Source organism: Arvicola amphibius, chromosome 5 (assembly GCF_903992535.2).
Source record: "Arvicola amphibius chromosome 5, mArvAmp1.2, whole genome shotgun sequence".
Lineage (NCBI taxonomy): Eukaryota > Metazoa > Chordata > Mammalia > Rodentia > Cricetidae > Arvicola > Arvicola amphibius.
In genome coordinates this window covers 65,200,371-65,272,459 of record NC_052051.1, presented here as the reverse complement: position 1 = coordinate 65,272,459, position 72,089 = coordinate 65,200,371, and the positions used below count along the sequence as shown (strand labels likewise).

General features: G+C 38.5%; 1 protein-coding gene and 1 pseudogene across 1 annotated transcript; one reads left to right on the top strand and one right to left on the bottom strand.

The window, feature by feature from the left end:
- Positions 1 to 2,700: 2,700 nt before the first annotated feature.
- LOC119814953 lies at positions 2,701 to 4,850 on the top strand (annotated as a pseudogene).
- Positions 4,851 to 12,327: 7,477 nt separating this feature from the next.
- Bbox1 (gamma-butyrobetaine hydroxylase 1) lies at positions 12,328 to 52,273 on the bottom strand. The gene is made up of 7 exons (XM_038330486.2): positions 51,927 to 52,273; positions 50,673 to 50,787; positions 38,966 to 39,164; positions 26,521 to 26,626; positions 20,808 to 21,004; positions 18,454 to 18,620; positions 12,328 to 13,023 (listed from the first exon to the last, which is right to left on the bottom strand). Exons 1-7 carry the CDS (start codon positions 52,143 to 52,145, stop codon positions 12,863 to 12,865), a joined length of 1,164 nt encoding a protein of 387 aa, XP_038186414.1. The 5' UTR covers positions 52,146 to 52,273; the 3' UTR covers positions 12,328 to 12,862.
- Between the last annotated feature and the right edge of the window lie 19,816 nt (positions 52,274 to 72,089).

The following is a 72,089-nucleotide window of genomic DNA, read 5'->3' as shown; positions in this document are numbered from 1 at the left end:
AAGAATTGACTTCCCTCCAAACTCTTAATAGACTTGATATAACTTGGATTATACTTCACCTCAATTGGCAATAAAAATGCTCACTGTATTCCATTTCTCTGCTTTGACTTTGAGAATGTTAACCGCTTGGCTAGTTAACTGGAATGAATCCAAGGGTCACCAGGGTGACATATCACATGGTCTTCTCATCCATCTCTGTTTCTTCTTCCAGCCAAGTACTAAAAGATGAATAAATGAATAGTGGTAGGAGAAGTTTAAGAGAAAGAAATTATATACAAAGCTAATCATCATTGACAGGAGTTTTTCTTCAAGAGACTATAAAACAGAAGATATTTTATATTTATAAACTCCATGTGTTAAACATCATTTGGGAGATAGGTCTGAACAAAATGTTCTTACAATTACAATATTATGTGGTTGGACTTTCCAGCTTAGTACATATTTCTGAGTCTCTGCACATTTTTCCAGCTATCTGAAATACCCTTTTCTATTAATTTTTATGTCTAGAAATTCCATTATTCCTTCAAAATTCAGTTCAAGATTGGCCAACAAGATTTAAAATAAGGTCTTCCATTCTTTTCCATCAAAGCACAACATTTTTATGTCATCATAGACCAAAGTGCTTTGTAAGAAGTTTAGAAACCATGTAGAAGAAAGCAAAGTCCCAGAAGAGTGTGAAAGAAAATGGAGCTATTTAGAAGGCAGATTTATAGCAGATAACACAATTAGCAACTATTATTCTAGCAACAAACCCAGAAATAAACCCATCACCTTGTTGACTCAAGTATGAACCTGTATGACCTTGTTCCTGCCATGAGTATCATTTGCAACTGGACTCAAGAGTGTTTCATTCTCCTCTTTACCATGCATTAAATAATAGACCTGTCAAAACTGATCCCACACAAGGATTCTGAAATGGCATCAGATGCAGTTTCAGCTACTCTCAGCCTTAGTCCAAAGACTTTGCCTATCCCTGCAGTGACCCAACAGGAGACACATTTACCCTGATTCTGGGTACAGACTTGCTCATCTCAGAGTTCCATAGTCAGCCTTGAAATGGTTTTCTTACTTAGCTTCCCAATGAAGAAATGATCATCAACTTTTAGTAAAGAGGCAGAATAGAAAATCAACGAAAATTCAGTGGTCTTTGTATACACCAGCAACAAACACATGGAGGGAGAGATTGTGGACACACTCCCATCTACAATAGCCTCAAAGATAATAAAATATCTTGGAATAAACGTACTCAATGAGATAAAAGGTTTCTATAATGAAAACTTCAAATCTATAAAGAAAGAGGTAGAGGAAGACATTAGAAAATAGAAGGAAACCACTAAATTAATGGATAAGTAGAATTACTATTATGAAAATCCTACCAGAATAAACTTACATATTCAAAGCAATCCCAATACCCCAATAAAAATACAACAAAATTCTTCACATAAATAGAAAAAAGGTCCTAAAATTCATATAGAACCAGAGAAGACCTTGCATAGCCAAAACAATTAGTAAAATGGATAACCGTGAAGGGATGATCACTCCAGATTTTAAAATATATTATAGAATTCTAGTAATAAAACCAGTATGGTACTGCCACAAAATCAGAAATGTAGATGAATGGAACAAAATAGAAAACACAAACTGAATTTTACTCTAGCAAAAGATTTAAATGTTACAAACATTGAATGTAATAGAAATAGCCATCTGGCCTTTAATTCCAGCACTCGGGAGGCAGAGGCAGACGGATCTCTGTGAGTTCGAGGCCAGCCTGGTCTACAAGAGCTAGTTCCAGGACAGGCTCTAAAAAAGCTGCAGAGAAACCCCGTCTCGAAAAACCAAAAAAAAAAAAAAAAAAAAAAAGAAATAGCCATCTGACACTCTACAAATTGCCAAGAGCATACATGGGAGAAAAGAAAATATAGGTACTACCCTACAAGATAGAGGTGTAGCAACAGATTTTCAAAATAGAACTTCATTACCCAGGAATTCAGGCTAACAATTGACAAGTGAGACCAAAAGCTTCTGTATAATTCAGGAAACGTCAGTTAAGTAAAGAAGAAATTTTGGAAAAATTAAAGCAGAAAATCATTGAGTCTATGATCACTATATGGAAGAACAAACATATCATGCAAGACCAAATGGATGATGTGCTGGCTGGTTTTATGTTAACCTGACACAAGCTAGAATCATTTTGAAGAGGGAACCTAAATTGAGAAAATTTACACCAAAAATATACCTGTGAACAACCTATGATTCATTTTTAAAATTAGTGTTTGATGTCGGAGAGCCTAGCCCATTGTGGGTGGTACCATCCTATGGGAGGTTGATGGAGGACTCTCATTGGTTAATAAAGAAACTGCCTTGGCTTTTTGATAGGGCAGGATTTAGATAGGTGGAGTAGACAGAACAGAATGCTGGGAAGAAGGGAAGTTAGTAAAATGCCATGCTTCTCCTCTCTGAGACAGATGCCATGGAGCCAGCCACCAGGTCAGATATGCTGAATCTTTCCCAGTAAGATACCACCTCGTAGTGCTACACACATTACTAAATATGGGTTAATGCAAGATGTGAGAATTAGCTAATAAGAAGCTGAAACTAATGGGCCAGGCAGTGTTTAAATGAATACAGTTTGGCTTCCGAGTTCTAACTGCGCACGTGCAGCCACTGCTAAGTGCAGCTTGCTAGCGCGGGCCGGCAAACATGTCGCACTTACAGATGAAACTCCTGCGCAAGAAGATTGAGAAGCGGAACATCAAGCTGCGGCAGCGAAACCTGAAGCTACAAGAAGCATCAAACACGAGCCTATCACAACCTTCCAATGAAGATGTGCCCAAAGAAGAGGTAAAGGTCAGAAAAGTTAAGAAAGCCTTAAAGCACACTGCGATGGTGGGCTCAGCAGAAGCACAAAGTGGAAGCGTGCCTGAAGAGACAACGGAAAACTCGACGAAAGTTGAAAAGTTACCCCAGAAACCTACCGCTTTAACCAATGGAGAAACAGCAGCAGTGCCATCTCCTGATTCAAAATCAAAAAAAGAAAAAGAAGAAGAAAAAGAGGAAAATGGCAAATGACGCAGAGCCTGACACCAAAAAAGCAAAAACTGAAGAAAGCAATGTGGCTCTTGAGGAAGCAGAAGATGCTGCCGTGGAGAAACCAGATGACAAGGAAGTGCCCAGCCTGCCCCTAGGGCTGACAGGGGCCTTTGAGGACACTTCGTTTGCTTCCTTGTCTAACCTCGTCAATGAAAACACTCTGAAGGCTATAGAAGAAATGGGCTTCAAGCGCATGACTGAGATCCAACATAAAAGTATCAGGCCACTTCTGGAAGGCAGGGATCTTCTAGCAGCTGCTAAAACCGGCAGTGGCAAAACTCTGGCTTTCCTCATCCCTGTGATCGAGCTCATTGTGAAGTTAAAGTTTATGCCCAGGAATGGAACAGGAGTCCTGATTCTCTCTCCTACCAGAGAACTGGCCATGCAGACCTTTGGTGTTCTTAAGGAACTGATGACGCACCACGTTCACACGTACGGGCTGATCATGGGTGGCAGTAACAGGTCTGCCGAAGCGCAGAAGCTCACCAATGGCATCAACATTGTCGTGGCCACCCCTGGCCGGCTTCTAGACCACATGCAGAATACTCCAGGGTTCATGTACAAGAACCTCCAGTGTCTTGTTATTGATGAGGCTGATCGTATCTTGGATGTTGGATTTGAAGAAGAATTAAAGCAAATTATTAAACTTTTGCCAGTACGCAGGCAAACTATGCTTTTTTTCTGCCACACAAACTCGAAAAGTTGAAGACTTGGCAAGAATTTCTCTGAAAAAGAGCCATTGTATGTGGGTGTTGATGACGATAATGAGGTTGCCACAGTGGACAGACTTGAGCAGGGATATGTTGTGTGTCCCTCTGAGAAGAGGTTCCTTCTGCTCTTCACATTCCTTAAGAAGAACCGGAAGAAGAAAGTAATGGTCTTCTTTTCATCGTGTATGTCTGTGAAGTACCACTACGAGCTACTGAACTACATCGACCTGCCTGTCTTGGCCATCCATGGAAGGCAAAAGCAAAATAAGCGAACAACCACATTCTTCCAATTCTGCAATGCAGATTCAGGGATACTGCTGTGCACAGATGTGGCAGCCAGAGGGCTGGACATCCCTGAAGTCGACTGGATTGTTCAGTATGACCCTCCCGATGACCCCAAGGAATACATTCATCGTGTGGGTAGAATGGCTCGGGGCCTGAATGGAAGAGGGCATGCCCTGCTCATCCTGCGCCCTGAAGAGTTGGGTTTCCTTCGTTACTTGAAGCAATCCAAGGTTCCACTGAATCAGTTCGACTTTTCCTGGTCTAAAGTTTCTGATATTCAGTCTCAGCTGGAAAAGCTGATCGAAAAGAACTATTTTCTCCATAAGTCCGCGCAGGAAGCATACAAGTCCTACATACGAGCCTACGACTCCCACTCCTCAAGCAGATTTTCGATGTGAACAACTTAAACTTGCCTCAGGTGGCTCTGTCCTTTGGCTTTAAGGTTCCTCCCTTCGTTGATCTGAACGTGAGCAGCCATGATGGCAAGCTTAAAAAGAGAGGAGGTCGCGGTGGATTTGGCTACCAGAAAACAAAGAAAGTGGAGAAGTCCAAGATCTTTAAACACATCAGCAAGAAGACAGCGGACCGCAGGCAGTTTTCTCACTGACGGGAATGACTTTCCACCTGGACTTTGCCCTAATCTCCCCTTTCTCTTTAAGAAGGAACTTTTAAAAATCACCTTTAGGATCTTTTTGTCTTTACTATGAATGATAATTTTTATTTTTAAATACTCCCATAAAAAATCATGTCATTGTTTTAATGTCATTTATACTTTTCCGTTTTGGTATAAGGAGGGACGCAGTGATGGACAAAATAGGCTGGATTTTTATTTTTTGAACGTTAGCAATAACCTGGAGCCCCTGAAAATGCCACACGTATGTAAGGGTAAAGACTGTTGGGAGTAATTAGTGCACATCTTCAGTGGTGCCATTGCAGCTGAGATGACTCGGTGGGTAATCAAGTGCTGCTGCACAGATCCTGAGTTCAGCATCCACGAAAAATGCTGAGTGTGGCAGCGCATGTAACTCGAATGCTTTGGAGCCAGAGACAGGCAGGTCCTGGAGCTTCCTGGCCAGCTGGTCTAGCCAAATACCATTCCATGTTCAAAGAGAGACCCTGTTTCAGCAGTGAAGGTGGAACGCAACTGAGGAAGCTATAGGTAACTTCTGGTCTCTACATGTGCACATAGAACGTGGACATAAAAGTAGTACCACTTCTGTTGTATGTTCCTGACTTTTTGTTTTTCAAGACAGGGCTTCTCTAACTATGGAGCCTGTCTTGGAACTCATTCTGTAGGCCAGCCTGGCCTTAAACTCTCAAAAATCTGCCTATTTCTGCCTCCCTGGAGTACTAGAATTAAAGGCATGTGCTTTAATAAAAAAAAAAAAAAGAATACAGTTTGTGTATTGTTATTTCTGGTTTTAAGCTAGCCATGCGGAAGCCAGGCAGGACAAAAAGCAGGCCTGCCCACAGCTCCTACTACAGGAGGTGGTCCTGGGGTGTATAGGAAAACAGGCTGAGCTAGCTATGGGGAGCAAGCCAGTAAGCAGCACTCCTCCAAAGCCTCTTCATCAGTTCCTGCTTCCAGGTTCTGGCCCTGACTTCCTTTGGTGATGGAATGTGACCTAAGAATTATAAAATGAAATAAACCCCTTTCTCCTTCTATGTTTCTTTTGTCCATGGTGCTTTATTATAGCAAGAAAAACCCTAATTATGACAGATGACAATGAGAAAGATGGAAGCTCACAGAAGGGGGTCAAAGAAATGCTGGAGAGAAAAATTACTACAGAACAGAAAACAAAAAACTAATGGGCAACAGCAGCCATGTCCGGAGAAAGAATCTCTGATGTATAACTATGACAACAGAAATTCCCCAGATGAAAAATAAAACAGAGGAAAAAAATGAAAAGAGCACACAGGAACTGTGGAACAACCAAAGCAATGCTTGAAGGATCAATGACCAATAACTCTATAATGATTATCAGACATTAGGCCATAGATGCAAGTTGCTCAGAGAACACAAAGTAGGGTAGATATCAAAACCAGAACCAAATGAAAATTTAGACATAGCGTATCTAAGCTTCAGAAAAATCAAGACATCAAAATCATAGTGAGTGTACCCTCAGTGCAGAGAACTAATCATACGATTCCCATCAGATTTAAGAAGCCATACAAGCAAATACAGAGAGTAAAATATCCAAAACATTAAAACAAAATTCTACCAATCCAGCATTCCACATTCTAAAAAATAATTTATCAAATGTGAGAGAGAGCGCTAGACTTTTTTTTCAGACAAATGGACACTGGAGGAATGGTATGTAGAAATATGTGCCATTGCATCTGTGTGCTGTGCAGTCTTCTTAGTTGACGATGATACACCGGATTCTCAGGTAAGAGATGATCTATTAAAAGGTTGATATCTCTATTTTGGTGACTAATAGGATAGCTATACCAGCTTGCTTCTAGGTTGAGCTTGGGGAATCCAGCTGAAGAGAGAAAGGAAGGATTGCAGGAGCCAGAGGGGTCAGGATATCACGAGAAAACGCAAAGAAACAACTACCCTGGTTCATAGAACTCACAGAATCTGAACCAACAACAGGGCGCCTGGATGGGAATGACCCAGGTCCTCTACATATATGACAATTGTGTAGCTTGATTTGTTTGTGGGACTCCTAACAATGGGAGCAAGAACTTTCTTAATGCTTTGGCTGCCTCTTGGGAACCTATTCCTTATACTGGATTGCCTTACGCAGACTAAATACAAGTGGAGGTGTTTAACATTACCACAATTTGATATGCCATATGTTATTGATATCCATTGGAGGTCTGCCCCTTTCTAAACAGAAGCAGAGGAGGAATGGCTTAAGGGAGAGATGGTGAGGAGGTGAGGAAAGGAATGGGAGAAGAGGAGGGAGGGAAAACTGACATCAGGATTAAAATTAAAAAAACAAAACCCCAAAAGCTACCACCTTTTATGTTTTCTCCTTTTTACAGTTTTTCAAAAACAACAACAACAACAAAATCTAATCCACTTGGTGTTTTGGCCTGCGCCTGTAACTGACTCAACACTTGGGAGGTGGAGTCAGGGTGGATTTCTGTGAGTTCAAGGTCAGCCTGGTTTATACAGCAAATGCAGGAGCAGCCAGGGCTATGCAGTGAAATGCCTGTTTCAAAACCCCCCAAACTAACATGTAGTGGCATTTCATTTGTATTTTAATAAATAAAGCTTGCTGGAAGATCAGAAAAGTAAAACAGCCACACTGGCCAGCCTTATGGACCAGGCAGCAATGACACACACCTTTAATCCCAGTGGCCATACTAGTTACCATAGAAACCAGGTGTTAGTGGTGCATGCCCTTAGTTCCAGAACTAGAGAGGTTTATAAAATGGGAGGAGACAGTTCTCAGAAACAGTCTCATTCTGAGTTTGTGGAGGCAGGATCGCCATTTTGGACTGAGGTAGAGGTAAGAGCCAGTGACTGACTGTTTTGCTTTTCTGACCTTCAGGTTAAACCCAAGTTCCTGTCTCTGAGTTTTTATTACATGTGTTTCACTAAAAATTCTAAAACCCATTACTAGGATCTTGCTTATTTTTACAATGGGTGTCTGATAGAAGCAAGGTTTGCTCAACCAACCATGTTCCCTGTGGAAGAGCTAGTATTTTCATCCTGGTTGCTGAGCACTGTATCTCAATGAAAGAAGACTTTTATGCATTTGCAATATTTCTGGTAGACAAGAAAATAGGTCTTTTACACAGCAGGAGTTATTCCTTATGGTAGCCAGTTTTTACACTCTCACCATGAATGAACCAATTATTTTCTTTTTCTATACCCAGAACCACCACTTGATTCCATGGTTGATAATCACTGTGGTTAGTCTTGGTGGGAACAGTTCTCATTTTTCTTCAAAGGTAAGTGGTGCGCCTAGAACAGCCTGAGACTCAGGCAGTGGCCCCAAATTAGAAAGCCCTTCTAGAAGGTTCGGCTGTGAAATCACTCACCGCCAACACCCACTTCCCCACCTTTTTCCAACACTGACAGCCAGTAGCCAACGCACAATGTGGGTAATGTGAGCTGACAAGGAATTGCACTTGTGCTAAAATTATAATTTTTGCCTAATTCCAATTTAGTTTTAAAGGTTTGAAAAAGGAACAGATGGGGCTGGCAGTTGTAATTAAGGGGGAAAGATATCTATTGCTTTAGACTGTGTACATAATAGAAGCATTTAGCTAAACTGTCGAGTACCACTAAAGACTGATTTTTGGGAGAAAGCACTGTTATTATTATTTTTTATAACTGTTATGCTGGGAGTCTTGCCTGATAATTACCAAAGGCAGAGTTTTCAGAAACTGCTTCAAAGTCTGGACTCCGTTTGCTCCTTCCAAAAACAACTAAACGGCACTGCGAGAAACACTCCAGTTTAGTTTTACAAATTTGTCTTAAACAGCGTTCACTTCACCGTTTCCTAAAGTACAAATAACAGTGTAACCAACAGTAGATGAGATTATTTCAGAGCTTCTGAGATAGCCTTTAAGAATGTTATAATATTTGGAACTTATGGTTTGTGGTGTTGATTTTCCACTTATGGAAATCTAGAGTTTGCTTATAGGTAGTCCATGGACCACACTGTGCTCTGATCTCCTGACCCAAAGGAAGCATTCCTTCCTACCTGAAGCACCTCAGAGATGGTCCACACACATGCAGTATCCACTCTTGCTTCATTCAACAATGGTTTCCCTTATTTCCATGTGTTCTTTCAGTAGTGAAGCGAAGACCCAGAAAGGGATCTTTGCCTTCTTCTGTCTAATCAGGGCTTGGCAAACAGAGCCTTCTGTCAGCCCCAGCAAAACATTTTTTTTTCTCGGTGCCTTGCCTTTCTTATGTTTTCCTTACAAACCAAGTCTTTCCTGGAAGCACTGGGCACAGCTGTGTTCAACATTTTCTGCATTATTAATCCCCTGTCTTTTCATCTGCATGGGTAAATTTGGATATTTGCAGTGCTATAGTTACAGCATCGTGTACATGGTGCCCAGCTGACATTCATGGAGGAGTTGCTAAATAAACAAGCAAAGCACCATTTGGGGGCCCAGGTCTTTTTTTTTTCTTAATTTGGAGATTATCCAAATATTGTAATCGCTAAATAGAAGAGAATGAATTTTCCCTTCTTTTTTATTCTTGGAGAAAGTGATGTTTCCAGTGTTTATCCTGTTATGAGTCCAGATATATACTGCTTATAGATGTTTTCAAATAACTGAAATCAGTATAATGAGAAGATATTAGCAGTGAGTAAAAAATGTACTTAGGGCTTATTTTATTCTGTTCTTCTCTCATACATTACATCCTGACCACAGTTTATCCTCCCTTCACTTCTCCCAGCCCATCCCCCCCCAGTCCAGATAAACTCCTTCCTAAATTTCTTTAAAAAAAAGAGCATGTCTCCCAGTGATATTTACTGAACAATGCCATAACAAGTTACAATAAGACTAGGCACAAACTCTCATATCAAGGCTGGATGAGGCAACTTAGTAGGAGGAAAAGGATCTCAAGAGCAGACAAAAGAGTCAGAGACACCTCCTGACTCCTGCTGTTGGGAGTCCCAAAAGAACACCCAATTGTACAATCATAGCATATATGAAGAGGACCTATCTTAGGCCTATACAGGGTCTGTGATGGTTGATTCAGCCTCAGTGATCTCCTCTTATGAGACCTGCTTAGCTGATTCTGTGGTCCATGTTTTTGAGGTGTCTCCATTCCTCTGGCTTCTACAACCCTTCCACCCCATCAGGGTTTGTTTATATAAATAGGGTAAGTGAAAGTGTGAGTTAAAGTTTGCATTCTCAAAAAGCCACACTGAAAATAATCAATGTTACTGATGCTTTGTGAACCAAGGTATCACTGTGGTTTCCCCAAGAAATGTCAGTGTGCTGACCCAGCTGCAGAAGATTTGTATGTATCTACAGATGTAAATCACAAGGTTTCTCTATCAATAAGTTGATGTAGATTAACTGGTTTTACTTCAAGGGTTGCTCTTGGTTAGTCATACAGAGATATACATCTGTTTGACTGATGGTGGGGCCACAGGTAGAGGAGATTCAAAAAATAAGCACATGTCATTTTATTTTAGAACACATAAGTCTTATTTCTTATTTAATACACCTGTCAGAAACTGCCATTGTTACCACCAAAGTTGATTTGATACACTGTACATGGAAAGATCTCATACTCAGTCCACTGGTGTTGCAAAGGTAGCTAGGGAAAAGAATGTAATGAGTCTAAATATGCATGTGAAGAAAGAACACATTTCCCTATTTCTATTCCACCCTCTGTACAAAACTGCTTTCAGATTTCAGGCTGTGTATTTGAAATGTTGAATGCACTAGAATGACATTGAAATGTTTGTGACAGCTATCAGTGAATGATGTCTGGAATGTCTTGACTTTATTCCTGGCCACAACTGGAATTATTGATGGTGGAAAGTAATGTTCTGTTTTTCCAAGAGTCAAAGCAAGACCGGATAGCCATCTTGAAGAAGACAAAACCAGAGTGATAGGAATTCCTGTAGGAGTTATCTACTGAAGAAACAGATTCATTACCTGTGGGCCCATATTTCATACAAAGTATTTACAGGCAGGCTCACTGGCCGTGCTTAATTTCCAATGCAGCTGCAATCCTGCCAAACAAGGTAGCCACCTGACAAAGGCCAGGATGTATGGTTCCTTCTCCTTTGTTAAAAATGTAGATCGCCTGGGGAGAGGTGTTGTTTCCAAACCTGGTGACTTAAATTGTAGGTGTTTTCGCTAGCCCAGAGTCGCTGGGAAGAGAATACTAATTGTAGTGTGGAGCTACGGGCTGCATTCCCACCCAGCTCCCGGCCGCCTGGCTAGCTTATGCCCCAAAATAACAACACACAAATTGTATTCTTTTAAACACTGCCTGGCCCATTAGTTTCAGCCTCTTACTGGCTAACTCTCTCTTGTTTTAACCCATATTTAGTAATCTGTGTGGCACCACAAAGTGGTGTCTTACCGGGAAAGATTCAGCACGTCTGACCTGGTGGCTGGTTTCATGGCATCTGTCCCAGAGAGCAGAGGCATGGCGGTCTGACTAACTTCCCAGCATTCTGTTCTGTCTACTCCACCCACCTAAAGGCGGGCCTATCAAATAGGCCAAGGCAGTTTCTTTATTAACCAATGAAATCAACAGATAGAAGACACACCTACATCAACTAATGAGTATCCACCTTGGTTTACCTGGGGGGATAAAAGGTGTTTTGTATAATAAACGCAGGTAGATCTTCAGGAATGGGGAAGCCTGAGATGCCTTTTACGTATATGTGACAATTGTGTAGTTGCATCTATTTATGGGATTTCTGACAATGGGAGCAGGGTTGTCCCTTGTACTTTGGCTCTCAGGAACCTGTTCCTTATGCTGGATAACCTTGCCCAGGCTGAATATAGGGGGAGGTGCTTGTCATACTTTGTTGATGCCCATGGGAGGCCTGACCTTTTCTGAGTGACTATGGAGGGAGGGGTGGCTGCATGGTGGGGAACTCAGTGGGGAGAGGGAGTGGGAAGAGGGCAGGGAGGGAAGCTGCAGTCGGGATGTGAAATAAATAGGTAAGTTTAAAAAAGATGTCTAGAAACAAGAAGTTCACACAGATTCAAATGCATGCAAAATAAAATATGTAGGTAGGTGATAACAGAATTTCAGCAAACTGGAATTTCAAAGCTTCTTATCCATCCCATTGGAACGGGAGGCTCAACAGACTACAACTTCATGCTACACTATGCCATTTGTGTTCCATCCCCACGGCCGTGGTTGTGCAGGATGCTGAGACCAGCTGGTGAGGCTGTCCAGAGGTGGGTGAGTAAATATCTTATCCACTTAAGTAGGTTGCCTGCATCTCTCAAGAATTCATGAGTTGAAGAAAAGGAATGAGGAGGAATGCTCCATCCTTAGGTGACAGTGATGTTGAAAGTTTATGGGACCATTTCTGTAGCAAGACAAATTTAGGGAGACTATATTTTTCTTTTAATTTGAGACTTGGATTTATTTTCATAACTTAAGTATTACAAACCCTGTTAGGACTATCAAGTGAGTGAGATCTCTGTAAGCATGGACAACAAAATCCCGCAAAATGAGTGAATTAAATAGATCTTTGAAAATCTGAAGACTTTTCAAGCATGCTGGAGATCATGATATGCAGTCATAAAAAATGAGACCATGCAGGTAACTCAGCAGGAACCTGTTTTAAGACCTTTTATTTCAAACACAAGCTTTGTTTATATATATATATATTTATTTGTCAGAAAGACTTGCTTGATACAAAACTATCTGCAGATGTTCTGCTGACACTTGTGAAAGCAAAGGAAATTAGAACACACAGGCCACAGAAGTAATGCCTTAAGAAAGCTCCCTATCATGACATCTAACAAGTTGACAATTGAATAGGATTACAAGGAAGAATACTATGAAGAGAGAAGCTACAGGCTCAGATTTAAAGAAATTAATATGTAAAATGGCTGGTCATGATATGAGAATAACCAGGCTATAGCAAGTAACATTCAGTTATTGAACTTGCACTAAAATTTAAGGGCAGGAAATTCATTTCCCATATTTTTTTGTTTTGTTGTTTTCGAGACGGGGTTTCTATATAGCTTTGGAGCCTGTCCTGGGAACTAGCTCCTGTAGATCAGGCTGGCCTCAAACTCACAGAGATTTGCTTCTGCCTCTGCCTCCCAAGTGTTGGGATTAAAGGTGGGTGCCACCACCGCCTAGCTCATTTCCCATTCTTGACCTTCTGTCTTAGAATACGAAGCCTTGACATCACTACATCCCAGTCAGCATAAGCTCCTTCCAGATGACGGGATATCTCAGTTCCTGCCTCATAGCTATGACGTCCATGGAGCAAGCGCCAGTTGTCAAAGATAATCACATCACCTAATTAGGAGAAAATTTCAACATGAATAACTTGTTTTTCAATGAGTTACAAACATAGGAATTATTACTTACAAGATAGAAATTATGACTTTTGTTGCAAATTTCAAAATCTCCATGTTCAGATCCATTGCTTATCATAGTGACTATAATTAATAAGAATGTATTGTACTCATTAAGGAAGCAAATAGGAAACAGTATATGAGATGCCACCATTACTCAGCTCATACCAAGAAAGAGAATGTTTCTTTGGTAAATAAAACTTATATTCTTATTCTAATTAAACTTTGTTACTGGGCAGATTATGTACATGTAGATAATTAATCTCCCTCCACTTTCTCATATCTCCTTCAGATTACCACTGCTGACCCCCATCCATCCAGTTCCTTTCCTAGATTCTTGTCTTTTGATTTTTTTGTGACCCCTCTAGTTTTTCCAAGGCCATCTGATTGATTATTATCTTAAAGCTATCCATTGGAGCTTGCTAGGATCAACTGTGGTTACACAATCATAGGCAGTGATTCCCCATATACACTATTACATTTAAACTTCATAGCTTGACAGACTATCATGGATATGGTTACGTAAAAGATTTTTCTCTGTGTAAAGCTTTTGCATTGTTTTACTTTTGAAAACATCAATAACAGGCATTTTCCCCAGTTTAAGAGCTCCAAGTAACCATAAGGACAGTGCTGTAGGATGGTCATTCTGTATGGTGTGAATATGAGCCCCCATCATTGGTTGATAAATAAAATTGTTTTGGCCTATGGTAAGGCAAGATAGAGTCAAGTAGGAAATCCAAGAAGAGATACAGGAGAAGGGCAAAGTCTGGGAGACATCAGCTACTGAGGAAGCAAGACATGTAGAAAATAAGGTAACAAGCCACAAACTATTTGGCAAAGCATATATAAGAAATGTAGGTTAATTTAAATATAGGAGCTAGCTAATAATAAGCCTGAGTCATTGGCCAAGCATTTATAAGAGATATTAAATCTCTTAGTGGCCATTTGGGAACTGGCTGGCAGGAGTGAAACCTCCAATTATAAATGATAACCAGTGTAGGGGTTGAACCCACAATCCTGACATTAAGAGTCTCATGTTCTACCAACTGGGCTAACCAGTAGAGCTACCCATCTACAAAGGGCATCTCAATGTGATGCTTTCAAATTTCCATAGGATCCGAGAAAGCTTTAAAAAAATAAGAAGAGCAGCTAGTATGTTAAACTAAGTAAAAAATGTCTGCCACAGTGCAGTATCAACATTCTAGAGCTCTGGGAAAAGTTTAACACAGTTCTTGGTCATGAACCTCTGACTGGGTTGTCAGCTTTAGGTTAGACTTTTATGACTCGAGAAGTGGGCCGAGCTCCCCACCAAAGCTGTGGGCAGAGGTACATGCAGCTTAGCAGTTTAAAGGTTTGCTCATGTGGTCAAAAAATGTATCAAAGTTACACAGTAAAGAGGGTCCAGACAAAAAAAACCCTCTGAATAGGTTCCAATGTGTTTTATAAGGTGTGTAGGCTTAAGAAAGAATAAAAGGATATCAACAGTTATAGAATAAATAAATAGTTAAAAATAATAGAAAAAAGTCTTTAAAGAGATAGATAAAAAGAAAAAAGCCACATAGAGATGGAAAGTACACAGGGACTCTGGATTCCTATATATTATTGTGTTGAATTTGCTTTTTTTTTATGGCGATGTGGCAAGAAACAGCTGCTGGGAGACATGGGATTGAAAGAGAGACTGATAAAATACACCAACCTTAATATTTTAAAAATGCCTTAACTTTAGAAGAGAAGTCAGAAAATATATTTGTGAAATTGAACTTAAAAGATGTGTTGCTTAGGAGAAGTGGTTTTGTTTTTGTTTCCACAGGAAACAAGAGGCTATGAATTTGTTCCAGGTTAAGATGGGCCAGATTTAACTCAACAGCAACTCCTGAATATTGACAGGTGATATCTATCAACAAAGGTTATAATTGGTATTCTCAGGACTTGGCCATTATCTCAAATTTTCTCAGGCTCTATATAAGATTACCAGTGTCCCCAGTTGGCAGGAAGTAGTATAGAGAACTATGTCCAAATTTCCCAAATATTGTTTATAAATGTTTGTTTTCATTTAAGGGGGTTTAGCTATAAAGATTAATGATCATGGCCAATCTCTTTCTAAAGAAAAAAAAGGGATATGATATAGAAATGATGGGGAAAAGGGTAGATTATTAAGATAAAAGGGGATAGTTTATTGAGTTTACTTTAATCCAAAAAACAACAGCTAATGTCAAAATAGTTTACATTGGTATGGATTTTGGCTTATTGATACAAATTTAAGGTCAATTTTGTTATACTATATGTATATTTTTATTTTTGTTTAAGGCATTATGTTTATATAGTTCATTTTAAATGTAATACCTAACTAAAAATACATATCAATGGTCATCTATAATAGTCAAACTTATAGCCATATTAGTTAGGTTTTTTTAGGTATAAATGATCTATTTCAATTAGGTAAGTAATCTTCAAACACTTCAAAGACCTACAAAAATGACATTTAAAATGTTTTAAGAACTTAGACTTTTCTCAACAGTGTGACACGTCCACTCCTGGTAATACCAAATACCTCAAAAAGGATGATGGGCATCAAAGAAACTTGTTATGGAATTTGCTAGTCATTTGGACAAGAAACTGCTTTTGTCTGGACTACTTGACAGAATGTTGTACAAACTGGATATACAGGACCCAAAGGAAAATGACCACTAAACTTTATTCAAACAAGGCAGGATAGTCTTTCAGCTTCCTACTTACAGAAGAAACTGCCAGACATTCTGCAGGACACAGAGGAAAGCAACTGACAAACTTTGCCAATATAGGTGGGACGGTTTTACAAATTTCCTGCTTCATTGAAAAGTCTGCTGGATGCTCTAGGCTTTTAGGTTAAGAAGGATGCCCCAGTATTAGAGAAGAACTTTGATTTACTGTTCAAGCATCCAGATATCTCTGTCATTTTTAGAGGTTTGGAAGTCACTTGCAATGCACTGTTTACTCAGGTAATACTCTATCCTTCTGGGGTTTTTGATGGAGTTGAAGACTAGATAGTTATAATTGTAGGTTTTTTATTTATGATAAAAGATAGATGTAAAAGTTTAGATTCACAAAGATGGGATAGATGATAGAGTATTTTCTTTAATTCTGCCAAAGACAAATAGACTGGATAGTGTAACTGATTCTTGCTTGATAACTCTTTTGTTATATATAATTTACCTTGCTATAATGAGAATCTTTTTGATTAGACAGAAAGGGGGAAATTCTGTGGGATGGTCTTTTTGTATGCTGTGAATATGTGCTGTTTTCATTGGTTGATAAATAAAGATACTTTGGTCTATGGCAAGGCAGGATAGAGTTAGGCAGAAAATCTGAACAGAGATACAAGAAAAGGATAGATGCCATCTGGAGATGCCAGTTAGCTGCTAAAGAAGCAAGACATGTGGAAAATGAGGTAACAAATCACGAGCCATGTGACAAGGCATAGATAAAAAATATGGGTTAATTTAAATGTAAGAGATAGCTAGTAATAAACCTGAGCCATTGGCTAAAGATTTATAAGTAAAATTATGCCTTCGAGTGGTTATTCAGGAACTGGTAGGTGGGAGAAAACCTCCGATTATAGGGTAGCGAGGTTTTTGGATGATACCCTAAATTCTTTATATGTTGTGTACATTTTTTAAAAAGGAAATATCAAAAAGAAAGCAATATTTTATCTATTTATATATGAGAAAACTCAAATTGAGGAATTTACCTAAAGCTACTCTGCTACTAAGTGGTGAAGCTTAGATTCCAATTCCTATTATTATTTTTTCCTTTATTTTTCCCATGGTATTTCTGTTTTATATGGTGTCACTCCTAAATCAATCTGCTTTGACTGCATGCCAAAGGCTTTATTGAGTAATCTAGTTCTATTTATTTGCTTTATTATGTCAAAGAATGTTTCTAAGAACAACTCAAGTAGGTATGGTGTGTGTGAATGCCTGTAGTCCCATCTACTTAGAAGAAAGAGGTAGGAGTATTGCTAAAGTCTAGCTCAGGAACTAAAGATGAGGTTATATGATACAGCAAGAAGGGTGTGGTAGGGAGTTTGTATATGCATGTGTGGGGCGGTTTAGGGGCTGAAGAGATGACTCATTGTGAAGAGTATTGTTCTTCCAAAGTATGCTTCCAGCGCCCACATCTTTCCTCACAACTGTCTGTAACTCTATTCCCAGAAGATTCTATGTCCTTTTCTGGACTCTCTGCGCATTGTATGTGTACAGTGCACAGAAATTCATTCAGGCAAAAACTCATACACATAAAAAAAAGAGAAGTAAATAAAATCTCAAAAAATTAAAGCAACAAAAAGAATGTTCAAATTGGCGAAACTAACAACTAAGAGAAATTATGCCTTATATTGCAAATAGCATGTAGATGTTCATGTTCAGAAATGTTGTTCAACATGGTAACTATAATCAATAGAATATACTGCAATCACTGCAAAGGCAGATCTTACTTGCTCCCTTCATGAAATTGATAGATATATGAAGTAATGTATGTTACTAATTAACTCAATTTAGCCACTCCATAATATATACATATCTCAAAACATATACATGATAAACATTTGCAATTTTATTGTCAATTGAAAAAAATAATAACGAGAAAAAATGGCTCAAGTTTTGTGACATTCTCATCAGTAGAGATTGTCTAGAAAGAGTTCCCATGTTTCCTTATTTGTTTCAAGTCACTGGAACAGGCTGAGTCCTTGTTGATTTTAGTATTACTATCTTTGCAAGTAAGTTTCCATCAGTAAACATTACTCATGAATTTTGGAGTGGGAATTACAAAGATAATTTTGTTTAGCAAGGCAGAGGAATTTAAAATAAACTTCATTTGTACTCTATATTTTTCATTGTCTTGAGAGGAAGTGATGCCTTTTCAAGACTGTGTGAGATCTTTATGTTGCAACTTCTATACCATTTCTAGAATCTAACTTGTGTTCATGATCCTTTTATATATATATAAAAGGTGTTAGGGAAGAAAGCCTCTTTTCTTGGATTTGAATCATGGTGGCTTTAATAAAATATGGAAAATTACACAGATGGCAAGAGTTTTCAAAAAGCTTATTTGGAAGGTGACTATCAGGACAGCAAATGCAAAACAGTCTTAATATTAGACATAGGTTTCATTTGGCTTCTCTTTGAAGTGTCTTTAGTTTGGATGCTTTTAAATTTCATGTGCTAGGGTTTCCATGAGAGCTTGCAAAAAGGACTCTTTTTAAGCCTGGGGAGAGGGGGGAGGCACAGTCAACAGCCTAGAAATGGAAATGGCAAGATTCTTCTATTTAGGCAAGTTAGTTTCTCATTAATAGTCTGCTGTAATACCAGTCTGGATGCCACTTTCCTCTACTCACCTGGATTCATCTTGAAGGTGTACTTATATTCCTTGCTGTTCATGAGGTCGACAAACTCTTTCAGAGCAGAGTAGAAAGGCTGAACTCTTTCGATGGGGACATCAAAGACTGTATCTCTGACTGCATTGTTGAAGTTGATGCGAATCACTTGGCCTTTATCATCCAACCTGTTTTGTTTATTAGGCAAAATGAACATTTAATAAGGGTCAGTTTTTCTTAGGAGATATATCTAAAATACAGTACACATAAAAATACACAAATTAAACATAATGGGGTGATGAGATGTTTACATAAATGTATATTATATGTTTAGCTATGTGTATAATAATTTAGACATAATTTAGATATATGTACAATGTTTAGATCATTGTACCGGTTTTTATCATGTTAAAATCCCAAGTAATATTTTTTAAAGTAGTGTTTGAATTTAATAGTTACATTATAATTAGGATTCTTGAGTTGCTGGGGGCAGCAGCACGTGCTTGTCCGAAGTCTGAGGCTGGGTATCTCAGAATGAACACAACATAAGCTGTATAGAGACACCGTATCTTCATAAGCTGTATAGAGACACCGTATCTTCAAAGGTGAAACTTTCTCATCTCACTGTCACCAAAGAACACCTTAGATTAATTTTTATCTAATTTTTTTCCTGAAACTTATCTATTCTCCATATTTTCCATCCAACATCTCCAGAAAATCATCTATTTCTACCCATAAAATGTATGTTCAGCAGTTTGCAGAAATTGTAAAGAAAGTTTGACAATGTAAGTTTCATCCCTAGAAAGTCTGTAGAGATACAGACATCTTTATCATGAACTCGGCTTTCCTTTGCTATTGGAGCATTCTGCTTTGTTTTTAAACTTTGCTTAAATTTTGGCTGAAAAAATTCACCCCACTCCTTAATCTAAGTTTTAGTGTCAGGGATCTTTGTTTTTTTTTTCCCCCATTGGTGCATTCCAAATACTAAGTAGTTCCTTGGCTCCAGTAAACTCTTTATTAATAAATGATTGAATCTTGTGTATGTGTGTGTGTGTTTGTGTGTGTGTGTGTGCGTTGAGAAAGAGAGAGAGAGAGAGAGAGAGAGAGAGAGAGAGAGAGAGAACTGAGGAATTTGATATCTACTAGATGACTTTATTTCTATACTCTTTTTGTTATTTCTTCTGAAATAATACAGGTCAATTCTAGAGTGTTCCCCTTCCCAGTTTTGACTGAGATATAATTAAATACATGACATCCTAAAAACACAACACACAATGCAATTCTCAAATGAACAGTTAAAACAGTGTCCTATTTATGTTAGAGAAAAATCATGATTAAATCACGTTAAAAGAAAAAAAATAGGGTGGGGGAAATAGCTCAAACGGTAAAGTGCTTTCTGCATAAGTGTGAAGCTCCGAGAGACCCGGTCTCAAAATATAAGGTGAAGAACTATTAAGAGAGATCCTCTAGCCTTCACATGAACATTCACATATATGTATCTATACACACAGGTACATTCATACATACATACATATATATATATACATACATATATAGAGAGAAATTATTGAGTATATAAAAAAGGAAAAATCAAATGGAAATAAAAGTATCATAATTAAAAATGAAAGCCCAACACTGTTGAGGAAAATAAGATGTTTCTCAGCATGTATTCACACCGAAGTTAAAAAAGAATAGCATAAAATCATCTATGTAGGACATTACTATCATCTCTGATGACTTAGCGCTCTCTGAGGGATTTTTCACTCTTCGTCCATGTGCCTAAAATGAGAGAGATTATTCTCCAGAGATGCACATGGGATCCAAGGCCAAGCAGCACTTGCAAGCCCTGGTAGGTCATCCTGGTGATTGTCTGATGGACAGACTTAGACAAGCCTGGGCAGGGAATCATCCAGATGTGCCACAGTTTTTGAAAAACAAATGCTACCCTTGTGCTGTGGTTGCTAGCATGAAGGATGATGAAAATCTTGGAGCTTGTGAAGATTATCTTTGAAAACGAAGCCAAAACAAGATGACAAAGCTAAGAAGAAAAAAAAATGACAGTTTCTGGTCGACAGGGCTTAACTCCTGGATCTATGTATTCTCTGTTATATTCTTTCACTTCCAGCTGTAAGCTTTCCAACAGCTATAATCACATGGACAAGGCAAAACTTATACTTAAAAATGAAGTATGTATGAATTATGAGTTATCAAAAAATGTAATATTGATTGAGAACAAATTTCATGCCATTTGGTAACTTTTTTTAATGGCATGTTTTTTGGTCTTTTTTCTTCTAGCAGCATATTAAACCAAAGCTGTGGAGTCAATCAAAGCTTTCTGGGGTTCAAAGCTACAGGGGATTTCTAAGACTACTCACTCTATAATCTTGTGCTTAGATTGCACAGAGAAGTCACAGTAATCCACTCCAATGTCTGTAAAATCCACAAAGGTGGAGGACAGAATGTGGAACGCCTGAGGATTCTTCTCCTTGAGCTTTTGGCACACATTAAATCCATCTACAACTTCAGAATCGCCGCCCGTGACTGTTTGCTTTATACAGTGCAGAAGCTGAACCTGTAAGGAGAAATGGGGATAGAGTTAAAAACAATGGCATCCACTCTTAAAAACTACTGTGCTAAATATTCAAAAAGATACAAATAGAAAAAACCAACAAGCTTAAAAACGTCGATTCTCTGATGTATTGAGGGGAAGAAGTAGGGATGAAAAAGTTGATTGTAGTATAAGTCAAACCTGTTGCAATTGAAGACACAGGCATAGAAATAAAGTACCCAGATCACATATATACCAGTTGCAGGCAGGGAGCACAGCATGCTGCTGCAGGCAGGGAAGGCAACAGCAGAGGCAGATTTAAGTTGGGCAGAGGACTATGGGTAAGGCTTGAGTTATATAAAAGAATGAGAATGGAAATAGGTGAGTGTGCTGGTCGAGCTGAAAAAATACAGTGTACTGAACAACGAAAAGACTGGCTGCAGCAGAGCGTTGTAATGGGTGGAGTAGGCCAGACTGGAAAGATATCTGAGGTTTCGTCACTCACAGTCTTAAATGCGAGATGAAGGATTCCTGTACTTTCTGCTGTGCGTAAGGGACATTGACTCTGGAGGTAACGTGGACCGAACTGAAAAATAATACAACAATCTGCTGGTGTCACATGGACATACTGATTTTAAGATGGGAATGGGCTAGGCCATAGCTACTTGTGAGTCTAATTAGAGACAGGTCAGATTTGAAGATATAATGGCCATAAAGCAGGCTGTGACTTTGGAAGGGAGGATAAACACAAGAAACACTGGAAGTAGTAACCCAAATGGAGAGAAGTTTTAATTTGACTTTGTTTTAATAGAACTGGGTGAACATATTACAATTTCAAAATCAAATCAGAAAAGCTAAAAGGATTGTTTTGTGAGCAGAGGTTTCATGGATTTTGTGACTCCTTTTGGTAGGTGGTTAGATTGGTGGTTCTGAGTACCTAAATTTAGAGCCTGCTTTTCTGCTTGAAGGAAATGCCGGCATTCTGTTGGGCGAACTTCACTTTTACTAATTTTAATCATTTTAAATTATTGTCTCACTGATTTCTTAGAGAATGAGAGAATAAAACATGACCAGATATCCATACATGGGTGGATATCAGTGTTAGTGAGAAAAATATTCATTTCGCTTGGTTTTCTCCACAGATAGTTGAGAACAGTGGTCATCAAGGCTTTCTGCAGTGACGGACATGTTCTTCTTTGTTGTGTAATAGAATCAGCACCAGTTCCGCATGGCCATATAAACTCTAAATATAATTATTATGGCTAAAGGTTTTAATTTAAAATTGTATTTGATATTTATTTCTTGCACATGTCTGTATGTAGTATGTGTATGTGTGTATGCATGTTTGCATGCATGTGGGTACATATGTGTGTGATATATGTGAACATGTATGTGTGCAGAGGCCTGAACTAGCATTAGGGGTTTCCACATTGTTCTCCACTTTATTCACCAGGGCAACGTTTTTCAGTTGAACGAAGGGCTTGCCAATAAGGCGAACTAGCAGAGTAGGTTAAGCAGGGGTCCCTTGTGTATGTTTTATAAGTGCTGAAATTCCAGGAAGGCTGCAATGTGGGGATCCAAACTCCGGTCCTCACACATGCCTGGCAGGTGTTTTATCCACTGAGTCACTGGGGTCCTTGCAGTTTTATGATTTGTAGACAAATTGCTTTCAAAAGGTAATTGTGGCATGTACATTACTTTTATAATAGTACATAGAATTTCATAAATTTTTCTTAATTTTGCAGATGGAGTGATTGAAATATAGATGTCAAAGTTCTAAATTAAAAATTCAGTTAATATTTGATACAGATGGTATTCAAATTTTGGCCATTTGCCACAAATTCAAAACACAGAAAGTCCCTCTCCTTTCAGGGATCCATTTATAGAGCTCTCAGAAATCCAGTCTTGCTGGGTGGCGGCGGCACATGCCTTTAATCCCAGCACTTGGAGGCAGAGGCAGGAGGATCTTGTGTGTCTTAGGCCAGCCTGGTTACACAGAGAATCCCTGTCTCAAAAAAAAAAAATCAATAAAAAATCCAATCTTACATGCAAAAAAGTCAATAATCCCAATGTTGGAAGATTACTTAAACAATTTAATAGCTATTCAATCTTTAAATGGAGGCAAATTTTAACCTTGAAAAATATGTGCATTAACTAATCAAACCATTTTAGAAAAGTCACCTAAGAAGGCCAAGGAGAGATCAGGCAACACGTTGAAATAAAGGAGAAAGAGCCATGTCAGCTGCAAGTCTACAGAGTTCCAAAAGACACAACAAGAACACAGCTTTGTCCTCAGGAGAATCACAGCAGTTAAACTTTTTTGAATTTTGCAATAATGAGCCCACTGATTCAAATGTTAGCTTAAAAAAGATCAATTGATATCTTTTACATATGGCTAGGCCAAGTAATATCTCCTTTTGTGTATTATATTTTAATACAATCTTATAAAAGAAAATAGATTATGAAGCCTGACAACATTTTAACCACTAATCCACAAACTAAATATACTCCTGTCATGTATAAAACCTAATTTAATATCACATAAATCATTCAGAATAAAAAAATTCCTTTCTAAATATTTCCTTATGGAAGCATGTGACTTTTGGCCCAAAGAAAAAAGTGAGCAAAGCCACATCTGTGTATCATTTAAGATATGTTTCCTCATCCTGATCAAGCCGAACCCTTGCTAGGAAACTCATTTTCCAGATCATTTAAGACACACTGTAAAGGACATTTACCTTTTCTATTTGTTAAAGAAAAGATCAAGCTTTGCTATTAAGATTTCTGCATAATTCAAAGTGGAAGTTGCACAATAAGATAGACAGCCCATGTGTACTTATCTGTTAGAATAAAAACATGTCAGGGTTCATTATTTAAAAACCATGGGAAGTCATTGGTTTTAGATGCCTCCTTTGCCTAGTCACACTTGGTGGCTTCTCTAGACATCTCTCATGCCTCTACTGTGCACAAGTTGCTTTAAGTTTTGAGATACAAAGAAGTTCAAGGTCCAGTTACTGTCCTTGCAGAGTTTTGTAAAATATGACAGTGTGTACAAATAACCTATGGACATCACATCCTATGGAAATCAGTAACTCCAGTTTGGCACATACTGGTGTGTTAAAAACCTAGACAGAGATGTATGTTCACTCCAGGTTCCTTATTCATTAGTGGGTCATTCTAGAAAAAGCCTTCTGCTTTATATCCTCATCCAACACTACAGGGCTTGAGCAAGCTTGTCCTATCCTAAAGGACTTCTAAAAGAGATCATGTAGAGAACTGAAACACTGAGAAAGCTTTAAAATACTGTATTATGCTTCAGGTATATTTAGGAAGCCATTTAATCATTTAGCCAGGATTTCAGTTTTAACTTAGATTCAGACTTAAATTCAGAAAGAGCAAAAAACAATTTAGAAGTTCAAGTAGAACTTTTAGCTATTAAGCTCCATTTTTTTTAAAAGTCATTCTACAATTGATGTCTCCAAGCAATCTTTAGCAGGCATAATGTGTTGAGTGGTTTGGTGTCGCTAGGCCACGTTCAGTATAAGCCTCACTGTTTCCTTCTCCAACTCCAATCCATAAAGGTGACCAGAGGAGTCATCTCTCTGTCATTATTTGGTTCACAGAAACCATGTGGTGTTTTACCATCAATAGAATAATTTGAAACATATGAAGCCAAGTACGAGACTAGCTTAGCTAACTAAATCTGGCAAGAACAATGTGTAAGAAGCGGGGCACAGAGAAAACACGTTCAGTTAAGATGATGACCAAAAGAAATTCATTTTGACTTTTTTTCTGCCCATTTGTTCTTAATTGACTTGAGAGTTGCCCAACTTCTTATCTACCTCCGGAGATATAGATTTATAGGCAGTTTGTTTCAAGTTCAAATCAATTTAGCTAAAAACTGAGTGCAACACTCTCTTTAGTCTCCCGACCATCTGCTTTTTGGTTTGAGAAAATAATGATTTTGTAAAAATGCATTTGGTTTGAAGGATGATGGTTTGTAAAGATAAAGAGAGAAAGTGTGCAATCAGGAGTCTCCTGGGAAAACTGCTTTGCACAATGCATCTTCTTTGGCAGGGAAACTTGGGGTGGGATAGGAGAGGGATTCCAATACTAGCATGGTAATTCTGCTCCTTATGCTGATACTCCTTTACAATTAATTTTTGCAGCTTTTCATGTGAGCATCCCACTTTCTTATCCCCTCAGGCTGGGCTAGCCTCATTAATTGCTTAGAACAACAGAACATCACCGAAGAGACCTTATGCTGATTCCTGGCCAAGGTCCCAAGAACTCACACACACTTTGGCTTCCCCACAGAAAATGTTGCCAGCTGCCATGAGAGACAGCCTAGGTAGCCTGTTGGAAGATGCTAGACTAGGGGGAACAGAGACAAACCATCTCAGCATCATCTGAAGTGAGCTATTTCCTAGCCAACGTAGCAGCTGACAAGAGCCAGATGACTGAAAACAATAACCTTTTAGCTGTGCACAGCCCAAATAGTAAAAATGTATATGCTTAGTATCTAGCTGTTTATTTTAATAATAACATGCATTAATTATTATTCTTTGTCACTATCAGGGATTGAATACAGAGCCTCACGGATGCTGGTCCAGCACGTTTACCTCTGAGCTACATCCTCCCTTCCCCAGCAGTGGTTTGTTAAGTTTCTCATTTCACAATATTGTCCATCAGTTCAACCTTGTGTTTGTATGATGTATGCATGTGATGTAAAGGTGTACACATGCCCATGTGTGTCCAAGATGCCAAGAGGTCTTCCTCTATTGGCCGTTCTTTTAAGCTGATGAATTGGATAGTCTCTCTCTTTCTCTCTCTCTCTCTGTCTCTGTCTCTGTCTCTCTCTCTCTCTCTCTCTGTCTCTCTCTCTCTCTGTAACAAAGGTCAACATTGGTATCTTCCTCAATTACTCTCCACCTTATTTCAGGGATAGGGTCTCTCACTGAATCTGGAGCTCACCAATCAGTTACACTACCTGTCCAACATATCTGAGAGCTGGGATTACAGACACATATACATAATGACACCTTTTTACCTGGGTGAAAGGCATCTGAATGCAGATCCTTATGTTTGTGCAGCAATAACTTTTATCAATTGAGCCAGCTCACAAAACCCTAAGTTGGAAAGTGTTTAATTCATTTGCTGATATAAATGACAGGCATGTGACTTCACACTATGTTTCCACATTTCATTCTCGTTTAACTCTCATGGGAGTGATATATGTGCAGACACATCTCGAGATAGAGTGCTGTCTTCAAATCTGTCTTGGCAAAGCAAAATGCTCCAATAATTATTTCCAAGTAGAAATAAAGAACTGATTTTTAAAGAAGATGCGTGAAAATGTTCCTTTCCCTTTACATAGTGAGGCTGTTCAGGACTTAGGCATCTGTTTGTGACTTCAGACTGGGTTTCAGAAAAGGCGATGCACATAGACAAATGCAGTGGTGAGGTATATAATCTCGACAGTGCAGAAGGACCGTTCTCCTTGGCCTGGCTAGTGGAAAATATGTTGAAGTTCACCTTACCCCAGGTGGATGGTGGAGGGCTGGGTAGTCAGTGTGGAAGCTGAGCTTCCCAGTCGTATAAGCCACATTGTTGGCATCAATCTTGTCCTGCACTTGCCAAGTGTGTCTGCAAAATACAAGAAACATGTGTTTTAAACGTTTGACACAAAGCCAGAGGAAATGTGTTACAGTGCATTTGCTCTGTGAGGGGAAATGGAAACTTTCCATTTTATGAAATAATTAACATAATGAGCAAGAGCCAGAAAAAGGAGTTTAACTTTCCTTTTTTTGTAAGTGGCCCTTTCAGAACCACCATTTCTGTATTCCTTTTGCCAAGACACAAAAGAACAATGCACACACTCGTCTCTCCTATAGGATTGGTAGAGAGGTGTATATGGGACTAAGAGTCATTTTCAAAAAGCTTAACCCATGTGATTTGCTGCAGAAAGTTCATACAATATAAAGTGAACAATTTTAAACTGGACAAATTCATTTTTAAAATGGTAGCAACATTACTGATCATAGCTAGTCCATGAACATTTGGTCATTCATAGCTAAAACAGTGTAGTGGTTTGAATGAGAATGTCCCCCATAGGCACAGATATCAGAATACCTGGTCCCCTGTTGGTGGTGCTCTCTTGGAGATTCATGAGGTGTGAGCTCATGGAAGGAATTATGTTACTGGGGTAGACTCTGAGAGCTTAAGACCTCACTCTATACTTGCAGTTTTCTCTAAACTCTCAGCTTTCTGTTCCTGCCACCAGGCCTTTTGGTGCTGCGCCAATTGATTATTACCCTTCTAGAACTGTAAGTCCAAATAAACCCTTCCTTCTACAAGTCGCTTTAGTTGTGGTGTTTTAACACAGCAACAGGAAAGTAACAATTTAAAGCTCTTATCTAGTATACAGTTTCTTCTTATTCTGCTCTCCTCTGTATCCTGGAGAAGTACCGATCTTCTCTCTGTCTTCACGTGTTACCTAATTTTGAAAATTTAATACATGTGAGATTGTGCAGAGATTGTCCTTTTGTGCCTGACTCTTTTCACTCTGTACAATGTTATCAAGATTCCTTTGTGAGACCCTCACCCCTTATTCTCAAAGGGACGAGAATTTCCTAGCAGAATGTTTTAAAAGTTGAAACACAGACTAGCTTCAAGTTCCTGGAAAGATAGTGCTTTCCTTCCTGGCTCCCACCCAGGAAATTCCAAAGCACAAGGACACTCAGCCACCTGGTGTTAAAGATGTCAGAGTAACCTTGCTCTGAAAACAAAGAACAAGCTGACATAGCAGGATGAGAAAGGGCAAAAGATCTTGCACCCATGACAAAGTGGCCCCGAAAGGCTTGCTTGTAGTTTTACCTTTAAAAATAACCCCGCAAAGGAACTTTTAAACTACTCTCTCTACCTTGCTGTTACGGGGTATTGGGGATGGAAGTTCCTGGCTAGCCTGTACTTGAGATAAAAAAGAAACCTTGCTTTTTTGCAGTCTGGTCTTCTCTGGTCTGATGGCTTCTCTGAGGGTTGTTATCTGGGCACAACACATTCAATGTGTTAAAGCACATCTTTTCACATCACTTCCATTTATAGCTGATAACATTATACTGTGTTCTGCAGGTGGTTGAATCATCTACTGCTTGTATGGAGAGAACACAATGTGCTTATCTGTTTTTCACTGGTGTGTCCATTTGGGCTGCTTCTGATTTTGCTTCTTTGAATTGTTAGTTGTAGAAGCAGTTTTTGTAGATTTTATTCTCTTTCTCTTTTTAACAATCTATTTATCATTATCTCTCTCTCTTCTACTTATCACCATCTATTTATATTCTACCTACCTATCTTCTATCATGTATTTATCACAATGTATGTATGTATATGTATGTATCATCTATCTGTATTAATCAATATCTAATTTATCTGAAACTACCAGAACTATATTTAATAGTGGTAGCAAGAGCTAGCTTCCTCGATCTATTATTTTTCAAATAGAAAGTGATCAACTTTTATTACACTATTGGAATTATTACTTAAGTAATGAAATAAAAATTGAAACTACTGCAAATACCCTGTTCCAGTCATAATCATTTTTATTCTTTCCAGAATAACTATAACCATAACTTCAATAGTTACCACTTTTTGCCTTTCATTATGGTCTTATAATCCAAAAAACACACCCTTCAACACTGTGCTTAACCTTGCTTAGGAAAATACTTACTATATTTATTATATCTTTTAAGATCTTTTATTTCTGCACATGTGTCATTTGTGTATACATGTTCATGTATGTGGGTACATATACTGTACAAGTGCATGTACATATTTGTAGAAGCAAGAGGTTGACACCAGGAATTTCCCTCAATCTCTTTCTTCCTTATTCACTGTTGAAGGATATCTTAGCTGAACCCTTATGTTTGGCTCATCTGGTTGCCATCTTGCTCCTGTCTCCATGTTCTGAGCACTAGGATTTCTGACAAGCCACTATGCCCACCCAGCATTCATGTAGATGTTGGCATCTGAGCTCTGGTTTTCATGTTGACACAGCAAGTGCCTTAGCTACTGAATCATCAGCCTTGCCCCTCTTTAAAGCCTCTTGATCTACAGGTTTTCTCTTCAAACTGTTCTCTCAATTTAGTGTTAGAAGAACTGTGAAATTTTCACTTATAGTGCATCCCAATTTGGAGTTTTAGAGCATACTCGAGGTGAATTTATTATGCCACTCAACACATTCCCCTGTTTTCTGTACCACTAAAAAATTAATGGATGAAGGTAGAGGTTTGGGATTTAAGACAAAAGCATAGGCTGACTCAGGAAATACATGGCAAGAAACAGAGTTTCTGGCTTTCTTTTGGGGTAGTCTTTTCTGCATAGATTAAGGACAGATATTCACTCTCAACATAGTAAGTCAGTGGACGATGCCAGTGAAATGGGGGTTCTTCATTCCAGAATACTTGGGTTTAAAAGATCTGCAGTATTGTATGGGATCAAATAATTATGAATTTTAGACATTAACTCAACAAGTCTCTATTACATGACGTAGCTTCTTTCTGAACAACAGTCTCCACACTGAGAAATACATCGCTCACAAGAAAAACACAAAGACAGTTGTACAGGTAATATTTCAGAAGAACAGGTAACTTTAGAAAGCATTGAATTATATTGTTAAAATTGAGCTTTAAAATTATACGTTCAGGTTTCTAGAGCATCTGTTCCTTCTCATAGGTTTTTTAAAAAAAATGTTTAATTACATATGAAACCAGCAACAGAACATTGTGAGATTTTTAAGGAAGAAAACAGTACAAGCGGTAAGGTTACAGAGTACTGGACAATTCCAGACATGTGGATGTGGCCTCCCAAAGGTGGAAATTAGCATATTTTCCTACTTAAAAAAAGCTTTATTTTAGCTGGGCATGGTGACACACATCTTTAATCACTGGACTTTAAAACCAGAATCTCTGAGTTCAAGGCCAGCTTGGTCTACATAGAGAGGTCATTTCTGAAAAATAAAAATGATTTATTTTTATCATCTCTGTGCATGTGTACGTGGGTGCTTGTGTATGCAAGGGCATGCAGAGGCCAGAAGAGGACGTCAGATCCTCTGGAGCTGGAGTTACGTGAACTTGAGTACCATGTGAAGTAGATGCTGGCAACTGAACACTGGTCCTATGCACGAGGAGGAGGAGCTCTTAATCACTGCACTGCAGATCCACATTTATCTATTTTGCATTTTCCCCAATTAAAGTCACTTCGAATGAACCTAGTTGCCTTTAATGAAATGGTTCAATACATGAAGAACAATTCCATCAGAAATAGAAATTCAAACACAAGGGAGGCCTGAATGCACGCAGGATGGGAGTCCTATAAGGAATACTTAAGACAAAGGAACAGAACAAGTAAAAAAAAAAAAAAAAAAAAAAAAAAAAAAAAAAAAAAAAAAAGAAACTTCAAGGAAAAAGAAAGAAACTCAAGAGTTTAAAAGGAAAACTTGTAACTGCTTACTGAAGAACTGACCCCAGAAAAACTCACAGCAAAATGCGGCATGTGAAATGCGCAAGACTTCAAAAAAACAAAACAACAACAACAATAACAACAAAAACTCTCCCACATCCAGGTAGAGATATTACATTACTCACAAGGAAACAAAATTACGATTACGAACAAAACCCTCCCGATTTGTTAAATATAAGTGAACCAAGGATTCTTCATTTAGCCAGGCCAATTTTCAAGTAGAAGGAAAAGCCTTAAGCTGCTGTCAGCATTCAAGAATTCAGAGAATATTGCTCCCTTGGGTCCTTCCTGAGAAATTTACAAGAGGCTGGGGTTCAGACAAGCAAAAATAAAAACAGGTCCGATGACACAGGAATTGTACTAAGCAGCAAATTTATATTCACTCAAACTAATGACGTCAGATAAAAAGGGTAAAAACAAACAAACAAACTCAGGAAATTGAGAATGTGACCAGCAGTGCCAGGGAATGCACACATGGGCTGACAACCCTAAATCAGGTCATCAGGGAAGCAAACACTGTGGTCCCAGAAGTTTGGTTGGGGTTTGAGGTTACTTCAGTGTTCTAGTTTTTCACTTGGATTGTGTTTAAGAACAATTGTATGATAATAATTCATTCAGCTGTGCATTTATTTTTTTTTGTGACTTCTCTATGGCTATGTTATACCAACCCAGTAATGGGGAATAGATGATGGTTATTATGAACTAGAGATAGAAGGAACGGGAAGACATTGATTAAAAGCACAAAATGGATGAGAGATGACCCAGCAGTGAGGAGCACTGACTGCTCTTGCAGAGGACCCAGATTTGATTTCTAGTACCCACATGGTGTCTAATAACTGTAACTACACTTCTAGGGGATCTGATGCCTTCTGCTGCCTTCTAGGCATGGATATGGTGTAATATATACATGCAGGCAAAACCTTGTACACATAAAAGTAAGCAAAGAAATCTAATAGATCTACAGTATTTTCACTAAGGTTGTTTATGTATCACAATATATGCAGTTTGCCGAGGCATAGATTATCGTGTATATCCAGTTTGCATGTACACACAGATACCTCCCACCATCTGTAAGGTGGTGAATATGCAAGTTAGTTTCTTGTATTAACCATTTCATATTGTATACATTTAACACAGCATTACATATGCTAAATTTGTACAATTTAAAAATCGTACTACAATAAAGTTGGAAAAATAAAATTTCATGGATTTTTCTTTTGTTTGTCTATTTTGAGACAAGATTTCTCTGTGTAGTCTTGGCTTTCCTGAAACTTGCTCTGTAGCCAGGCTGGCCTTTAACTCACAGAGATCAGTCAGCTTCTGCTTTCCAATTGCTGTCTTAAAGGCATGCACCACCATCGCCTGGCAGAAGATATTTTTTAAAAAATTGTTTAATGAAGATAAGCAGGAATAGAAAGCGTCTTACCACCTGAAAAATTTTGTAATTCTGAAAACAAGAACTGCAAAAATTTATTCCAAAGGATTTCCCAAAAGCTTCTTTATCAAAGACTAAGAATTCAATATATCTCAAAACAAAGTAACTTGCAATAACTCCACTGCAAATCGGTATGTGTGAGTGCGTGTGCAAGAGTGTATGAGTATGTGTGAGTGTGTCAAAATGTGTGAGTGTGTGTAAATTATGTGAGTGTGAGTATGTGTGTGTATGTGTGTGAGAGTATGTGTGAGAAAGTGTGTGTGTGTTTATGTGTGAGTGTGTGTACAGGCAAGTGTGGAGGCCAGACCACTTGTTTTGCTGGGACAGGGTCTTCCATTAAACCTCGAGCTCAAAGTTTCAACTGTACTACTAGCAAGCAAGCCTCAGGACATCCTTGTGTCCCTGCCTTCCCAATCCTAACATTACAGGTGTGCGTTTTCATACGTGTGTGTGTGTGTGTGTGTGTGTGTGTGTGTGTGTGCGTGTGTTTTAATATGGGATCTGGGGATCTGAACTCAGGTCCTCATGAGCAACTTTACCATCTCCTCAGCCCCAGAAACCAGATTTGAGAGCTAAAAATTTCAGCAGTGCCAACCATAAAGGAAAACAAACTGCCATGGTAGAATGTTGCAAAGGAAAAAGGGTGGGCTGCTGAGGCAAGTAACCCAAGTTGTTTGCCTCAGATTCTTACCCGAAAAATGGGAATAACAATTTTTATTCTATTGTGAGGACTCAAAATACTGACCACAGAGAAATGAGTTTAATACTTAAATGATAAAAAAATGCTTAAAATAATCATTTTTCTTGCATTAGTGACAACAGCTTGCCCTGGCTGCATAGAAAGTAACTGAGGAGGCCCTGGGCACCAGAGGACTCGTGGAGAAGCGACTGTCTGAATAGACGATCTCACACATTTCCTCAAATGATTTCTAAGGCCCATGAGGCACAGAAATTACTTTTCCTTCCATTCATGAGATGACCTCATCGTCAAGTGGTTTTGCTGGCAGCAGCATTAATTACTGTGAAACTTAATACTCCCAAGGGAACCCCAGGGACTGGTTCTTGGCAAACAACATGAACTGGGGGTTCACAATGGCTATAGGAACAGAACCCAATGTCATCCTGTAAGAAATTCTACTACTCACTAGGACACTGGTTTTCCTCTGTCACCAGTGCTATAGTCAGTGCTACATTTAAAACAACTCATTATGAAGTTCCAGTTTTTCAAAGGAGGAGAGGCTTATTGACTAAATTCAGAACTCAGATGAGATTTCTTTGTTTTCATCTCAAGTTTGAATCACTTCTAAGTTGGTTTCCATGCCCTACAAACCATTTTTACTCAAGACAGGTTATGTAACTCCCCGCCCGCCCCCCCACTTCAAGTTGTTTCTTGGCGAGACATTTCAATGAAATGGGCTAGCTTGTTTTTTCTTTCGCCAGTTCATCCCCACACTTCAGAAATATTTTCTGGTAACATGCATGTCAAACAAGTAGCTGCTTCAAAGTTGGATTTTGGAGGTAGTGATAACGGTGGGGATGACTTAGAAAGGAATGGGTGCCAGGGCCTATGATTATTATTTCACTCCTACATCCCCAGTCTCTAACACAATCCAATGCGTGAAACATTGCTGGGCTCATTTTCAGATGCCTTCTGAAACACCAGCACAAGTCCAGTGGATGCTGGGAAGGCTCGTCAGTTGGAATCCCCAGATGTCATTTCAATCTTCTTGTTCGTAGCTGCTCTGGCTGGTGTACTTGACAGATAGCCCACTAGGAACATTTATTTTTGGTTTGATTCGGTTCATCTCATGAGGCCTGCACTAAGGTGCTCGTGCAGATGTGAGACTGGACATCACAAGCAATGTTTTATTCTCTCTCCAGCAAACTTTCATCCTAGGATCTCAGAAGTCATGGTGGGGATTAATACCCTCAGCAGAAGAGAAGCAGAGATATCAGAAATTATACGACAGGCTTAGCTGGGCTTCTCACTTGCAAGTCGCAAAGAGCATATTTGTGACTGAATTCTCTGTTTGTTCTGAGGACAGCTCTTTGGAAACTAATTTAATCTGGGTCCCTAGAGTCTTCAGGCCTTAGTTTGTTTCTAAAGTCTTTGAAGAAAGTATCGCAAAGTATTTATTTATAATTTTTGGCTCTGACGGGTCCTTGTAAGTGTTATTTGGCAATAGGATAACATTTGACAAACATCAAGATCCTGTTTATTTTACTACTTTTCTTTCCGTGCCTCAATCATCTTAATCTTATTCCTGAAGTTAATTTTACATTGTTTTCATTTTCAGTTCCTCGTCCACACAGTCTAGCCCCTGCTATGTGAGCTATACACTCACTTGAGCAAATAAAATAATTGTAGAAAAACAAAACCCTAAAACTATAAATCTGCAATTCTGGCCTCACTCTGGAAAGCAGTTTAGCTCGCTGTGCTTGCAAGTCTTTGCCTCTTATACTTGACTTTCTGATGAAGAGCTACTCTGAGTTTCTCATAAGGTTAACTTTTGAGACAAAGATAGACAATTGTCAATAATGCTAAGAAAGAAACCTTAAAGTCTCAACTTGATGAAAGTATTTAGGCTCAAAAATTCATTTAGCAGTAACTTGTGCAGACGTTGAACTGTTACTGACGATATGATCCTGAGAGGGCCACCATTTTGACTGGCAAGGTGTTCAATGTGAACAGGGCAGTGGTAGCTGCATCTTTATTTTAGAGGTGACCCTGACTAGTACATTTACGGCAGGTTAATTGCTCAAATTGGACCACTTTTCTCTCAATTCGTCTCCTTTCTGGCTTTGAGACACACAAATGCATTTATGTAAATAGTGATAAATAGCCAGTCAGTTTATGTAATCACACAATTCATGAGAAAAAGAATTTTGAGGGTTTGATTGTTATTCCTATATGAGATCATTTGTATTTCTCAGTATAGTCTTAATAAAATTATAGTTTTAAGCACTGCAAAAACCAGCAAATAATCAATTGGGATAGTTTACAGCTTCATTCATTTTCTTTTATACTGAACTTGTCATAATTAAAATCAGGCTATTCAACAAAAAAAGCAAACATTATTTTATGTTATAAATTAGTGAAGAAGAAAATTCACATTTTGTCCTTCCTCATTGGCCACTGAGAATCCAAAATTTGTTCATTTGGGTGAAAAGTAAATGCATGCTGTTTTCTATCATAATGCCTGGACTTCAGAAGAAAGTATTGGAATAATTTCACAGAACAGGGTTTGGCTGACGGAGATACTTTCCTTGCAGCTCAAGAGGCTTCCAGATCAAGGAGGATGCGCCAGGGACAGTTGTTGAAAGGGGCGATGAAAAAGCTTTGTTGACTAAGTTAGAAAGACCAGCAAAGCAAAAACAAAGAACCCCACTAACACAAACAAACCATAACATAACATGAAATAAAACCAGCCCTAAACAGGCTTGGCCCAAGGTGTCTGTCAAGAGAATAAAAGATAGGGGATGGAAAAATCATGTGAAAAGGTTTATAAAGAAGGGATGGAAGCAAGTCTGAGCAAACAACTGAGGAAGGGACTATGATGACAGTCACTTCTCACAGAATCTCTGCAGTACAGGCACTAAGCTGGCCCTAAAAATTGACCTTTGATTACCTCCATTTTCAGTGGTCAGGAGGCAATGAGATACCCATGTCTTAGCTTAGTTTTTGGCAGGCTTGAGGAGGAATGGTATGTGTTTGAGCTAGAATAACGTGGGGGTGAGGAGGAGATGACACATACACTGAGTGGTCAGTTAAATAGGTGTTATGATTGCCATACATACTTATAAATGGTAGTGTGCATAAATTAAATTATGAGTGTTGTGTGTTTATGTGTGGGTTTGTGCACATGAATCCAGGTGCCCAAGGAGACCAGAAGTGACTGTTGGATCTCCTGGAGCTGGAGTTACAAGCAATATTACAATGCCCTAAACGTAGTTTTTTTAAAGGCCATCTTGTTAGCTAGATGCTACTCCATTTTCATTCTATTTGCATTGCTTTGTGCTGTATTGAGAGGGCATTCATCCCCTTGGATCTTCTATTGGCATGTGCCAATTGAAATATTACTTCATTTGCAATGTCAAATGTCTCTGGCTTCTTTGAAGTTTGGTCTTTGGTTTTAGTGAAATTTTATTTGTTTAGATTATTTAGAGAAAGCTAACTGAAGTATTCATATTCATCCATATATAGTAACCAGCAAACATCAATTTTCTATAACATAAAAACTCAAGCCTAGTTTAGAAAAAAACGCCTAGTATAGTTTCTTACATACACTGATCTTCAAGAAACACATTCTGTTTCATTGACAGCAATTCCTTCTTTAAGATTTACTCTGTAGGATACATTCTCCACATTCTAAGTTATAATCATGGAAGATGGCGCTATTCAGGAAAAATGTAGTTTAGGATTACTGGTTTACATTATGTCATGAAGTTAAAATATTTTTTTACATAATAGTTTCTTCATAGATTCCCCAAAGGGCTTCTGTAAGTTCAATAATTTATTTTTGTTGGTGCGGGAGGAGTTCTCACTCTCAGTTTCTACTCTGTATAAAATCCATCGCTCTGAATCAAGACTTAAATCTTGAAAAGATTACTATTGTTTTTTACAGCCTTCTCTTCACATCCGTATGTAATTGACAAAACTGAAAGTGTGCGTTTGTTTACCACATTTCATTCTTTATTCCAGGAAAGTTTTCATCATCGGGCACTAGTGCACGTGTAGAAACTGACATGTACTTTGTCCACAAATAGGTTGTCATTTTGATTTAGTTGAATGTAAGTTTGTAATTATGAAATGCTACAACTACTACTGTATTCATCTGCTATTTGGTAGCCCATTAAAAACATCTAAGCATGCATTTTGGCATTAAGCATCTATCTGCACCTACTATATACAAAGATTGCATGAAAAGCTGTAATCTATTGTTTTTTATTTTGCAAATCAAGTAACCATTGAGATGATAGCCAAGAACTAAAACTAACTATTCTCAATGTTCTCTAAAAAAGCTATTCTAAATGTTCCTTAAACATTTAATCTAGTAACTATTTAAATGAAAAGGAACAAGTGGATACTTATTTTTCAAGCATATAATAAGGGGCTTTTGTGACATACAACTGTGAGAGTTCAGAGGTTGTACGGCACCCGAAGTTCTACTGTTTATGTCTAGAAGGGTCCCTTCCTCTCCACCAGAAGTTCTCAATTACACATGAAAATCATCTGCTGAGTTATTAAAGTTCCAAGACAGAGGTCAAATATTGCTCATGTTAAAGAAAAGTTCTGAAGATAGGACCCAGATATCTGTAGTTTTAAAATGACCTACTCCAAAATGTTGCCCAGGCCGAGACACACTATTTTAGGTGCCCTTTAGAATGCTAATGAAAGTCCCTGAATATTTTTTTTCAAATCTCATGTTACCCAAACTTGAATATCTCTTTCTTACACCATCAAGAAGGGGAGCAGAAAAGAAGGATAACTTCAAAGAAAATACTGAGTTTATCCCAATCTCTTGACACCAACAGTAATAACCAAGTTCAAAATAGGCAAGCAAAACAAAATCAGCATGACAACAAAACCCTGTGCTAGTTATTGAGTTTAGAGAATTAAAAATTGCAGAAAATGTGGAGGAAAATCTGTGGGTACAGTTGTGAGGTGGCAAGAAAGGGAAATCTTGACACAGGTGAAGAGTGAGAGAGTTTGGGAAGTTTGGATCATCAGGGAAAGGTGTGGTGGGATAGGATAAACCATCCCGGCTGGGTGGGAAGGTCTTGGAAAAATGGAATCAAGAGGTATAGCTGGTCTGATTTGTTTTGACAGTGGACCATTACTATTTATTCCAAAATATTTCACAATATTAGATCAGTGGCCAAGTTATTAAGTCCCTTTATAGGACCTGTAGAAACAAAACAAAACAAATGTCAAACCACAAATCATGATTAAGATTCTGACCCCCCAGTTAGATGGGTGATTGGTTTGGGTTGAGCTAGGAACCTCTTAAAGAGTACCCAAACTGGTCACTGTTATGAAATTGTGAAGTACATTGGAATAGAGTCAAATGTTTGTCGTTCATAAATGAACACTAAGCAAAATAACTTGAAGAAGATTTATTGAGAGGTGTTCCATTTAGCTCAACTCAACAACTTCTCATGTATTTTCTTCATGTTATTTTCACTGAAGGAGAGGCAACCCTGGATTTATGTTTTGCCTCATTTATTATTACTCATATAAACTTGAATTACCAATTAATCCTTTGAATTTCATATTTCCTATTCACAAACCAAAGGATAGTCTCTATTTCAGAAACTTTATAGGAATTAAAGAAAAATATTAATAATTTTGAATATTTCTTCCCTTTCATTGGTCTATGATTATTGAAATATCTATGACAGCATATGTTCTTGTAACTGAAAAAACCTATATGCATTTTATAAAGCAAATCTACTAATAGTGTAAGTAAATCCATATGCTAAGGGTCTGGAGTAGGTTGTCTGTGTCCAACCATGACATAGTCTTTTGCTATGACAAACTCACTAAAGTGATTGAGGGTAGATGACTAAATGTTGTTAATCATCTGTGTATTTTCCTCTCCACTAGGGACAACATAACCCTATGATATCACAGCCTTGCAGGTCTGAAGAGGGAGACTTCAGCTAATGATGCAAGGTACAGCCTGTTTTTAATCAGTAGATTGCTGGCATGAGAGGCTTAGGTTGTGGGTTGCTAGATCTGGTTTTTCAAGAAAAGATAAGTCTACATAAATTTCAAGCCTCCTAGTTTTCGAGTATTAATAACTAATTCTATTTTCTTTCAACAGCTTAGGGGCCAAACCAAACACATCTGAGTAAGACTGTGTCTTCCAGTGTGTAAACGTTGGCTTGTGAAGGTCTCTTTCACTGCTAATATTTTCTGCAATATAAGCACAACAATAATTGTAGTTATCTTACAATCAAAGCCTAACTGCTCTTGAGGATAGACCCAACTGTATTTGTGTTGGCAGAACCCAAACCATTTGAAGACTCACCCATAGAATGTGAGGTACAAAAAGCCAATCCTTTTCCCAAGTTTTGTGATCTCTCCACATTTGTCAGCCGCTCCAGTGAGTCTCACAATGCCTACTCTCTTGAGGCTGGAGAGCCATTTGTATGCATGCTCATCATCTTTTAACACATCTCCAAAATTCAGAGTAGGCAGCTGAAGCTCTGAGCCCCAGTATTGACATTCTGTGGATTAAGAAAATTTAAAAAACTAGATTATCTTGTTTTTAGACAAGACACTAACCTAGAGAGAAAACACAGTCATTGGAGTTAATCTTTGATTTATTATGTGTTGGTCATATCAGAAATTCTGGTCACTGGGTTCTTTTTCTTTGGGGCTTTGCCTATTATATTCTTCTTACTTATAATATGTCTGGCGTACAACAGGTATTCAATAAGTCCAATCTATTCAAAGATATGTTGATTAGATGGTGACAAAATGGCCCTTGATATCTGTATCCTTAAGACTTCTCAACCAGGAAACCACAGCGAGATACTGTGTGCATAACAGGCAGGTTACATTGTTTGATTCCAAATAGTGATAAAATTAGATTTCTGCCCTAGAACAGCATTACGACTATTCTGGCAGGAGGGTAGGGACAGATTCTTCTTCATCTTATTTCTTTTGCTTGGATGTTGTCTTGTAATCAAGCTGTTGTTTGAGGTCAACGCGATGGAAATGTGTTCCTGAGATGCATTGGGTGGCAGTGCCAAAAAAAGATAAGGTCAGATCTCTCTTTTGTGTTCTCTCATTCATGATGATGAAATGCTCATAAATATGTTTGCTTCAGAAAATAGAAAGGAAAACAGCCATAAAAAATTATGGGCTTGAAAACCTCAATTTCCTAAAAGAAGTAGAACACAGAGGGAATGTTTGCTGATCTATTCATGCTCTTTCTTTACTGGGAAGGAAACGGCCTCCGCACAGAAATCCTTCTAAACCCGTAAAAGAATAAGGACTCAGAGACTCATTATCATGAGCAATGCTATTTCTCTAGCTAGGGAATGTGTTATAGATGGAAGCCATACCCGATGCCTCTAGTTTAAAAATGAAGAATGGATCAATGATTGTTTCTTACAGTAGTTCTGACTTGACCATCATTTTCTTTTTGAGGTCCACACAGATATTTCTATTCTAATAGAAAACTTTTGGAAGATAGTAGCTCTATCTGTGGGAAGATATATACAGATGCACAGCCACTTGCTGCTCCTCCAGCAGTTACAGGAGAGTATCTGCAGGAATGAGTCATGTGTTTATTAGGAAGACCTAATCATCCTGCTAATGTGCATAGTGCCCACATTTCTGGATTATTACACATAACCATTTATATATTGAGCCAGAATTATTGGATATTTTCATATTGGCTTTGGTATTCCTATTATCCCTTAACTATTCCTATTATTGCCTCAACTACAAGGGATGTTTCCAGCTCTGTGGATATCCCCACAGAAGTTAAGTAATTTAAAAATGAATATTTTTTTTGGTGTTTAGAAAAATGTTTTGTGTTGTAACTGAAGCAGCATAGGCAGATGCTGTAGCATGATAATGTGCAGTAGAACGTTCTGAAGTGATGGAAGTATTAGTGTGCTCCAGTACCATAGCTACTACTAATGTATTGATCCTTGATATATGAGTGATAGAACAAGAAATTATTTTTTATTCATTTGTTTTTAATTTTTACCTAAAATTTGAACCCTTGTATGAAACTTGTATTAGACAGGGGATGATAGATAGGAAATAGAGGCAGAATTATCTGCCTTTGAATCATTGTTCTGCCTTTTATCAGCTTGTTTCTAGGCGTCTGAGTTTTAGCTTCATTTGTTCAGCAAGGACTATTACAGCTTCTCTGCAGGTCTTTTATAGCTCTGTCATGAGACTGCACAGAGACTCTGTTATGACACATGGCACACATTATAATAATAGTGCAGCAACTGTTTGCTAAAAATTTCTGGAAGTTATGCAAAGGGCTTGATGCCTTACAATTTTATTTTTTTAATCACCATAACAAATATGTGGGGTGGATGATTTTATTATTTACTAATGAATTCTGGAGAAGGACAAAAGTAGCACAAGGTGTGTAGATAACAGTTTGCAGCGCTAGGTAGAAAATCCAGGTGACTGATCCCAATGGCTAGCATAGAACTTGATTGCTTGAAGCACTATCATCATGAATATTTTTTGAGGTTGTGGTTACATTTCTCACTTCTTTTTCCTCCCTCCAAACCTTCCCATTAACCCCTAACTATTCTCCTTAAATTAATGGCCAGCCTATTTTTTTCAAAAATTTTTATTGTATTAATGCATATATATGTATTCATATATTCTTAAATACAACTTGTTTATTCCATATAATTTTACTTGAATGTATGTTTTCAGTACTGATATTTGGCTCTAGACAACTAATTGGTATACTTTTTATTGGGGAAGACCGCCTCTCTCACTCCCAGCTTTCTTCAGTTGTCTATAGTTCTTTGTGTAAGGTTGAGACCTCATGAACATTTCTTTTATATTGTTTATTGGAATGCCCATAGATTATCCTGTTCCTTACAAAAAGAAATGTAATAGGTAACAAGGAAAGCAGGGTAACTTATACTGGGGAATAACTTTGTTTGAAGTTGTTAAGGCATGGGTGTTTAAAGATAAACTTTGGCAACTAGTTGGACTTTTAAATGCAAAGAAAACATTAGGAATAGGGCTCAGCTGCATAATATACAATGTCACTTTTCTCTTTGGATGAAATCAACGTTTTTTTCATATTTAAAAGAAGTTTCTCTTCTGTAACTCCTGCCAGTGTATTCAGACCCTTTATTTTAACTTTAATAATAGTTAATATCATGCTCAAAAATTCAGTTATTATGGGAAAAAACTGGAATTAAAATTATTTTCACAACAGAATTTTAATTAGTTGTTTTTTTTTATAATGGTCTAAGTATACTGCAAATAGAAATTTCTTTGATGGAGAGAGATGAGGCTGACACTTATTTGTGCGCATAAGAATAAATATTTAGAATGTACTTAGGGATTATTCTGGTGAGGTAGAGTAGAGTAGCAGTTGCAGGTTCTCTACCAATGTTCAGGACTTCACTAACCCTAGTGAGTCGGCTAGGTTTCAGGGCCAGGCATGGTTTTCTTCTTGTTGGGTATGTCTTAAATCCATTTAGAGAGCTGCAGGTATTGCCAAGGTGTGCATGGCACTACTGCACTCTTAGGGCTATTGTGCCATGTTGGTGGTTGTTGAAGCTCTTCTACAAATCATCCCCCACACCTAAGGCTCAGGGCTCAGTGCAGATCAGGGAGTGGAAAGGCAGTCAGAGCCAGAGAATAACAGAGCTTCTTCTAAGATTATATCTCCTAGTAATGTCAAAAGCTATATAACATCTTGCCAATAAGAACCAAACAAAAACAGTAACAACAGACATGCTAAAGTAGAATGGGAGAAATGCCATGGGACCTCAGAACTTTAGACAACTAAGGGATGTTGAAAGCAAGAGGAAAAATTTTCCCTGGGAAACGCACATCAATTTATTATCTAATTCCAAGTGGTTGGCCCTGAAAACATACATACAAGCAGCATTATACAGACAGAGCAGGTTACTTTTAGGAGTATATATGAACATACATATATGTCCATAACAACAACTAATAAAAAGGTAATGAATTTGAAAGAGAGCCAGGAAGTGTATGTAGAAGTTTGGAGGGAGGGAAGGGAAAGGGGAAATGATGTAATTATATTATAATCTCCATACATAAATAAAAAAGGAAATTTCAAAGATATAAATTACACCCAAGAAGGATTTATTTAGGACACATGCTATAAATATTTAGAGGATGCTTTAATGAAAATTTTTTATATGGGTCATTTCCCCATTATAAACATGTATACTTTCTTGTTGTTTAACAGTATAGAAAGTTGTAGATTTGTGTGTTATTCTCAATATGTGCAACATTAACTGTATTAACATAGAGACGTCAGTAAAACCCATTGGCAACCCAACACCCAGCACAGTCCAAGCTACAAACAATTTTTAATTTAAAGTTTGATTATCATAGTGTGATGATTTTTTTCTTCATTTTCTGTGGGGCTGAGATTAATCCCAGAGCTCTGGCAGGATAGGCAAATGCTCCATCTATCTTTTAAGTTCTACAGAATTAAAATTTTTAAACTGTATCTTTCATTGTAGGAGTGTCTACAATGCCTTCTTGAAACCAGAGACCAAAGGCCAAACGCCAAAGGCCATCTCAGATTGGGTAACAGAGTATAAACCACTATCACATGTCACTGCTTAAAACATGATTTGCATAGATGGTACTATAAATAGCTGGTTGTCAAATCCAATGTATGATCTTAAATATAAATTACTCTAATCATCACTGAGAATTATTAATACTGTGTTTCACTAAACCTGTCTTACAAAGCATTCTATGATGTCCACACACAATACTAAACATCAACATCCTGAGAGTGATTTCAAAACATGTTCCCATTTTCCTCCAACTGCAAAAGAGAACTCTCAGGGGATGCGAAAGAAAATACTTTTGAGTAGAGTAAAACATTTGTCAGGAGAATACATTAAGAACAAATTTAAGCTTCACACTTGGGTCTGGATATATAAACAGACGAGAAATGATGGCATGTGTAAGGTATGGCCACCCCTCCTCATTTAACTTATGGCCTACCTAATGAATACTTCCTCAAACATGCGCTTCACACATCATAAAATTTATGATCCGGCTACATGCCAAATTTCAAGGAGCTGTTTGTGTAAGGGGTCCTACTGAGGGCTAGACATCACATTCCTGGTCCCTGAGTTATAGTTCAGAAAGGAAAAGACACAAAGAAGGTCTTTACTTAAAAATTCACGAGCACAGAAAGCAGGTTTTCAAAGTGTTATTTCAAAAATTTAGTACCTCCTGTCTACCCGCACCACGCTGGGCTTTTGGTTCTAAAATGGCTTATCTAATGTACACAGAACCAGTCAAATTTTTATTCTTTTCTTAATATCTTCATAATATGTTAATTGTATTTCATTTTATAACAAATATAGTTATAATGTAAGTATCATTTTATTATATTTCAGTTTTTATTATGAATAACTTGTAAAGGGCCCACTAAAACTCAATACTTATCCTTAAAAGAGGAGAGAAGTCAGAGGAAAGAACTGGGGCTTAGAGTCTCTTTTCTTCATTGGATGGATGTTGTACTCTTTTATCTCTTGCCCACTGAACTCTCCACGCCTTTAAGATTCTAGTCACTTGTTCTCTCTGAATGTTCAGATGTGATGTGGATTTGAGGATACGTTTGTGTGAAGCACAAAGAGGGAAGAAAGCCCTAGAAGAACTGTTAGTGTATGACTCACTGCTGTTGGCAACGGTGGTCACGAGTGTGGGGCCTTAGGAGACACTACAGTACACATTATTAGTGTCTTGGATATGGAGCAAAGAATCTAAGAACATCACACTACTCTTCATTGATTGAGAGCTACTCAGCACACTACTCTTTATTGGTTAAGGGCTGCTCTTCCTGGCATCCACTTCTGGGTCTTTCAAGCTAAGAATATTCCCTCATACAGGGAGGGAGACCGGTAGTTTCACAGTTATGGGCTGAAATGTGACCATAGCCTCTGAAATGGCCAACCTGAGGAAGCGTGCTGGGTCTGCTAAGAAAGGGTGAGGTATCTGTCTTCTTGGCTCAGCTTTGCTATATACCACAGGGCTTATTTCATGTTGAAATCTTCCTCAACATCTGTTTGTTGAAAAAGATTACCTTCACAATTAAAGACAGGTATTATGATTGAGCTTCCTGCTTGGAACTTTGGGTAGATAGATAAAGAAACAAACACAAATATATAATAGTAAGATTATTGTGTCAAATGCCTGTGAAGCTTGTTACAGTGATAAACAGCTACTGGGAGTGGAGAGGGAACTAGTTGAGACACAGCGCCTCATCTCTGCCTCTCCCACCAGATAGCAACGGACAATGGAGATCATGCCATTGTTTTTATTTTCTCACTAACAATATCTTTTTCCCTCTTTCCCCCTAATAGGCATGAGGGGGAAGAGTACAAAGCAGGTTTTACAGATCAAATTGTGTTCTACATCTCAAATCTTTCCTTTACTTTGACTCATATCTAAGTATTTTATTTAAAAGATTTATTTATTTTTATGTGTACAGATGCTTTATCTCCATGTAAGTGTACTGTGTGTGTGTGTGTGTGTGTGTGTGTGTGTGCAGCTCTGCAGATGCCAGTTAAGGGCATCATATCTCTTACAACTAGAGTGACAAATGATTACGAGCCCTATGGATTATGAGAATCGAACCCTGGTTCTCTAGAAGAGCAATCAGACATTCTAAGCTCTGAGTCATCTCTCCAACCCAACTCTAAAGTCTAGAGTGAATTATATGTGAATATAAAAATGAGGCTTCTAAACAAGTTTAAGCTTCTTAGAAGAGAAAGACGTTTTCCCTTTTATGATGATGGAATAGTCTACATCCATAGGCCTTTGACAAGAATGGCTACCTTCCTGGAGAGTGCAAGACAGAGAGCAGTGAGGTGACATGTCTAGAATGTTTAAAGGTGAAAGGAGCACTTAGGATTCCAGAGACTCTTCTAAGCACTAGACACTGGTCAATTCGTGAAATCCTCACAACAACCCTAAAAAGTATGCACTATCATTGCTCCTGTTTACAGAAATGGACATGGGCCCAGAGCCCAGAGAAGTGCCCAACATCACCTAGCTAACTTGGGTCTCAACTTGATGGAATACCCAACATCCCTGACTCCAAATATGAAGGAGAGGAGTTATACATTGAAAAGAAGTCAACTCCAAGAGATGTAATTTCACCTTACTCTCTGCCCTTTCTGTGGCTATCCCGAGCGATACTAATAATAAGGTCACTGAACATAGTTTGATTTTAATTGTCTGGTGTGTGTGTATGTATGTATGTATGTATGTATGTATGTATGGAGTAGTTAATTGCAGATAAACAACAAACTTCACAAGCTTCCTCTTTATGTGGAAGCTGTCAGTTTGTCACCTTTCTTTTAAAGTTTTATTTTTATGCATGTGTGTTGTGTTTGTGTGTGTGTGTGTGTGTGTGTGTGTGTGTATGCCATGTGTATGGCTTCTCACAGAGGCCAAAAGCAGTGTTTGATTCCCTTAAGCTGGAGTTAACAGTTGTGAACTGTCCAGTTCGGGAGCTGGGACCTGAACTTAGGTTCACTGGAAGAACAGGATGCATAATGAACTACTAAGTCCTCTCTCCAGCACTGCCACCGTTCTTTCAGAACTCCAGTTGTATATATAGAATCACACAGAGTACAGAAGTCCTTGAGATGTCATAGAGACAACTCCTGTGCTATTTCTCTAAGGTGATTAACCCCTTTCTCCTAAACAGCTTTGTGGTTTGTGAGACTCCTTTCACAGCCTTCTCTGTTTTCTTTTGGATATGTTTCAGTTTGTGAAAGTCCCCCAATTTCCTTAATGGAACATTTGTAACTGGTCTGATCCATGCCTCCTTAGTAAGCTCACTGGTATTTTTTTTCTTTTACTAGTAAGCTCGTATCTCTTGGCAGCTTTAACATCATTGGCTCATTTTAGATCTTCTGTTAACCAGAAAGATAGGACTTGAATGTTATCTGAGTATTCTGTCCCCATTATTCACATACTTCATTTCTGAAACTGGTTCGTTGCAAAATTCACAAGTTCACTTAGAGATGAAGATGTACGTCCCACCTGACAAGGGTCTTGTGTCAAAGATAATGGCTTGAGATTTGAATGGTCAATTTGGGCTCAACGCTTTCCATCTGCATGACTTTTGGGAGGCAGGAAACTCTATGTTCAGCCTCCATTAGATAACATGGCAAGAAAATAACCTATTGAGGTATGAAAAGAGAATGAGATAATGCCAGTGAGGAATACAGCGGCTCCACTGCCTGACTGAATCTGCCTTTGAGCTGCAAGTACTGAATGTGTCGAGATGAAAACAGAATGGAGTGACTGCTCTTACTATATGACCGTGAATCTATAGTTATAAAACACACAAAGTCTTGTAGCTATTTATCACTTTCTCTAGTCTCAAGTTTCCATACTTCCTCCTATATTTTCATCTCATGTTTTTCCTAATTTTATTGTAAAAAATTAAAGAACTCAGAAAAGAAATTTTGTCTGCTCTCATTGCCTCACTCACGGACTTGCTTGTGACTTTATGCTTATCATTCTTGGAGGAATAATAGATGAGTCTGTACATTTCTCTTGGTCTCTTACACCACAAAAATGTAAATGCCCAAGGGCTAAAGCCTTCTCTTGTTTTGCTCCCTGTTGTATTTTCAACCCAAGTATATGGCACCTGATATTCAAGAGTCACCCACCAGGACAATGAACGAACACATGAACCATGTGTGGTAGATGTTCAATTCAGGTCATGCAGCAAAGTACTTTTATTTACTGATATGTGTTGCTGATCCAAAGTTTATGTCTTAAATGCATTTTTGAATATCTGCTTATTTATTTATCTGGAAATGACCATATGCCAGGCACTGGCAGTCAAGTTTTAAAATGGTAGAGATTAGAGAAGAGGGACTGCTCTCTACTATCCTGCTAGTAAATAATATGTTTTTCTAAATGCAAAGTCTATACCCATCCTCTCTGCCTCTTAAGCTCCCATTGTCTTCCATACAATTTTTTTTTTGTAGAGCATGCTGTGGCCATCTTTCTCCCTCATGGTTCCCATGGTTCACTTCATAGATACACAGCCATGACCAAGGCCATTCTACAAGGTGACCCTGATCTCTCTACTCATCTTCGTAGAGGAGGCAGGTTATAGTAAAAGAAAAATCAAAGAGTACAAGGTATTGATCGACTTGGAGTTACTTATGATAATACATCAATTATCAAAAGCAGGTAGACAAACACAAAGGTATACAACACAGAAGAAAAGCTTACAGCAAGCATCTGAAACCTGTAAAGGTCTTGAACTCATTTGTCTGGTTTGTCAATAGAGAATCAGCTGAGAGATAAATGGAATGGTATACTTGGAACTCTGTTGGAAAAAACTGATCCTTGCCTTCAGTCTGTGGATCACGCAGTGTATGCAAACTACTTCTTATTTTGGCTTTTGACATCTTTGTTGCTTTGAAATTTCAATATCCAACTCATTTTACTTTCCTAAATTTATTCTTCTGTTTTCTGCTTCTGTGGTTTTTTGCACTCCCTCTTTTCTGTGGGCATTTTCTTCTTTTTCTCTCTGCCTGACAAATTGTTGTTTAAAACTCAGTGTGAGTATCAAACTCTCATTTATAACATATTCTTTGCTTTATGTCATCAATTGTCTTCAGCACATGGTCCTAATGTATTTAATGTATTTTATATCCAGGGTTTCTTTTTCATCTTTCTATTTTCTTACACCTTGGTATTCCCTTCAAAAAACTAAATGTCAAATGTCTGTGCAGCTGAATGGACATCCATGAGGGAAAGATTCTTCTCCACATCTTCCTTTCAGCATGGAGGGACAGTCCGGTCCTGTCCACAGCTGACTGTCATTTATCCTTGCATTTTGTGTTCGGCAGCCTTTGCCAACAGAAGGAAAGTGGTGTGCATCTGGACTCCAGATTTTCTAAGCACCATAGCCCTCATTCCAAAGGAGAAGCAGAGGAGGAATATTGCTATTGTGGCTAAAAAGCAAAGCACTTTCCCCAATGGAATCTACTTTGTTTACATGCTTCGGAGTACTAATGTTTGGAAACACACATTGGTATTAAATTCTACAGGCAAAAAAGCCACCCAACTAGTACTCTAAAACTGGCCCCTCAATGTCTTCTTTTACCCATCAACTGCACAGCTTGGAAATATATTTTTAAAATAAATCTTTTTTTTTAAAGCATCAAAACATTTTCCAGTGTCTACCTAGCAGCCAGTTTTCTTATGTTATTCATGCTCGCAAGATGTCTCTGTGACTAGGTTTTTCCACTACTTAATGGAAGGTACTATCATTTCCATCTTGCTACTGCCTGGTAGTACTGAGGAATGTAAGCTATAAAAAAACTTCACTTGTCAGGAAATATTAATGCAGGAGGTGTGGCCATTCCTCTTCCAACATTTAAGAGCTTAAGCTGTGATAATAAAAAATCTTGACTTTTATTTCCTGAAATGACACAGAGAAGAACTTACAGGCAATGAAAGCAAAATCCAGACGGATTACAAAACTAGGGTAGAGTTAAAGGGGGAAAAAAAGAACACATTCATGATGTTGCTATTGAGCCAGACAATGGCTATGGAATTATGTTATTGGAGACTCTTTGAAGGAAGACTAATTTCTCTGTATACTCATGTATTTTCAATCACCTAGCAGAGCTAGATAAAGGAGAATGGATTCTTGGTTCAGATATAACAGTGGAACAAATCCTTGTCATCTGTCACAGTGGTGAAACCAAGCACTTAGAGGATTTTAATCCTTGACAAGACTGATCTGTCTTAAAGAGAAGGGGAAAACTGTGGTAACTTGTCACTGACATCCCCAGGAAAAAGGAAAGCTGCCTGGCAGGGCGATTAATAAGCAACATCTCTACTTCCGTGAACTGATGTCAGACTAGTTTTCAAATCCCAGAAGGTTATCACATGCGAGGTTTGGAAGGAGTAAAGAAGAAGAACGACTTTTAGTAAAAGACTTAAAGGTCCCCAAAAAGGTGGTGTAGAATTCACCCAAGTGATCAGTTCCTGAAAGGGGTGGTGGTCTGATAAATGTTGACAGACAAAAGAAGATTCAGCGAAGTGTGCTGGGCCAATGTACTTGTGGAAGTTGGGGTTCCAACAGACAGGCAAAACTCATGCACGTTAGAGTTTGCCTTTGACCTGCACAGCCATAGGTAGTGATCTGTAGAACACTATAAAAGAAATCGCCCCTGCCAACATATACATTTGACTTGTGTTACTGTGCATTTTTTAAAAGTTTTATTTTAAATTACCCATTTGTTTTCAGCATTTGTTTTACCTATGCTCTGAGAGATAACGCTCCCCTCCCTACCCTTTGCCACTGAATTTATCTTTTGATTTTTTGTAAACATTTTTCTGTTCACAAATCCTCTGGAGACTTATATAAATGCTCTCTAGAGAAACAGGTTTACACACACACACACACACACACACACACACACAGAGTCCTGTGCAAGCTCAATTCTATGCTCATTGATTCTCAGCCTCACTCACATAGTCTCACCAGGGTAAGAAGTGTCCTTGGTGAATTTTGTGCGGTTTTGACTTTAGGCCTTGTTAAGAAGGGTGAACTCTCTCTGGTTTACTCTGCTCCTTTGCAGAGGGCACAAAGGCAACATCTTGGACCTCCAGTCTATCTGTAGATGAGAAAGGTCAAGTCCACTGTCCTTTTTCCTGCTAGTGCTTGTTCTTCTTTTCCATTTTGCCCAAATGATCTGTGTTACTAACATGTTAAGGATTCCTCATAAATTACAATATTATTTTAACCAAAGTACAAGGGCTTGAACTTTCTCATGAGCAAATCCTTAGAAAGTGAGAAAGAAATATAAATACTCATTACATTGATCTGATCATTTGTGATATATGTATGTATAACATCATTAAACAGTGTCCTATAGTTACATCCAACTCAAATAACAGTAATTTTCTTCAAGTAATTCTTACTATAAGATTTTAATGTAGACGTCAGATGATGGCAATGTTACCTGGTAAAAACAGTTCTTCTTGGAGTCTTGCTCTGGCCTGTTGGGAAAAACATCTTTTCTTCAGCCAATTAGCTTCAAATTCACTGTAATGCTCGTTGGGCCATGTGATATAAACCTTACAACACAGAAAGCAATTATCACCTATTTGTCCATTGCACAACTATACACGTCTGCCTTCTGCAGTTGATTTTCTTCTGCATGTTATTTAAAATTACCAGAGAATTCAATTAAACATCACTCTCCCTTTCCCTCACAAGCCAAAGGTCTACTTCCGGTGCCTAAGGGCAATGAGACAATGTGTAAGAGTTTTGCTCACCTGACATTTCTGCTTTACATACTCTAAATATGTGATCCTCGAAGTTTCTACGAGAGGGCATGGCTGTTAAGAGTGAGAACTGGGAATAGAGGATTCAAGCTGAGAGAAGAATGGAATACTGGGGAAAGGACAGGTTTTCTGATGACGTTTTTTCTTCTGGTGAGAAATTGGAAATGAGGAAGAGAGAAAAAGGGTTGACGTTATAGCTGGTTGATCTTGAGAGTAATGCTCTTAGGGCATGACTTCTTATACACTGACTCACTAGTTTGGATAAATAATACTAATCAGTATGAGTCAGTGTTCAATGCCAGGGAGTATGACAAGTATTTCTATCCAGATCATCTCCCTGAATTCTCATATTCATGTGAACAAATTCCGTGTTTTTCTGGCTCGATAGAGGAGTAAATTGAGTGCCCGATGCACTATTTTTATGATATAAATTGTATGATTATGTTTCAAGGCCATTGCCCACTAAAACAAAAAGAGCAAAGTTGCACATTCTATTAAAATGGTAGTAGTAAAAGGCAAATAATTTATACATTTTGAAGAGAAACCAGAGTACAGCAACAGGCTGTATTTCTGTATTTCTATGTGCGTAGGTATGCATAACGATACTAAAGAAAAACAGCCCACCAGTTTGAAAGAGGGAGCGGGAAATATGACGGGTTGGACACAGGTGATGTACTTTAAATTCAGTTAAAATAAATAGTATACACATTAGAAAGAAAAAGAAAAGGAAAATATTTTATCTGTTATAACAACAGCAGATTTTTTTTTCCCACTGAGTATGCCCACTCTGTAACAAACACTCTACAAACATTCCCACCGGGATGGTTTGCTCTATATATGATAAGTTAAAGTCAATTGATTTACATTTTTATAAACTAACCCTCCGATTTAACTCAAAAGAGAAGGGAAAGATCACTAGAGATAGTTACCTTTTTCCGGTCAAATGACAAGTCTTTGATTCTAATGTTCACATCGAGAGCTTCCAGGAGAAGTTTCCGAGCTTTGGCAGAATGCAGGTAGCATTCCGAACACTGGCAGTTGTCTCTCAGCCACACGGCTGGGTAGAGGGACTCTGCCCCATCGTGCCAAGAGATCTGCAGCAGATGAGCCCCGTCCACTGCTTCTGCCTTTAGGATGGCACAGTGCATGTTTCTGGTCTTTGAAGATAAAGTCTACCAGCTACCTGCTATGACAAGACAGTGTTAAAAGCAATAGGTAGGCAGATTGTACTTGAACCTGACCTCTACAATAATGAAGTGGACTCTGGCCTCTACTTTCCGCTCAGCAGCGTAAACCTGCAGCTTGACCAATGCTTGGACCTTTGTTCTGATTAGAGTATTTCACGTGGTGTAAACAGAAACAGGGTGACTAGCTTTATGATAAAAATGCTACATCAGCACCCAATGGAAAGAATTTCTTGTTCTCTTAATAGAAATTTTAGATGATAAAGTGAGAACCAATGATACCCCCATTTATATAGCCATGTTTGTAGAAAAGCTGTGGAAAATTGCCCCGCAAGTGGAAAGTGTTATGTTTGCCTCCCTGTTTTGGCTTTTCAGTACTGATGTTTGAGTCCAGGGCTCTACCCAGGTGAGGCAGGTACTCTACTATTGAGCTTTGGCCCCAGCCTAGGCCTCTGCTGTTTTAACTGATCTGCATCTGGCTTTTGAAAAAAAATATGCTTCCATGATTCTCAGTGACCACCAAGGGACTGATAATGGAATTAATTCACTTAAGGGGTAGTATGGTGCTATTTCTGTTCTATTATTTGCTTTTTACTTGCATAGTATATTTTCTTATTATCAAATAATAAGAATATCAAAATACCAAAGTCCTTCAAAAAGCTTATCAGGTTTGTTTTCTGATGGTTTCTTCCTTTGCTCCTCTGGAATGTCTTACTTTGTATTGAGTGTTTTGGGGGTAGTTTTATGTATATACATTTTGACTGGGAATATGTAATTTCTTTCTTTCTTTCTTTTTTTTTTTTTTTTTTTTTTTACAAAATCCACCAAATTTGTAGCAAGGCAATAATTATGGGAAAAGAAATCGAGTGAAAGAAAGGAGCTGGGCTGCTTGCACTGCGCAACTCAGGGTCAATCCTTATGTCAATTGTGAGTGTATACCTGATCTTTAGAAATGATGCAATGTTATAGACTTAAGTTTGTGCATATATTTTCTGCGATTATCAACATGTGTACAAAGAGTAGAATTTAGTAAAAAAATATAAAATAAAATTTACACCAAAGAACCAGAATGCTTTAAGTGTTTCCAGAGGACATTGACGTCTTTTATTATCCTAACAGAAGGTGGCAGGACAGCCGAAATGACACTGTTACCTTGTGACAAAGGACAGCACACAGCACAGTGCCTGTTTACACAACCCCTTCAATGTGCCAGGAACCGAACCAGCACCAGGGACTTACCAAGCAAGACAAAGGTACTTACTGGGTTTCTTGAAAGTTTAGGAATGGTTTGTATCATATTAAAGGATATTTACAGTCTTTTCATGGTCTTTAAGTAATCAACTTCTAGGTGATTGTATTGCATGTTATTTCACAAATCAAACAGCTTCAGTGATTTCTAGTGATTTCTTCTGATTATAGACTTGAGCCAAGACAGGAAGTTTGCTTTCCTTATTTAGTTCAAGTACACTAAGTTTACCAAGTCTCTAGGTAGAAGCGAGACAATTCCTTGGGCCTCAAGCGTGTATGCTTGCTTGGGAACCCACACCCAAGCTTTTCTTAAATGGTAATAATAGGAGAGCATTACCATGCAAACTATTCATTAAAATTATAATTTAATTTAGACTTGGAATTTTAGCATGTGAGTTTGTAGATAACTGTAGCAAGTCTGGAACCAGCTCCTCTGTGGAATAGATAGCACACTTTGTGTTCCAGATGGGAGGGAGGTGGTGGAGGCTGTGGGCAGTTCCCACAGGCACAGGTTCAAAGAACAGTGGTGGTTCCAGTCAGCAGCTCTGAGATTGCACAATTTTTTGTGACATATAATACAAGAACGAGAGAGAGAGAGAGAGAGAGAGAGAGAGAGAGAGAGAGAGAGAGAGAGAGAGAGAAGTAAATAAGAAGTCTAAAGAGAAGGCTCAGTGGTTTAGAGGTATACTGCTTTTCAGAGGATCTTGGTTCAGTTCCTGGCACCCACATCAAGTGGTTCATAACAACCTATAACTCCAGCTACAGGAAATACAATAGCTCTGGACTCCTTGGTAAGTCTCACTCACCTACACATACCTACTCACAGACATGCACACATATACATAATCAAAAATAAAATAATCTCTTTTCTAAAGGAGAGAGCTCAAGTCTTTTCTATGTCAGAGTCACCAAATAGTTTCTACAAAAGGGCTGAAAGACTGGTTTGTAGGGCACATATAATTTTTCTTTTATAGTATTAATTTTTAAACCTCATTTAATATATAGCAGCTATTCTTAGCTCAAGGCATGTATAAAAGTGGTCTGTGGGACATTCTGGCCAAGAGCAGCAGTGTGGCGGACCTTTCTAAGTCCATCCGTTCTCTACTTCAGTGCAGTGCACTGAACAGTGGTGCTTCCATGTGGAAAGCAGTGCTCTTTCCCTTCCTTGGGGAAGTGACAATTCAGCACTCACAAATAATAATGCTGTCTTGTACACATGCTATTAGAAGGTATAAAGAGGATCATGATGTTCTACATTACAGGGAATCTAAGAGGAATACAAAGTAATCAAAATGAATCTGGTGTCAAATGGTTTCAATAATCGTTAGAGAGCATCATTTCATTTACTCTATAAGGATCTGTGACTGATACTGCTTTATACACCTTGATTCTACCTTATTTTGTTTACTCACTAATATAATATTGATTTTTCAGTATAAACTTGGGATGTAGCTACATTTTCTGCTTCCTCTATAACTAAGATTAGTGTGTGTTATATAAATCTGGCCAGTAAAATGTTTTGGCTGCTTCCACATAGGGAACATTTTCTAAAAGAAGATAGTAATATTTTGGAAGGCATAGCCAGCATATGAATATTCATAATATAAGAGCACAGTTCTACTTACAACTTAATCAATAAAAAGATATAGGATTAATTTAACCAAAAAGATAAAATCTATACACTGAATCTCTAAAACAACTGTGAAATTATTTGAAGACAATTCTAGGAGGTGGAAAAAAATAGCAGGTACTCATGAGTTGGGAGAATCAATGTTATTCAAATGTTCATGGTAATAAAAACACAGATTCAGTGAAATTCGTATTATAATACCAATAATATGATTCAGAGCTTAGGAAAGTAATGATTGACATTTGTATGGCAGCACAACAGTTTCTAAATAGTCAAAGCAACCAGCCAGGAAAGAGATACAGAACTAGAGGTACCATACCACATGATTTCAAAACACAGTGTAAAGCTATAGTGACAAAAGCAGCATGGCAATGACGTGAAACCTGAAAAGCTAGTGAGACCAGAAGTAAACCCATGTATCTAATGTCAACACAGTTTGGGCAAAATTCCCAAGACATTCAACAAAGATAAGATAGTCTCTTCAATAGTGTTGGGAGCACTGGTTGTCAATATTTGGAAGGAATGAAATTGGACTCTTCTTCCAGAACACAGACAAAGCCATCTCAAAATGGATAAAAGATTGAAGTAACAGGAACTAATAAATTTACACACACACACACACACTCACTCACACAATAGATTGAAGCATAAGATTCAAAACTGTAAAGAATGGCAGAAAATATATGCAAGCCATACCTCTTCCAACCAAAAAGTTTAAGAAGGCACACAGTGCAGCAGGAATAAATCAAGTTACCTTAATAAGAGGAGAACCTATACAGACATTTCTCAAAAGAAGGCACAAAAATGGCCAGCATGGCTGTAAAAAAAATGACCAGTTATGTTCAGAGACTACAAACTCAAACTACTCTGAGAAATCTCCTTGCCCTTGTTTCAATCAGTATTATAGAACGTCTAAGCGTTGGCAAAGACAGGGAATATGAAAAACACTGAGGGCTATAAATTTGTACAAATACTAAGCAAAATAGTGTAGATTTGCTTTTCAAAAATATTGAGAATTGAACTGCGTATGATTCAACTATTTCACTGCTAGGTATACATCTAGTTAGTGTCATCCTCTGCTTTTGATTGCTGTGAACATGACCACGACCACACCAATTTGAAAAGGAAAGGTTTTATTTTATCTTATAGTCCATCACGAAGAGATGTCAGGGCAATAACTCAAGGCAGGGATTTGTAGGAAGGAACTGGAATAAAGACGATGGAGGAACTCTACTCAGTACCTGCTTGGCTTACTTTTGAAAAAAATATATGTCAGAACTACGTGTCTAGGTAAGCTTGGCCCTTCCACATCAATCAGTAATCAAGAAAATGCCCCACTGACTTGCCCACAGGCATTTCATCAACTGATGCTCCATCTTCCCAGGTGACTGCAGCTTGTGTTAAGGTGGAAAACAACTAGCTAGCAGACTATAATGTGTCACAATGCAAAAGATTTGAACACTCTTGAATGATCGTAGAAACTACTTTAAGAATAAAATTTTTCTCATTTTGTTTTATCATCCAGGTTTCATGTGTATTGGCATGTGTTCTAAACTTAGCTCATCTCTATTATGTATTTATTAATATACTCATTTTAAAAGATTTATTTTTATTTAAGTGTATGTGCTGATGACCATGGCGGCCAGAAGGGGGCGTTAGCTCCCTTGGAGCTGGAGCTACAGTTCTGGGATGTAAACTCCGTCCTCAGATAGAGCAGTAAGCCCTCTTACGTGCCAAGCTATATCTGGAGCTCCTGTTAAAGATTTTCTGATTGAAATGATAGTTGTTCCATTTGGCATTTGAAACATTCTAACTTAATGGATACTCATGTAGGACAGATTTTTCCATCATTGTGAACATGGTTTCTGTACTTAAAGATGGCGTTATGCCCCGCTGTCAACTTCCACAAAAACCTGAGAAAAATCCACCGGTGAAGTGATCAGTACTGCAGACATCTGCCCCAACACGTACTAATCTCATTCCAGCCCATTTTGAAGTTTTCATCTACCTCTTCTGAATTTTTTCCTTCTCCTCTATTTAGAGCATTCAGACAAAAGAGGTAAAATTATGTTTCCAGTCATTAAAGAAACCCGAGCCTTGCCCAGAACCCATCTGGTTAAGTGATACATAACCAGGGGAAGAAGAAGAGCCCCAGACATCAGCAGTGTGTGCAATGGAGGATCCCTGGGGGAGGGCATGGAAGAACCACCAGGACTTAGGTTTTACTAAAATAAAAAAAATTTGGATGTCTATGTGGGAACTTGGTGAGACATTTCTATAATTCATAGTCTTAGCTTCATGGTGAATGTAAACAATAATTTGAACAAAACATGGCGAGGTAGGCAACACTTTCCCTATTTTTCTTGGCTAGCTTCAGCTTTTACTGGGGTAAATATGAAAAATTATAAAGAAAAGGACCACTTAAGGTCATAGATATTTAAAAGACAACTTTCTGAAAAGCCACAGGCTTGTTACACACAGGATTTGTTGAGCTATGTTCCTACCTCATCCAACTTCCAATTGAACTTAGTAAGGCATTGTGGGAATTCGCTTAGTGACACATTATTATGTTCCTAAGAAGAAAAGGAAAACAGTAGACATGCCACTTGTAGAATGAAAATATTTATTTTATGTTTATTATTATTTTTAAAAAGAACTATTAGCTTATGAAACTAAATATTGGGTGTGGTGGGAAAGAGCAGTCCTGCCTGGCCTGAAAACAGCCCTTGGGTCCTGGCAGCGTCTTATCTGATGTAGGAGTTTTCTTTCCACTCCATCCACAGTGTTACTGTGTGTATGTTCCCTTCTTAGTCATCTGCCCAATTTTCTCTCTCCAGGGACTTTACCTGGGAATTCTGTTTGGCACAACTAAATTGTTTTGATGTCATCCTACTTCAGAAATAAGTGTGAGTTTTGTCATTTTTCTGTTTTTTAATTTATATTTTGAAATTTATCACCAATTTCTCTTGCTCTCTTTGGTGGTTAAAAAAAGAAAGCAACTATGAAACTTGGTTTGTGTGCTGGTCTGAAAAATGATCTGAATGCTAGAACTGGGACTTTTAGAGCCAGGAGGAAACCGCCTGCGATGTCCCTACATTCAGTGTCACTGTTAGATACAGGCTCAGGCAGGAAAATAGAGGCAAAGATATCTTCCGTGTAGTTTATCCACACCCATTCTGTTAGTGGGAGAGATTACCTTAAATCTCTGCTCATTAGTCTGGTGTACATACACTAGGTGAAAAAGGTCTATTCTAATAAAAGAGAATACAGAAATCGCATGACCAAGTTGAGTAATAGTCTCTAAGGAGGAATGACAATATGATGCCGGGACTTCATTGTAAGTATACATAGAACTGCAGGGTGAAGCGCAGATCACTAACCCCACAGCATATTTTAGTAGCGGCAGACGAGACCATCATGGACACCTCAGATATCAATGTCTGTGAATTTCCATCCGCTCATCCTCAGGGAAATTTTGACATATTACCGCATCGTGGAAAATTTGTGATCATATAACCTTCCAGGGAATAATTTCAGTTTATTAATATGGTACTATTTTCATTATTTAATTTTAAAAAATTCTACATACTAGCCCCAGTTCTCCCTCCTTCTCTCCCAGGCCACCGGTATCAAGGCTGAGCAAGGTATCCCAACATAGGGAATAGGCTCCAAAAAGCCAGTTCGTGTACCCAGGATAAGTCCTAGTCCCATGCAAGCTCCCCCCACCAACACATTAAGCTACATAGCTGTCACCTACATTCAGAGAGCTTACTTCAGTCCCATGCAGAATCCCTAGCTACCAGTCCAGAGCCCGTGAGCTCCCTCTAGCTTGGGTCAACTATCTCTGCTAACACGACACTGTTAAAGCAGTGGCTCCTTCTCAATGCTTTTGCTTAGCTAACCTCACTGTCAGAAATTTTATTTTGTCTTATTTTTGGAGAAAAGAGTAGTAAAAAGAGGTTTTCATTTTTTCTAACCGTTATATCACCGAGGCTTAAAAAATGTTATTCACTTATAGTTCAACTTTTAAATCATACAGTTTGTATCTGGAAAAGTTGCTGTTGACTGGGTTGTGTTCATGGTGCCTAAATAATATTGAACATAATCTCTATAACTCATGATATCTGCTACCTATAGACTTTTAACTTAAGGGCTTCAAATTGTTAAAATTTATTTCTAATTTTAACTTGCTCGAATAAGTGACTGAGGCATATGCTCATTCCTGACTGTATTCTCATACAATAGTGAATTCTGTGGATCCATTAGGAAAACCACTTGGTGCTCTTGAAGAAGCCCACTGTTCTGCTTGGTAGCTTGTTGAAAGCATCAGATTTCATTCAGAAACATCCTTCATGCTTCGTAAAAAGGAAATGTTAACTTTACCACAGTGGAGTTTCCATAATTCAATAAGAACTGAAATTATGAAGCTTCTTGTTTACTGACAGAGAGTACAAAAAAGAATTTCTAAATTCTGTGAACCCCAACATACATTAATTATGAAAAATCTTATCTTTATAATTAAATCTATTCAAATTACATAAAATATCTTTCCTTTAGCTGCATCATGGGAGTAAGGTAAAACTGCAGGCTGGCCTTAGTTGACCAGCATTTTAGAGAAGCATGCTACTTTTGGCCCTTTTGGCTCAACAAAGGGCCAAGGAATAGTATTCATGGCCTTCCTTTTGGCTGGATTGTGGATTATTGAAAGAACAGTTCAAAAAATTTCATTAGAACTTTCCTTCCATCACAGGCAATCAGCTTTGTAGACAGAGTTGTCTCTGTCCCCTCTACAGACATCCTGGATCAGTTTGGGGATTGCAAAGTAATTTGACAATCAGACTAAGCCAAACATAATTGGAAAACACTAGCTGCCAAGAAGCAATCAGATCCACTACATTCCAGAAATCAAGCCTATTCCAGATGCCTGATGGTTCATCCTACTGCAGCCCAGGGCTGTGGATGACGTATTCCTGGAGGTTGATGTAGACGTTCCTTCTTTCCCTGTACAAGAACTTAATCCAGGGGCAGTTCACATAAGAGAGTAGAGTTCAGTCATCTCTGTTATACATTCTCTGGGACCAAACCACACAGAACATATCAAATAAAGGAAGCCACAGCTTTGGTCCTGGATACCCTTTGGAGCAGAAACCTTGCCCCAGACACGTCTGCCTCCAGTTTCCACTCTGCTGGTGCGCTTTCCTTGGAAGGCACTGTGATCCTTGTGACTCTGCTTTGGCCCTGCCCCCAGACACAGGTTGAGGCTGGCAAAAGAGGAAGGGTAGCTTGATATGAAGGTACAGCCATTTCTTTGATTGGACATTTGACAACAACAATAACAGCAACATTAAAACAAAATAAAGAGTTCTCGTTGTCCACAGGGGAAGCAGTAAGCAAGAGAAAGTACTCTAACAGGTTTCCAGAAACCATACCCTCCCACAGCTCCAACAAAGTGTGGCCCCAGTTCCGAACCAACAGAGAGGAGGAAAAGCGTTTCTCACCTGTCTTGTCTGCTATGCCTGAGCCACAGGAACACACAGACGGGCACTACTTCTTTTCCACCTGTTCACAGTGACAGCTCTTCTATTGCAAAACAGACTTGGAGAAGAAACCTATGCATTTAGCAGGGAGGAGCTGTCAGCTCTCACCTGAGCACAGGCGCAGTAGTTTCTACTTGGTCCTTGACTATTCCAAGAGAACTGTTTTTAGAGAGATCTTTGTACCCGTCTGCACGGAAGGCTGGGACTGGCCTCCCTTTGCTAGATAGTTTCCCTTTCTCCAGATTGGTCCGGAGTAAACAGTAGTTGCTAGAGAGCCTCGGGCTCTTCGGAAGATACTTGGTTGCCCAGTGATTTGACTCACAACACAGAGCCGGTAGGGTAACAAAAAGGAAAGGCCAGGATGGGCCATATGCCAGGGATCCAGAGCTTGGCTGACAAGCTTTTCACTTGGGGGAGGGCCTAGTACACAGGATTTCTTGGACAGTTCCCAAGACCCAATTCCTTACAGTTTAGCCATTATGTTAAAATCAAGTCTTTGGGTGGCAACTAAAATCTAGAAAGTGATCAGCAGTCCTCTGGCCTCCTCCCACCAATGGCAGACTTCTCAAGAAGATACAGTACATCTCAGGCTGCAACTTGTTGCTTCTTGCCTCAAGGACTCAGTGCTGGGAGACTGAGACAAAGATAAACAAAGCCTTATTTACCAAAGAGGGAAGTCATGCTACCCAGCTCCCAGGTGACCTCCAGTAATGTTTCCCACATCCCCATAATGCCTTGTCAACTGATTTCGTAGAAAATACCAACTGTGTCCCCGTATCATTTCTTTCATTTGACTTCCTTTTCCAAGTCTGCATGTTAAGTTACTGACACCCAGTGTCCTGGAAAATAACAGCAGGTTCGGTTTTCACCCACAGAAGGAGGCTATAGACGTGGGTGCAATCCTAAATGCTGTCAGCACTGAAAACCCATGGGAGCAGAAGCTATAGAGATGCCAGAAAGAATTAATTAACTATGCCTTAATAATTTATGACACAAATCACACAGACATAAGTGACTTTTACTTCATCTCTTGTTCTGTAGTAACTATTAGTGGAATAAATTAAGTAAATTCATTTCCAGCTTAAAAAAAGCATTGTTAGTAAAAAAAGAGACCAAGAGTTTGAAAATGAGCAGTAAAGGATATACTTGAAAGGACAGAGGAAGGAAACATAAATAATTTTAAAATTAAGGCAATAAAAATACTATAATCAAAAAGTTGTTGGAAAACAATAATTCTTCTAATGTTATGAGTAAATAAAAGAAACAACAAATTTATCAATAGGTAAAGTTGAAAAAAATTTATATGTAGACAACCAAGCAGTGATGGCGCACACCTTTAATCCCTGCATTTGGAGGCAGAGGCAGGTGGGTCTCTGTGAGTTGGAGGCCACATTGGCCTTCAAAGCTAGTTTTAGGACAGCCAAAGCTATTCAAAGAAACCCTGTCTCAAAATTATCCACTATGATCAAGTAGGCTTCATCCCAGTGATGCAGGGCTGGTTCAACATACGAAAATCTATTAATGTAATCCATAATATAAATAAACTGAAGGATAAAAACCATATGATCATCTCATTAGATGCAGAAAAAGCATTTGACAAAATTCAGCACCCCTTTATGATAAAGGTCTTGGAGAGATTAGGGATACAGGGGTCATTCCTAAATATAATAAAGGCTGTTTACAGCAAGCCAACAGCTAACATCAAATTAAATGGAGAGAAACTCAAGGCCATCCCACTAAATTCAGGAACGCGACAAGGCTGTCCACTCTCTCCTTATCTCTTCAATATAGTACTTGAAGTTCTAGCAATAGCAATAAGACAAAACAAGGGGATCAAGGGGATTCGAATTGGAAAGGAAGAAGTTAAACTTTCATTATTTGCAGATGATATGATAGTGTGCATAAGCGACCCGAAAAACTCCACCAAAGAACTCCTACAGCTGATAAACTCCTTTAGTATCATGGCAGGTTACAAGATCAACTCCAAAAAATCAGTCGCCCTCCTATATACAAAGGATAAGGAAGCAGAGAAAGAAATCAGAGAAGCTTCACCTTTCACGATAGCCACAAATAGCATAAAATATCTTGGGGTAACTCTAACCAAGGAAGTGAAAGACCTATTTGACAAGAACTTTAAGTCTTTGAAGAAAGAAATTGAAGAGGATACCAGAAAATGGAAGGATCTCCCTTGCTCTTGGATTGGGAGGATCAACATAGTAAAAATGGCAATACTACCAAAGGCAATCTATAGATTTAATGCAATCCCCTTAAAGATCCCATCAAAATTCTTCACAGATCTTGAGAGGACAATAATCAACTTTATATGGAAGAACAAGAAACCCAGGATAGCCAAAGCAATCTTATACAATAAAGGAACTTCTGGAGGCATTACCATCCCTGACTTCAAACTCTATTACAGAGCTACAGTATTGAAAACAGCTTGGTATTGGCATAAAAATAGAGAAGTCGACCAATGGAATCGAATAGAAGACCCAGATCTTAACCCACAAACCTATGAACACCTGATTTTTGATAAAGGAGCTAAAAGCACACAATGGAAGAAAGAAAGCATCTTCAACAAATGGTGCTGGCATAACTGGATGTCAACCTGTAGAAGAATGAAAGTAGATCCGTGTCTATCACCATGCACAAAACTCAAGTCCAAATGGATTAAAGACCTCAATATCAATCTGAACACACTGAACCTGTTAGAGGAGAAAGTGGGAAGTACTCTACAACATTTGGGCACAGGAGACCGCTTCCTACGTATAGCCCCAGCAGCACAGACATTAAGGGCAACAGTGAATTAATGGGACCTCCTGAAGCTGAGCAGCTTCTGTAAAGCAAAGGACACTGTCACTAAGACAAAAAGGCAGCTTACTGACTGGGAAAAGATCTTCACCAACCTCACAACAGACAAAGGTCTGATCTCTAAAATATATAAGGAACTCAAGAGACTAGACTTTAAAATGCTAATGAACCCAATTAAAAAAAAATGGGACACTGAACTGAACAGAGAATTCTCAACAGAAGAAGTTCGAATGACCAAAAGACACTTAAGGACATGCTCAACCTCTTTAGCAATCAGGGAAATGCAAATCAAAACAACGTTAAGATACCATCTTACACCTGTCAGAATGGCTAAAATCAAAAACACCAATGATAGCCTTTGCTGGAGAGGATGTGGAGTAAGGGGTACACTCATCCATTGCTGGTGGGAATGCAAACTTGTGCAACCGCTTTGGAAAGCAGTGTGGAGGTTTCTCAGGAAATTTGGGATCAACCTACCCCAGGACCCAGCGATCCAACTCTTGGGAATTTACCCAAGAGATGCCCAATCATATTACAAAAGCATCTGTTCAACTATGTTTATAGCAGCATTATTTGTAATAGCCAGAACCTGGAAACAACCTAGATGCCCTTCAGTGGAAGAATGGATGAAGAAAGTGTGGAATATATACATATTAGAGTACTACTCGGCGGTAAAAAACAATGACATCTTGAATTTTGCATGCAAATGGAGGGAAATAGAAAACACCATCCTGAGTGAGGTAACCCAGGCCCAAAAAGATGAATATGGGATGTACTCACTCATAATTGGGTTCTAGCCATAAATAAAGGACATTGAGCCTATAATTCGTAAAAATCCTAGAGAAGCTATATAAGAAGGTGAACCCAAAGAAAAACATATAGTTATCCTCCTGGATACTGGAAGTAGACAAGATTGCTGGACAAAAAATGGGAACATAGGGGTGGGGTGGGATGGGGGGAGGGGGGATGGGGTGAGAAAAGTGTGAAGTGGAGGATGGGAAGAGCTTGGGGGAATAGGATGGTTGGGATATAGGAAGGGTGGATATGGGAACAAGGAATTATATATCTTACTTAAGGGAGCCATTCTAGGGTTGGCAGAGACTTGACTCTAGAGGGGTTCCCAGGTGTCCAGGAAGACGCCCCCAGCTAGGTCCTTGGGCAGCTCAGGAGAGGGTGCCAGAAATGTACAGATCCTATTGCCATACTCATGAATATCTTGCATATCACCATAGAACCTTCACCTGGCATTGGATGGAGAAAATGACAGAGCCCCACATAGGAGCACCGGACTGAGCTCCCAAGGTCCTGATGAGGAGCAAAAGGAGGGAGATCATGAGCCAGGAAGTCAGGACCGTGAGGAGTGCATTTACCCATTGAGACGGTGGGACAGATCTAACGGGAGACCACCAAGTCCAGTTGGAATGGAACTGATGGAACAGGGGACCAAACCGGGCTCTCTGAATGTGGCTGACGGTGGAGGAGGACTGAGAAACCAAGGACAACGGCAATGAATGTGAACTCCACAACATGGATGGGCTCACTGTGAGCCTTAACCTTTACCTGGCGATGGATGGAGATGGAGACAGAGCCCCACATTGGAGCGCTGGACTGAGCTCCCAAAGTTCTGATGAGGAGCAGAAGGAGAGAGATCATGAGAAGGAAAGTCAGAACCATGAGGGATGCGTTCACCCACTGAGACGGCAGGACAGAACTAATGGGAGACCACCAAGTCCACTTGGAATGGGACTGATGGAACATGCGACCAAATCGGACTCTCTGAAAGTGGCTGATGGTGGAGGCTGACCGAGAAGCCAGGGACAGTGGCGATGGGCTTGGTCTCTACGACATGGACGGGCTCTGTGTGAGCCTTGTCAGTTTGGTTGCTCACCTTCCTGGACCTGGAGGGAGTTGGGAGGACCTTGGACTCAACATAGTGTAGAGAACCCTGATGGCTCTTTGGCCTGGAGAGGGAGGGAGTGGGGGTATGGGTGGAGGGGAGGGGAGGGAAGGGAGAGGAGGAGGGGAGGAGATGGCAATTTTTAATAAAAAATAAATAAGCTGGAAAAAAGAAAAAGGAGAAAAAAAAAGAAACCCTGTCTCAAAACACAAAAAGAGAAAAAACCCCAAATCCAATAATTTTAAACAAAGAATTCCCACAGCCAGATAGTTAGATAAGTAAAGCAGAAGGCAAACAGAACACCAGTCTTCCCTGGAAGGCTTCTCTCCAAGCAGTAACTCCTGGACTTAATGACTTCATATTAGTTGGCTATACACCTAGCAGTGGTGTTGCTGAGTCATGAAGAAGCTCCTTGCTTAATTTTTCAGTCATTTCTGTTGTGCTTTCCATAACAGTTGAACTTATTCATATCCTGCCTCCAAAAGTATCCAAGAGACCCCCTTTTACTCACACCTTTTCTAATACTTATTTTTAAGCCTTCTGGACAAACACCTTTAATGGCATGAAGTGATGCCATTTGTGGCTTGATTTTTACACCTTTAATTATTAGGTATTTGTGAAGCAATGATACCTGCGCATTGTCTGTTGTGTGTCTTCTTTTGACAATCTTTTATTCAAGTCTTTTCTCTCTGTATTTAATCAGACCAATTGTTTTATTTCTATTGAGTTGAGGTCCATATATAGTTTGGATATTAACCCTTAATTAGATATATATTGGTCTAGTTTTCCTTTTCTTGTTGAGATAAATGCCAGGACCAAAAGCAACCTTGTTTATTTCAACAAATACGTAAAGGAAAAATGCACCACTGAGGGAAGTGGCATCAGGAACTCAAGCAGAAAGCATGGAGGATGCTGCCTGCTGGTTCATTTCATGGCTCATGCTCAACTAACTTTCTTATATGGTCCAGGTTCACCTTCCTTGTGATGGAGCCACCCCATGGTTGACTTGGCCTTTGCCTATTGCTTGTCAATCAGGATAATCTCTCAAAGACATGGTGTTCTAGTTTGCTTTTTATTGCTGTGGTAAAATTAATTAACCAACAACACCTTGGGTAGGAAAGGGTTTATTTCACCATACACTTAGAAGGCAACAACAGTCGGTCACTGAAAGAAACCAAGGCAGAAACTCAAGCAGGGCCGGCACCTGCAGACAGATTCTGAAACAGACCATTGAGGAACACGTCTTACTGGTTTGCTTTCATGACTTGTTCAGCCTGCTTTCTTATAGATCCCAGGGTGACCTGCCTAGAGGTGGCACCTCCCACAGTGGGCTGGGTAGTCCCATATCAACCATTAATCAAGAAAATTCAGATGTGCCTAGCGACCAGTCTGATGGGAGCATTTTCTCAATTGAGATTCCTCTTTCTGGATTACTAGCTTGTGTGAAATTGACAGAAAATTAACAGGGACACGAAATAACAGGCCAATTCTACCAAAACAGCTATTCAAGCAAGATTCCTTCTTCCCAAGGACCTCTTGTTTAAGTTGTGTCAAGCTGACAATAAAAACTAACCAGGACCTGCTTGCAGATATTTCATTCTGTTCCATTTGCCATCTCTTTACTTTTGCTTTTGGCTATGCAGAAAAATTTTATGTTGATATACTTGGTCTTATTGACTGTTTTCTGTGTTATGTCAAGAAATTGTTGTCAGGACAAACGGCATGGCAGCACTATTTAAAACGGCTAAGATAAGGGTCTGAATGTCCATCACCAGATGCCTGGATTAAGAAAATATGTCACACATACCATAGACTACTACAAAAGGAGATCTGTGTGAATGCATTTGTAGCACTTTGTGTTAAATGAAATCTGCTAGGCACACAGAAACAATGCCTAACCTCACACATATGCGGGGGCTAAGATAGTCAAGATCATAGAAGCAGAGTACAAAAAAATGATGGAGGTTGTAGCAAGGACTTTACCAGAGGTAGTTCTATTTAGAAGGCATGGGTATGTTCAGGCAATCTACCACATGGGTAAATGTAGTTAATAAAGGATTATCTACTTGAAGAGAGCTAAGAAAGTAGATTTTAAATGCTCTCACAACAAAAAGTAAATGCAAGAGGTAGTGAATAGCTTAATTTAACAATTTCACAATGTAATCATATATCAAAACAAAACAATATATAGCAAACACACACACATGCATACACACACACACCATTTGTATTCTAACCAATGCCTTAACTCAAATAAGTGATTTAGTTACTTCTTGGTATTAAAAGGTATATTTTCTAAGTCCTTGGTTCTTTCTGTATTAACTCTTTCAAGTCTTTAGCTTGATTTCAGATGTGCCTTTTAGTTCCTCTCTTGCTATTAGTGCTGTGGGTTTTAAATGAGGAAATGAACACAATAGTTCATGGTCTAAAGAAGGAGCCAAACCACATATGTGCTGCCATTGGCATCAGAGCAGAGCTGTGGCCACGTTGTCCAGGAAACAGAGGGATGAATGCTCTCAGGTCAGGAGCCACGGTGACACTAGCAAATAGCAAGGCCAGTCCAGAATTTGCCTCAGGATCCTACTTGAACAGTGGAAGAAGCACTTCTAACAGATCTTCGAGTCTTTCCAATAGTATTTACATGGTGATTAATAATGATTAGTAATTTGTTGTGAATTAAAACTAATAAGCAAGTTCTGAAATTGAACTTATTTCAACTTCAACAATTTACTGAGGCAAAACCAACAAGCTGCCAATAAATAAAATTATTAATATTATGCTTAAAAGACAATTTGATGCATAAAATAATATTTGTTTATACTTACAAACTGTTTGTTTATATCATCTCTCAGTGGACCAGGACTTCCATAAGGATTTTGGAAGTTCTGAATTTGGTACCATTTTTAGATCAGGCACTAGGGACCAGCACCTTGGGGCCTGTGCTTTAACATGCCTCCATCATACTATGAACCAAAGGTTGGTTTATCTATGGAACCAAAGAATCTAGTCAAAGTCTACACCGTCCCTCCATTCTAGGTAATGTTATGGAACCTAGAGCAAGATATATTAGGTTTCTAAGGACATAGGCCTGCTTCTCAAGCCTGAAAGTATCCATCCCTTCTTTTTGTCCACTGAAGCTGTTCTGCACCGCTAGTAGTGTGTCTAAGTGGATGGTCAAGAACACCTCTACATTTATGTGGGATACAGATGGATGAGATTAAAGGAATATACTAGAACTTCATTATGCACTCACCTGAACTTCCTAGTGCACAATAAAAGTTGGGATATGAGGAGAAGTGGAAGAGTCTAAGGTTTCAAGCTGCACTCTGGGGATTGGGTTCTAAAAAATTGCTTCTTCCCCACTCTACCAAATTTTGGCCTAGAACAAAACAGAATTTGGGAATAAATTTAAACTTTTTCTTCTTGGTTATAGTGAAGATAGCTTTCAAGTTTGAGGCTGGAATTTACTCAATAGTCAGATTTAATAAGCAATGCCAAGCTAGTAAATGTTTAACTAGTGTCTCTTGGAAAGCAAATAAACACAAAAGCAAATGTCCACTCCACTGTGTTTGATTGTGGTCAAAGGTCACAATGAGGTTAGGCTGACCTATTTCAGTCTACTAACACAATGTTACTAACTGAGAATTTGGGAAACTTGGCATTCAATCAGCTTTCTCAAGCACATGAGAATCGACTCCAGAACTTTAATGTTTTTAACTGTAAACTTTGGTCCATGTGGCATAATGACCTTAATTAGTTCTCCCTCCCAGGCTTGTTACTGTCTGCCCTAGCATACAGAAAAGCACCAGCACACAGCACACTCTTAAATACCGCTTGTATAAAAGGCTCTATTAATTGTGCGACTCTAGGCACACCATCAACCTACAAATTAGTCTGTGCTTCACCTCATGCTCGACTAAAGGAGACAGTTCATCTGAAAGCATCTACAATTCTTGGCACTTTATTTACAACTTATAAATGTTGCTGAAAGAATGAATCATAGGAATTTAGTAAATTTTAAATTTTTTTACTATCATCTTTGGGGAAAATTCAAGTTTTTCAGTTTAAGCTATTCTTAGATGTCTGCAGTTTTCTGCCTTTGCCTTTAAACCAAGGCTTTTTCTTAGAGAACCCTCGTGGTAGACATCCCATTTCCATGCAGCCCCCAGGGGAGAGCACTCTTACCATGCTGCTCATTTTAGAAGGCTTGGTAACATTCCATTTGGCTGCAGGTCTGTTATCTGAGCCCAGGGAAGGAAAGTTTGATTTTATGCTCTACTTTGTTCTCAGCTGTATTTTGTATCCTGGGACAGTAACAGAAAAAGGGCTCTAAATTAAAAACTTGAGATTTAGCTATGCCATATGTTGTTATTAGTGAGGCATGTTTTGAGTTTTGAATATGAGCATTTACAGAACAAGGAAGTGCAAAAGATTCAACAGTGTTCTCAAGTATTTGTCTAATTATGTGAAAGTTTTTCGGTGAGGAGCGATTTCTATATGCAATTTTTGCACCTCATGAACGTATCCCATTGGTTGGTGATTTACACACTTTATATAAGCATCGCTATTTTCTCAGCAGTTTAAAGTGGCAGGCATGTAACTCTTAGGAAGATGTTTTCCCTTCTAAACCATATATTTCAATGCTCTTTTTACATCCTGTATGAATAGCTTCTTTATTCTTGGTATTTTAGTTGCTGCATAGGGGAAGAACGGCTTCTAAACATGCCAAAGATCTTGCCTTTGAGTCTTACATTGCTAGCGAAAGCTGGTCATTTCTGCAAAAGAGCTTCAGAAAAGAAAAACCTATGATGAGAAAATAAATGCATTGAAAACTCATTTGGATAGGTGGTTGAATGGAAAGACAGATTTGTAAATATGAACATCATTTTGAAGAAAAGTCAGAGGAAAATCTTCAGTAAGTTCATAAGTATAATTTGTGACTTGGAAAAACTTAAGACATATTCTGTTCAATGATCTGATCTTAGAAATGATGAACACAAGACACTTGTAAGCTAGCATAAAACCAGATGTCATCGGGGACAATGTAGACATTCTATTTTTAATATTAGTTAGAATAGGTTGGGGGTTTGGCGATATAATACTGAAGCAGCTGCTCAGATGCTTCCCACGTTGCTTACATAAACCTAGTTCCCATCATGGGAACCTTGGGAAACTGCAGTATAACTAAGGCTTATGAGCTCCCTGATACTCATGACAGAGTTTAGAGAGTAAGCATGGGCAATAATACACGAAATTTGTAGACTCACACTTGCAAATGACCCATCACAGATCCATCCTTAGTTAAACATGTTTTTCTTCAAGGAGATTTTGACTCTTTCTCGTACTTTTAGAAGATTACAAAATGGAAGACTTTTAAATGGTCATTATATCTAAAACCCTTAATAATTATTAACGGATTTCAAATATGTTAATTCATAGATACCAATAGTAAACATGAAATACTTTACATGGAGTTTTTTTTTCCCACCTTCCAATTTCAAATAAACACTCGTAGGCTTAATATTAATTGTAATTGTTTGGTCAATGGCTCAGGCATATTACTGACTAGCTCTCCCAATTAAACTAACCCATTTTTATTAATCTATTGCCATGTGGCTGTGGCTTACCGGCATTGTTCTGGCATCTTACTCCTTAAGCAGCTGCATGTTGTTTCCCGGACTCTGCTTTCTTTCTCTCCATATCTCTGTTTGGAGTTTCTACCTAGTTATATTCTGCTCTGCCATAGGCCAAAACAGTTTTATTCAATCAACCAATAAAAGCAACACACATTCACAGCATACAGAAGGGCATCCCATATCAAAATACAGTGAGATACGGTAAGATTTACCTAGAGAAGTTTTGATAATTTGAAAGCTACAGCTGGTCAAAGCACAGCCATCAACTTACCATAGTGTACCCACCCCAACTAAAACATTTGCAATACAACTCCTACATCCAAGGCTCAGTGAGAATCATGGAAGAGGTGGTGGAACGATTGAAAAAGGACATCTGCTGTGAGACCATCTATTCTAAAAACAAAAAAAGAGGTCATAAAGTACAGAGGGCTAGGGAGGACATGGAGGATTTAGGAGAGGTTGAGTGGTTGAATATTATTAATACAGCATGTCTTAATTTTTCCAAAAATTAATAAAAATATTAGACTATTTAAAATATATTGAGAACTTGATTAGATAAATTGATTCTAGAAGACACTTCTGAAATTAGTCAAAACAACTGATTAGTCAAAAAAGTTTCTTCCCATCCTAGAGACCACATTGTTACCTGGTTGAATTAGTAAGAACCTTGTTGTCATAAAATATTAATATATTTAAGGAAAGGCCCAGATGAGATATGAAAGCACATTGATAAAAAAGGAATTATGTTGAATATGACAGCATTTCTTCTGTGCTAGTGAAAGAACCTGCCACTACAGATGGAGACATTATCTTTACAGCACACGTTCAATAGCAGTTTTCTTTGATTGAACCATTATTGAATCCAAATCTGAAGCCTATCAATTTTTTCTTATAGAAAATCTAAAAATGAATATCTGATAGTTTTACATTAGAATTCTCATCACAATTGAACAAACTGCCCTCTATTTTATATACTTCAAATTAGATATTGTAAGGCAGTCTCAGTAAATGTCATCAACTCTAGGAGACTGACATTTTCGGTTCCTCACACAGACAGTACTTGATTGTGGTCAATTCATCCAGAAAAAGTTACTGAACAATCCCTTCCATTCATCAGCTTGAGGACTTGCTCGTGGGAAACTTTGACCT

Coding starts and splice junctions, on each gene's coding strand:
- Bbox1 (XM_038330486.2), bottom strand. CDS start 52,145: ATGCACTGTGCCATCCTAAAGGCAGAAGCAGTGGACGGGGCTCATCTG. Junction 50,788..51,926: donor TGTCATTTGACCGGAAAAAG/GTAACTATCTCT, acceptor CTGTGTTGTAAG/GTTTATATCACATGGCCCAA. Junction 26,627..38,965: donor TTGTACCTCACATTCTATGG/GTGAGTCTTCAA, acceptor TGTATTTTGCAG/ACACACTTGGCAAGTGCAGG.